This window comes from Dendropsophus ebraccatus, chromosome 13 (assembly GCF_027789765.1).
Source record: "Dendropsophus ebraccatus isolate aDenEbr1 chromosome 13, aDenEbr1.pat, whole genome shotgun sequence".
NCBI classification, from domain to species: Eukaryota; Metazoa; Chordata; class Amphibia; order Anura; family Hylidae; genus Dendropsophus; species Dendropsophus ebraccatus.
The window spans coordinates 63,026,019-63,086,966 of NC_091466.1; the positions used below are offsets into that span (position 1 = coordinate 63,026,019).

Here is a 60,948-nt window from a genome sequence, read left to right on the forward strand (position 1 = left end):
GGGGCTGTGTCAGATGTCATTTTTTGCGCTATGATGTGTTCTTTCTATCGGTACCTTGATTGCGAATATACGACTTTTTGATCGCTTTTTATTACATTTTTTCTGGATTTGATGCGACCAAAAATGCGCAATTTTGCACTTTGGGATTTTTTTGCGCTGACGCCGTTTACCGTGCGAGATCAGGAATGTGATTAATTAATAGTTCGGGCGATTACGTGTGCGGTGATAGCAAACATGTTTATTTATTTATTTATATTATAAAATGGGAAAAGGGGGGTGATTTGGACTTTTATTAGGGGAGGGGATTTTTTATTAATAAAAACACTTTTTTACATACACTAGAAGCCCCCCTGGGGGGCTTGTATATACATAGCACTGATCTCTCATAGAGATCAATGCTGTGTATATACACAGCAAAGATCCATGAGATCGGTCATAGATTGCTATGGCCTGCTGCAGGCCATAGCAATCTACTGCCGAGCCGGGATCAGCGCCATTCCGATGCTGAGGCCCGGCACGGCCAGAAGAACGGATGCGATCGCGGGGGGGGGAGATCCGACCCACTAGACACCAGGGATGTTGTGCATAAAGCACTTCAATGCAGCTGTCAGGTTTGACAGCTGCATTGAAGTGCTTAATTAGCCGGCGCGGCAACGGGCCCCGCGCCGGCTAACAGAGGCACTGCCCGGCTGCACGTGTCAGCCGGGATCAGCGCCGTTCAGAGCGGGGTCCCGGCAGGACCCCGCTCTGAACACCCCGAGCGGCACCATGACGTATCAGATACGTCATGGGTCGCTAAGGGGTTAACCCCTTCAAGACCAAGAGCATTGATGCACAGATGTCCAGGTCAAATTAATGCAATGTTCCTCCTCACCTTCTGAGAGCCATAGCGCTTTTATTTTTCCATCTACAGGGCTGGTTGGGGGTGTCATTTTTTTGCGCCATGATCTCTAGTTTTTATTATTATCACATTGGTGTAACAGAAAAATCTTGTTTTATTATTTTTTTTCTGATATAAAATAAAAAATATATATATATATAGGAAATCCTGGTTTACGCGGTTCACTGTGCGGAAACGATGTTATATTTTAACAGATTGGACAATTCCGCACGCTACCATAAATAAATATGTTTATTTTTTAAAAATATTTTTATAATGGACAAGGGGGTATTTTAATTTTTTATTAGGGGGGTTATAAGGGTTTTTTTTTTTTTACACTTACTTTCACCTTAAAACATGCAATCATTAGATTGCATGTACTGATCTATGCTATGCAATAGCATAGCATAGATCAGTGTTATCAGCAATCTATGCATAGAGCCTGCCTGAGAGCAGACTCTTCACATAGATGGCCGAACCGACAAGAAGGATGTAAGTGGATTACCCATGCGATCGGGACCCCCTGTCACTGAGTACCTTAAACGCTGCGATCACTATAGATCGCGGAGTTTAAGGGGTTAATGGCAAGCAGCTGCAATGAGAGCGGTCACGCACACATTTGAAAGATTTTCTTTGCTGGAGTACCCCTTTAACATCACCAACAGAATAACAGTAAAAGGTGACACCAGTATATCAGGCTATTCTCAATAGTTGATGGTTCCTGCACCTTTCCCCTCTTTTTCTGCACAACGACCTCTGCATAGGTCACACAGCATGCCTAGAAAACTGTCCTATAGAAGTCTACAGGGCTCCTTCCAGTCTATTGTATCCTATATTCATGGGGTTTGCTGTAAACCATTTGTTTAAGTGCTGTGCTGAGAGCTCAGGCAATATGTCAGCCCCCATAATAAGATTAATGGGGTTGGCCACTTTATAGTGTATACTGTTTATACTGACAGCAGCTCGATGTGTACCTCATAGAGCTAAAGTCAGACTCCCCTTCTCCAGGCTGGGCTGTCCTGCTCTGTGGAGAGTCTGTCCATAAGATGGCTGACATGGAGGAACATGTGACCATGCTCCGCCCCCTTGGTCCACCACTGAGCCTGTATATGCCTATGGAGGAGACTGGGGGCACATGGTCACATGCTCCTCCATGTCAGCCATCTTATGGACAGACTCCCCACAGAGCAGGACATTACAGCCTGGATAAGGGGAGTCTGATTTTAGCTCTATGAGGTACACAGGGAGCTGTTGTCAATATATACAGTGATTAAAGTTACTAATAATGTACACTGAACTATTTTACTATAAACTGGCCAACCCCTTTAAATAAAAGAATTTAAAATCAAAAACTAGAAAAAATAATGTAGAAAAAAATAACACATTTAGAATCTAGCTCAGTGGGGAAAAAAAGAATCTAGGGGACAATCCCTTTAAATGGATAGAAAACCATGGTTGCTTTCTATCAGCAACAAAGCCACAATCTGTCCGTGGCGTGATAATGTAACACTATAAATTCTCGTGTGTATCCTGTGCATGACATTCACAGACAAAGCTCCTGGTATGAAGCAGTCACGTGATGCTGACAGATATCCCGTCAGACTTAATTGCGTAATTCTGATTAAAACTGCGATCCACCCAGAGTGAAGGTGCTTTCCAGTCTTGTGTAAGTAAAACCTATTGCCTAATGAAAAGTATCAAGACCCCTGACCCTGGCTAGAATCTTACTCACATATAGAGACCAAAGACCCAAAGACCAAATCTGTTGTACATAATCAGGAAAAGTGTTAGGCCTTGTTCACATCTGCATCCATTCACTGCAGAAAAACTCAGCTGGATAGCTCATTGCACAGGAAGTACCAATGGATCCTCATAGATTCCACTGACTTAAAGGGGTACTTCTGCGAAAATCTTTTTCTTTCAAATCAACTGGTTTTAGAAAGTTATATAGATTTGTAATTAACTTCTATTTAAAAATCTCAAGTCTTCCCATACTTTTCAGCTGCTGTATGTCCTGCAGGAAAAGTTGTATTCTTTCCAGTGGGATACAGTGCTCTCTGCTGCCACATCTGTCCATGTCAGGAACTGTTCAAAGTAGTAGCAAATCCCCATAGAAAACCTCTCCTGCTCTGGACAGTTCCTGACATGGACAGAGGTGGCAGCAGAGAGCACTGTGTCGCACTCAGTGGCGGATTATAATATGGGCGGTTTGGAATGGACGCCCGGGGCCCGAGGCTCCGGGGGGGCCCACGCCATGCCGCCCACATTATAATCCGCCACTGTTAACTGTCCCCCAGATAACACAAAAAAAAAAAAAAAAAAACAACACAACTCACCTGCTGTCCCTTCCCCCGTCGAGCCTCTCTCCTTCTGCAGCCTCTGGCTGATGCGCGGCTGCCGGGGGTGTCCCGTCCTATCCCCGGCAGCGCGCGCATCAGAGAGCTCCCCGTGCGCCTGTGGCTGTGACTTCCGGCGCACGGGAGCTCTCTGATGCGCGCGTTGCCCGGGATAGGACGAGGCACCCCCGGCAGCCGCGCATCAGCAGGAGGCTGCAGAAGGAGAGAGGCTCGACGGGGGGACGGACAGCAGGTGAGTTGTGTTGTTTTTGTTTTTTTTTTGTGTTATCTGCTGGGGGGGAAGGGGGAGGGAGAGGGGGGACCATCTATAAGGGGGGGGAAGGGGGACCATCTATAAGGGGGGGAAGGGGGACCATCTATAGGGGGGGGAGGGGACCATCTATAAAGGGGGGAAATGGGAACCATCTATAAAGGGGGGAGGGGACCATCTATAAGGGGGGGAAGGGACCATCTATAAAGGGGGGAAAGGGGGACCATCTATAAGGGGGAGGGGACCATCTATAAGGGGGGGAAGGGGGACCAGCTATAAGGGGGGGAAAGGGGGACCATCTATAAGGGGGGGGAAGGGGGACCAGCTATAAGGGGGGGGAAGGGGGACCAGCTATAAGGGTGGGAAGAGGGAGGAACATCTATAAGGGGAAGGGGAGGGGGACCATCTATAAGGGGGGGGGGGAAGGGGGACCAGCTATAAGGGGGAAAGAGGGGGGCCATCTTTAAGGGGGAAGAGGGGGACCATCTATAAGGGGGAAAGAGGGGGACCATCTATAAGGGGGAAGAGGGGGACCATCTCCTATAGGATTAGCACCCTCCTCTCCTGACATTCTCTGTGCTGCTGTGACCTCCCCTATAAGATCAGCGCCCTCCTCTCCTGACATCCTCTGTGCAGCAAGGGACCAAACATTATATTTATTGGGGCCAGCAGGGAGGGGAGGCAGGCAGTGTTTATTGGGGACAGCATTGGCGAGGGCAGTAGTGGATTATAATGTGAGCGGATTGACGGGGGGGGGGGCCGGTTGGGTGGACAGCCCGGGGCCCAGGGTACATTTAATCCGCCACTGGTCGCACTAAAAAGAAAACAACATTTCCTGCAGGACATACAGCAGCTAATAAGTACTGGAAGGCTGGAGATTTTTAAATAGAAGTAAATTACAAACCTATAAAACTTTCTGAAGCCAGTTGATTTGAAAGAAAAAGATTTTCGGTGGAGTAGTACCCCTTTAAGTGGGGGTCCATTTTATTTAGCAGAACTTGAGAAAACAAAAATTTGGCCCAGTTAGGTCTTACTAGTTAAATGGATTCTGCAAAGGCGCTCCATACAGATGTGACCATTGCCTTAGATGGGGTCCACAAGTTGCATTTTTGGTCAGTATCACAGTCATAACCAGGAGAGGGTCCCGAATACAGAAACAGGTGCAAATTAGTTCCACTCCCAGTTTTGGCTAAAAATACTGACCAAAGCCGTGCAATAGGATTGTTCAATTGAGGATGTTATAGCAGGACTGCCGTCTGAAGGGCTCCACATACTGACCACATACTGCTGTTTTATTACGTGCTGATTTATTTTTACTTGTACCCTATATACAGCATAGGGAACAAGTATGAGATACTTTTATTTAAGAATCTCAAGTCTTCCTCAGCTGCTGTATGTTCCGCAGGAAGTGTTGTTTTCTTTCCAGTCTGACACAGTGCTCTCTGCTGCCACCTCTGTCCATGTCAGGAACTGTCCAGAGCAGGAGAGGTTTTCTATGGGGATTTGCTCCTTCTCTGGACAGTTCCTGACATGGACAGAGGTGGCAGCAGAGAGCACTGTGTCAGACTGGAAAGAATACACCACTTCCTGCAGGGCATACAGCAGCTGATAAGTACTGGAAGAGTGGAGTTTTTTGAATAGAAGTAAATGGCAAATCTGCATAACTTTTTGACATTTGAAAGAAATAACATTTGGCTTGAGTACTCCATTAAAGATAGACTTAGGGTACAACAAAAATATAGAACAAACCATATTCACTTTTCATGATCCCCTTCAGCTCTCGGTCTGATCCTTCTTTCTGTTCGGCATTGTCCCTGCAGCAAATAACAGCTCCGCCAGTCACTGTCCCACCTCATCGCCTGCTGCCAGGTCTTGTTATATTTGAGGTCACTCATACATAACCTTCCTCCTATAGAGGTAGAAAAAAATCAAGTAAAATGATATATTAGTAAGGAACTAAGCCATCAAGTGCATCAGCAAGTTATATATCTACACAATATAGAATATATCAGATGCATTCTCTACTGTGAAACTTACCTTGCTGCCTTATAAACCATCAATGAGCAGGATAGCTGCTGTATGTCCTGCAGGAAGTGGTGTATCCTTTCCAGTCTGACACAGTGCTCTCTGCTGCCACCTCTGTTTATGTCAGGTACTGTCCAGAGAAGCAGCACATAAAGCTGTATTGCTGGGTACAAACACTGCTAAACAGATACATATTGGGGGAGATTTATCAAACATGGTGTAAAGTGAAACTAGCCCAGTCGCCCCTAGCAACCAATCAGATTCCACCTTTCATTCCTCACAGACTCTTTGGAAAAAGAAAGGTGGAATCTGATTGGTTGCTAGGGGTGACTGGGCCTGTTTTACTTTACACCATGTTTGATAAATCTCCCCTAATATTAGTAAATGAGTTATAGACTTGATTTACAAACAAGATACATGTTAGGCTAGGTTCACACTGCGTTTTTGCAATCCTTTTTTTCATCCGTTTTTTGCAAAAACGGATGCATTATTGTGCATCCGTTTTGATCTGTTTTTCCATTGACTTCCCTTGTAAAAAAAAAAACGGATCAAAACGGACACAAAAGTAATGTCAGCTACGCTTTTTTTGTCCTTAAAAAAAACTGATCCATTTTGATCCGTTTCATTTTACAATGGAAGTCAATGGAAAAACGGATGCACACAAATGCATCCGTTTTTTGCAAAAATGCAGTGTGAACCCAGCCTAAACTGACCCTTAAAGGCGCAGTTCGGGCAGACTTCTCTTTTTCACAAGTGCTGGGGAGGGGGTAGTCGCTGACTGGCAGAGCGGACCTGGGTCCCCACTATGACCAGGAAGCAACCGGGGACCAAAATAGCGGTATACAGCCACCAGTTCCGGGGCCGGAGGGGCATGAGAGCATGTTATTTCTTTTATCCATTCCCTTCTGGAAACTTTTAGGGAAAAAAAAAAAAAAAAAAAGAGGTCTGCCCAGACTTTTCCTTTAAACCATAAAAAAGTTAGACAACAAAGTAAAAGTTCACCCCAATTTTTTTCTTACAACTGGTCCCAGAAAGTGACAGAGATTTGTAATTTACTTCTATTAAAAAATCTCAAGTCTTCTAGTACTTAATAGCTGCTGTATGCTCTGAAGGAAGTGGTATTCTTTTAAGCCTGGAGAGCAGGAAAGTTTTTTTTTTTTTATTAGGATTTGCTATTGCTCTGGACAGTTCCTGACATGGACAGAGGTGGCAGCAGAGAGCACTGTGTCAGATTGGAGATAATACACCACTTCCTGCAGGACATACAGAAGCTGATAAGTACTGGAAGACTGGAGATTTTTAAATATAAGTAAACAACAAATCTCTGACACTTGCTAGGACCGTTTGCTTTGAAAGAAAAAAAATTGGGTGAACAACCCCTTTAAAAACAAGATGAGTATATATTATAAACACTACATGACGCTACAAATCACAGGCGGGGCACTGATGTAATAAGTAATTCTAAGGTTTTATCAAGATTCTTATCGGAGACTCTTGTCTGGTCTCTGTCTGTATCATAGGGAAAGAAGTTACACAATATGGGACATCGCTGAGCTGGAATAGATGTAGTTTTATTGTGACATAAACGGTGCAGGTCAGGTGGAGAACAAGACACATCGCTATGTCATTAGTGCTATAATGATCAATTAAAAATAAATCTATGAATTCCATATAAAAGACCATGATCACTTTTCAGTGTGATTTTGGGTAGTTCTCTCAATAGAAGTTTCCCTGTATACAGCTACGTGCGGCCATGTACAAGACTGTGAAGAATCAGTCACTCCTTTAGGATTGCGCTCTCTTTGAGAACTAGTTTTCTTATAGACGATTCTGCTCAGGATGGAGTAAAAAACAAAAACACTTATACTCACCTCCCCTGATCCCCTGCTGCCCGTCATGTCACCGCAGCTCAGCTCATCTTAGTGTTGGTGTCACTACAAGAAAGTGGCCACTCAGCCAATAACTGGGTGAGGCAGGACAATTCTGCAGCCAGTGATTGATTTAGACGCTACTTCCTTAAAGGGGTCGTACACCTTTAAGAAAAGAGACTACCCTGCCCGCCACCCATCATCCCCAAACACAGGAACATTCTATACTGCAGAGTGTTCCTGTATTCTCTATGGAGCAGGGAGAGGCAAGCCACAGCCAGAGCAGGCTGCAGCTTATCTCTCCCTGAGTTCAGGAGACTCCTATAGACCTTAAATTGACAGCGTAACAAGCGGCGGGTATGGCTGTCTAATGACTGCTTGTACCAGCTGCTGTATGTCCTGCAGGAGGTGGTGTATTCTTTCCAGTCTGACAGATCGCTCTTTGCTGCCATCTCTGTCCATGTCAGGAACTGTCTAGAGCAGGAGCAAATCCCATAGAAAACCTCTCCTGCTCTCCATACTGGGAAGAATACACCACTTCCTGCAGAACATACAGCAGCTGATAAGTACTGGAAGACTGGAGATCTTTTAATAGAAGTAAATTACAAAAGAATTTTTTTTTTTGTGTAACTACCTCATTAGACATTGTAGATCTTTAACCCAAAAAATAGTAAAGGTACCGATGCAATGCTTGTAAAATAGGTTACTGAGAGCATATATGCATATCCGTCAGTTTCCCTTTAATGTCAGGAAGTGCTCAGCAATGTGATCAAGCACCAGCAGGGGAATCAGGGAAGGTGAGTATAGGCAAAGTTTTTTTTCTTTTGCCCTTTTTTTTTCCTCAAGTTTTATTTTTTGATGGCAAACATACAATTTATATCTATGGAGTGTAAGTTTTAGATTTTCTATTAATGTTCTGACCGCCTAATGTGTATAGAAACTGCCGGGCTTTAGTGGTAGGTGTCAGGGAAATCAACAATTCTCACAATCTCAACATCATGTAATAAACCGAGCACGCTCACTTCAGCCGAGCACGCACACATAGCAAACACACATTTCTACTAAAGTTTAAAAAAAAAAAAAAACACAGACGGTCATTGACTTTATTTACTTTTATTTTATTTAGAGTCTTAAATTTAAAGGAGAAATAATGTATAGAATACGCCGATCCTCCGTATGTTACATTCACCAATAAAATCACACTGATTGATTTATCAGGATTACTTTTTCCGATTTCTACTCTGTATAAATGTTCTCTGAAATACATCTATTATAACAATTATACAAAAAAAAAAAAAAAATAAAAAAGACACATTGGTATAATGCTAATGTACAGCGTAATACTGCCGCGATTTATAAATATTATATAGTCATGCAAAGGGGGGGGCAAGAAGCAGAGATAGCAAACCCATCATAGTAATCAGCAAAATGAACGGTGCAACACTATATAGGTATAATACATAGTAGGACTGCTCTTACAAGGCCGGGTTTCCTTCTTCCCTGTAAGGTTCCTTAAAGGGGTACTCCGGCAAAAAATCTTTTTCTTTCAAATCAACTGGTTTGAGAAAGCTACATAGATCTGTAAATTACTTTTCCCATACTTATCAGCTGCTGTATGTCCTGCAGGAAGTGGTGTATTCTTTCCAGTCTGACACTGTGCTCTCTGCTGCCACCTCTGTCCAGAGCAGGAGCTTTCTGAAACTAGTTGATTTGAAAGAAAAATATTTTCACCAGAATACCCCTTTGAGTTTTCTCCCCTTTATAAGGTTATATACGCACACCTACTGTATGTACAGCAATGATGTAAGGCAATAGTCCTTAAAGGGGTTATCCAGTGCTACAAAAACATGGCCACTTTTTTCCAGAGACAGCCCCACTCTTGTCTCCAGCTTGGGCAGGGTTTTGATGCTCATTTCCATTGAATTGAATGGAGCTTAATTGCAAACCGCACCTGAACTATAGACAAGAGTTGTGCTGTCTCTGAAAGAAAGTGGCCGTGTTTTTGTAGCACTTTAACAGCGGATTCCCACCGTAGAATGTGATGGTGTATCACTACGCTATGACATCACTTTATGATCATCACATATCCGACCACTTGATTGTTGCTGTGTGGTGACCCCCACTGATCATAAAGTGATGGCATATTCCAGTAATATCCCATCACTTTACTTAAGTATTCCTAAACCTGTGGATGGCGCTGTCAGGGCATGATGGGAGTTGTAGCTTTGTAACAGGTTTGGGAACCCTGCTTTATAACACAGGAGTATTCCTTCAATCTTATGTTACACATCACTACTGCATCTCAGTCTGGCAATTCATGACAGCAATGGAGTGATCTGACACATCTGGAGGCATCTGCAGGACTAGTTCAGACCTCTAGATGGTGCACCTTGAATTCTGTTACAAGGGGTTGTCAAAAAATCATATTAAACACCCTCCTTAAAGGGGTACTCGAGCAAAAATCTTTTTCTTTCAAATCAACTGGTGACAGAAAGTTATACAGATATGTAATTTACTTCTATTTAAAATCTGCAGTCTTCCAGTACTTATCAGCTGCTGTATGTCCTACAGGAAGTGGTGTATTCTTTCCAGTCTGACACAGTGCTCTCTGCTGCCACCTCTGTCCATGTCAGGAACTGTCCAGAGCAGTACAGGTTTACTATAGGGGTTCCTGACATGGACAGAGGTGGCAGCAGAGAGCACTGTGTCAGACTGGAAAGAATACACCACTTCCTGCAGGACATACAGCAGCTGATAAGCAATGAAAGACTTGATATATTTAAATAGAAGTAAATTACAAATCTATATAACTTTCTGAAACCAGTTGATTTGAAAGAAAAAGATTTTCGCTGGACAACCCCTTTCAAAAAACATAATCACTTTCTTCCAAAAATAGTGCCACCCTTGTCATCAGGTTGTGTGCAGTATTATAACTTAGCTCCATTCAATTCAAAGTGAACTGCAATACCGCACATAAAGTGAGGACGAGAGTGGCGCTATTAATGGATAAAAGCAGCCATGTTTTTCTTATTCTGGATAAACCCCTTTAATAGAAGCGTTATGGAAGATCCCCATCTACACAACACTATAAATGACTTTAGTGACAACCTACCATCCCGGTATAAATAACTGTATGGCATAAATAGCACTTTCACAAGAACCGACCATAAATTCAGATAGAACAAAACACTAACTGAAATATCAAGCAATGTCTAAAGTTTTGTTCTATTATATATATATGGGGAGATTCATTAAACATGGTGTAAAGTGAAACTGGCTCAGTTGCCCCTAGCAACCAATCAGATTCCACCTTTCATTCCTCACAGACTCTTTGGAAAATGAAAGGTGGAATCTGATTGGTCGCTAGGGGCAACTGAGCCAGTTTCACTTCACACCAAGTTTGATAAATCTCCCCTATACTGTCCACCTAATTTAGGACCACCCTGTGTGTGTGTGTATATATATATATATATATATATATATATATATATATATATATTATATATCTATATATATCAAGGAGGATCTTTGCCTCCTTTAAAACCTTTAATTCACAATTATGTGAATGGGTAAACAATAGAATCCTAAACGAATGGCCCCACAATTTGCTCAACCATCCCTGCCCTCTACATGACCCCCTATCGCCATACTAAAAGGGGTCCTACCTACCACACAATCCCTTTCTATTATACAGTACTTTGTGCTTCGCTTTGTTCCTGATCTCAGCTTCCTGTTGGTGAATGGAAACACCATCTGTATCAAGAAAGTGACCACCTGCCCCGACCATGACGAAATGACACATTTGTCTTCATGTTATGCATCGGTGTCAATACCACATGATCAGGGACAAGTGCCCAATGCAATGCAATGGTTTGCATTGAACGCCCAGTAGCGTAAATGGGAGAAAAATGTAAACAAAATATTAGAGAGTTAAATAAAAGCATTTAGAGTGCATCCGCACAGATCAGCGTGACCTATGCTCTCTTATCATTGTGCGATCGGTTAATCTAAATCCTCCCAAATGTTACTTTTCTGGGGTCTGGTCATGCAGATCTCTTCAGTAGTCATGTTTCATCCTAGTCATCACATATCCCTGCAGGATTCAGACACTTAAAGGGAACCTGTTACCCCTCCTGATTGCCCTGTTATTCTTACTAGAGATCTATGATTAATTAGCCAAGTGGGTGTTACCAGTTGGGGGTGCTACACAGTCCAGCACTCTCAGTTGTGACTGGATAGTGTCATATAGTGTAGGGACACACCCCAAATTAGTAACACCCATTGAGTTCATTTCTAGAGTGTCCCTACACTACCTGACACTATCCAATCAGAGCTGAGAGTGCTGGACTGTGCAGGGACACGCCCCCAACTGGTAACACCCACTTGGCTAATTAATCATAGATTTCTAATAAGAATAAGAGAGGAACGGCACATCACAGAGCTATAAGGATGGGTGATCCAGAATTATTCTTGCATGTACTTACTAAAATATACAGATCTGGGGTGACAGGTCCTCTTTAATACCTTATAAAAATGAATGGCATAGCCTCAGGATAGACCATCAGTCGTATTTCGACTCCCAGCCCCCCCCTCTGACCAGCACTGAAGTAAACCTTTAGGGTTTACCAGTACTAGTACCTGCAGCGGTGGTGCAAGGAACTGTTTCATACTAGTTGCAGTACCTTGCACCACTGTTGCTTTATGGCATAGCCTCAGGATAGACCATCAATATTAGAGATAGGAGTGGCGTTTCGACTCCCAGTGACCCCCCCCCCCAACCACCACTCAAGTAACCCTTCAGTGTTAACCAGCACTAGTATACTTTGAGTAACGGTAGGGCAAGGTACTGCTTCATACTAGTTGCAGTACCTCACACCACTGCTGCTGGAGTCTGGAGAAGAGATTGAAGAGTTTCCTATACAATCCACCACATATATTAGGCCCCATCTCCCATTCCGTCACATGGAGTGTGGAAGGCAGATCGTGCAAGAATAAGGCGTTTTAATATCGGCAATACCTTTCACCATTGTTGTCACTCGTATTTGGTACGCAGCAGGTCACGCCGCTGACTGATGATGAGTTTAAAGGTTTCCTATGAGGTTAAAAAAAATGTTAATGTGCTTGCGTACACGGCTTAGTGTTCTCGTGTGGTTCAATAGATGAGTAAGTGTTAAGAAAATATCCCGTGTGCTCCTGATCCCAGGCGCAGGCTCCAGATGACTCACAGATCACCTACTACGTGAGCCAAGGATGCGTGGTGTGTGATGATCGGTACAGACAGTCAGTTACGTTTATGGGACTGCTCCTTGTGTGCTACAACTTCTGAATCATCACCTGGAATTTACCTATAAAAAGAGAAACCAGTTCATCACAGGTCATATCATGTGTGCCAGTAGACTTTCTAAGAACGGATATATGGCGTATAGTAGAAGAAACGGCTCTGCGGGGGATAGTCTATGGAGAAGATACCATAGAGTGCACTATGGGGTAACCAAATCAGTGAGACTAATCACAACATACATGGTCTCTTAGCAAACTATTTTTGACTTTATTTTTTATATTGCGGATAACACATCAGTCAATTTTGCCTGGAAAAAAAAATCCCTTTAAGGGTACGTTCACACGTACAGGATCTGCAGCAGATTTGATGGCACAGATTTGAAGCTTCAAATTTGCAACTTCAAATCTGTGCCAGATCCTGTACGTGTGAACGCACCCTAAAAAAGTATCAAGAGTTTTACAAAAACGTTGGACATGTCCTCTAAGACATGACTAATTAACAGTAATTATTAAAACTGCAATTCTTACACATGCTGCCATCTAGTGGCCAAACAGGCTACACTGCAGATGGGTACACTGATGTAAAAGCAGCAGCTTCACTGCTTACACCCCTGCCTGACTAGTGGCATGAAATGGGCCTCATTGTAAGGGCCCTAATACACAGAGCGATAATCGGCCTGATTCGGAAGATTCTCTCTCCATGTAATAGAGACATGGATCAGCCAATGTAATAGCTAGGTGTAATAGCTACGTGTAATTGTAATGAGTGTCCGACGGCTAATGATTGCCCAAACAGTTAATACTTCACCTGTCCACGCTCCTTCTCCTGTGTTCTGTATGCATCCCGGCACCACGCGTTGTGGTATCAGAGCAGCCACTGAGCTGACAGGCCACTCAGCCAATCACTGGCCAGGACCCATTCAGACTGGGCACTCTGAAGCTTTAGCGCGCGGTGGTGAGAAACATGCAGAGTGCAGGAGAAGACCAGGACCGAGGACAAGTAATGTTTTAACTGTTTGGGCAAGGGCTGCACGGACATCGCTAACGATGTCCGTGCAGCCCTTGCTAAACGATTATTGGGCTGTGTAATAGGTCCAGTAAATAAGTGCCAATCTAGCAAATTAGTTTACAATACTGAAAAGGCTGTCTAATAGGACCCTAAGTCTATGAAGCGCTCAGCCATATGCTCTTCCGGCTCTATCTAGTGGGGTCTCAACACTTCGACCCTGAATGATATAAACTTTTTCTAAAATGAGACAGGTAGCCAAACACCTTATACTAAAGCCAGCCAAACCTGCTGCTGGCGGTGGGTACAGCCAACAGTATAAGATGTATGAGGATCTACTAACATCATATGGCATCAGAGGGAAGGGTCAGATGTGCTGGATTCTTACTGCCTGACCCTTTTGTTCTCAAAGGAATAAGTCAATGCCACAGATGTCTGGCTGCAGATTACCCATGCCTATAGAGAGCACATAAAGGTTCAGCACGACATTCATGTGTATGTGGAGGCCAGGAGAGATAATTGCGTATGGCAACTTAAAAGAAGGAATATGATTATCCGGGAGAGGCCTGATGCCATCTCTAATGATAGATTATGCTGACTCGACAGTAAAGCATCACTGCTGCAAAAACTAAAGGCAGTTCTGTTGAGGACTACCGCCAGTAAGTGCACAAAACAAATGAACATGTAATACTAGTAGTAATAAAACACACACCGTAAGTGGCCATATACTCACATGCAGGCATCACCGAGACTTCTGCTGTTACAATACTTCTGATTCCCAGATTAGATAATCCTCCTCGAATTAAACCACATGTGAATGCCAAATACTGCAATGAGAAAAGGATTAATAAGACTGACCGAATTATTAAAAGGGGTAGTCCACCAATTTTTTTTCTTTCTTTGAAATTCACTGGTCTCATCAAGTGCCATAGATTTGTAATTTACTGCTATTAAACAAAATCTCCAGTATTCCAGTACTTATCAGCTGCTGTATATCCTGCAGGAAGTGGAGTATTCTTTCCAGTCTGACACAGTGCTCTCTGCTGCCACCTATGTCCATGTCAGGAACTGTCCAGAGCAGAAGAAAATCCCCATAGAAAACCTCTCCAGCTTTCCAGAATGGAAAGAATACAACACTTCATGCAGGACATACAGCAGCTGATAAGTACTGGAAGACTTGAGATTTTTTAATAGAAGTAAATTACAAATATTTGTCACTTTCTGGCACCAGTTGATTTGAAATATCAATATACACACACACACATATATATATATCAATATACACATTTTATATATATATATGGTTATGTTCTTATCTGAACTAGTAGATATTGTTCTCATTTACATGTTAATTATATATTAACCATAAAAACGTTCCCTTATTACATTCATCCTATTACCATATTACTCATGACAAGCCGGCCTGCCCCTGCATCACTACAGCTCCAGACGTCCTGAAGAAAGATGAGTGAACTTGCCGAAAGTCCCGGGAACTTTCATCAGGTCTGCTCGTGTCTGGTTCTGAGAAATGCTAAGGCTTATGGTCCTTATACATGGCCAATCCCCACCTGTACATGAGCGCCGATCGAACAGATCAATGCAGATAGAAAGGGCTTTTACACAGCTTAATTAGCCACAGGCCTTGGCTGCAAGAAAAATCACCAGATTGTTCGTGATTAGAGTTAAGCGCAACGCGAGCATGCTTAAAGTGACACTGTCGCCCACTTTTTGCATTCTGTCTTCTCTACACAGGTGTAAAGGGTACATTTAGCGGTTTTCTTACCTTATTTTATATCATACGTCATGGTGCTTGTTAAAGCAAAAAGTGATTTTTATTTATTAACTGTAGATTGTGCTAAGTGGGCGGGGCTTCTGGGCAACAGTGCCACTTTGCCCCGACCACATTGCCACTGTTGGTCCCACCCCTCCATGACGTCATAGGCATATAGGCCCCGCCCCCTCACCGACCATTGGAACAGGATGGTCTAAAGGTCAAGGCACCCCCCCTCTAGGTGGGCTCATACCAATAGGCGTTGAAGGGGTGTGGCCTATGTGCTGATGACGTCACTTGAGGGGGGTGGCCAACGGTGGCGCTGTGGGCATGAAGCCCCACCCACTTAGCACAATCTGCAGTTGGTAAAAGATCACTTTTTACTTGAACAAGCACCATGACGTATGATATAAGATAAGGTATGAAACCTGCTAAATTCACCCATTACACCTGTGTAGGGGAGTCAGAATGCAAAAAAGGGGGCGACAGTGTCACTTTCCTGTCTCCCCCGCTACCCCTGCATACCAAAATAAAACGGATGGTCTGATTTGCAACCAACGGTGAGTGCCCTGCGTCTCCTTCTTCTATTAAGTGTCACTTTAAGTGCACCCGAACCGGAGCGAGCTGCATTTGATCACCGGGGCACCAGAAGTTGGATGCAGCCTTAAATCTATTTGAAAAACATGGACACCGCCTATAGCCTATGTCTGTATCCATGTTTTCCAGGACCCCCTAGGGCTGCATCTAGTATCCAGTTCAGATGTGGTTTGCAATTACGCTCCATTCACTTTAACGGGATTATCCAGCACTACAAAAACATGGCCACTTTTCTTCCAGAGACAGCACCGCTCTTGTCTCCAGTTTGGGTGCAGGTTTTGTAACTCAGTTGCATTGAAGTGAATGGAGGTTAATTGCAAACCGCACCTGAACAGGAGCAGTGCTGTCTCAGGAAGAAAGTGTCCATATTTCTGTAGACCTAGATAACCCCTTTAATGGAACTGAATTGCAAAACCTACACCCAAGTATTGCTGTCTCTGGAAGAAAGCTGCCATGTTTTTCTATAACCCCTTTAAAAAACAGTTTTTTTACAGCCTATAAATTGCATGTGCCCCCAACCCCAATGTGCCCTAGGCAGCTGCCTACTCATCATCCCATCCCTGCAATGCCTCCTCTGCCTGACTGACTGCTAATTCTTATTAACTAGTAAGTGCCCAGTACAGACACGCGTGTGACACCATGTAATCCCCTACTTGGGTAAGTTATTCATGTTATTCCAGCTATGTCCTCTATGTATACACACAGGAGGATGTGAAGGGCTGCAGAAATTAAAGGGAACCGCTCATCTCTTTCATTCTGCCCGAACCCAAGTGCTATAAAACAGGGACGGACTCCCTTAGAGGGGCTGCCTTTCTGTTTCCCCCAAACCCTTCTGTATACACTCCTCACCTTTCAGTGTATCTTTTCCCTCCCAGGTCGTTACCCAACTTGTAGTGAAGTGTATGGGGGAGATTTTTCAAACATGGTGTAAAGTGAGACTGGGTCAGTCGCCTAGCAACCAATCAGATTCCACCTTTAATTTTCCGATGAGTCTGTGAGGAATGAAAGGTGGAATCTGATTGGTTGCTAGGGGCAACTGAGCCAGTCTTACTTTACACCATGTTTGATAAATCTCCCCCTATGAGTCTATTTACAGTGCAAATCTATTCCACCATCTGGCGGTATTATTACCTTGGGGGCATGTTCCAAATACTGTTTCCCTGCAGACATTTGAGTGATAAGTCGGAATTTGTTGTCCTGGAGCACATATATTCCCTGTGTGAAAAGAAGAACAAAATAAATCAGTGCTTAAAGGGGTAGTTCACACAAAAAAAGATGCTTTCTAATCAACTGATCCCATAAAGTGCCAGCAATTTGTCATTTAGTTTTATTAAAAATCTCCAGTCTTCCAGTACTTATCAGCTGCTGTGTGTCCTACAGGAAGTGGTGTATTCTTTCCAGTCTGGAGAGGAGAGGTTTTCTCTTGGGATTTTCTACTGCTCTGGACAGTTCCTGAAATGGACAGAGGTGGCAGCAGAGAGCAGTGTGTCAGACTGGAGAGAATACACCACTTCCTGTAGGACATACAGCAGCTGATAAGTACTGGAATAGTTTTTTTTTTTTTTTTTTTTTTTTTGGGGGGGGGGATATGCTGCTTACTTTCTTCTGGACAGGAAATAACCTGTGTAACCTTTCTTCATGACACACTTTAAGGCAGGGATGGGGAACCTTCGGCCCTCCAGCTTTTGCAAAACTACAACTCCCATCATGCATGAACAACCACAGCCAAAGCTTTGGCTGTCCAGGCAACATGGGAATTGTAGTTTTGCAACAGCTGAAGGGCCAAATGTTCCCCATCCCTGCTTTAAAGGGGTTGTTGACCAATTTTTCTTTCTTTTAAATCAACTGGTGCCAAGGATTTATAATGTCATTCACTTAAGAAAAATCTCAAGTCTTCCAGTAATTATCAGCTGCTTTATGTCCTGCAGGAAGTGGTATTTTTTTCTAATCTGGAGAGCAGGAGAGTTTTTTTTATGGGGATTTGCTCCTGCCCTGGACAGTTCCTAAAATGGAAAGAATACACCACTTCATGCAGGACATACAGCAGCTGATAAGTACTGGAAGACTCAAGATTCTTTTTATAGAAGTAAATTACAAATCTGGCAAATCTACTTTCTGGCACCAGTTGATTTGGAAGAAAAGAATTTTGGCGTGAACAACCGCTTTAAAGGGAATGTTCACACGCTGCAGATCTGTCGCCGTTTTTTCTGCAGCAGATCTGCATATGATTTCACATACATTGATACATATAAAGTCTATTACCCTGACTCCTAGATCACTGTGTAATTATTGTCTTCTATGCACTAACCAGCACTGAGAAAACACCTATAGATATCCTATAGATCACTTGTCACCTACACAATGCCTGTGCACTCAGCCCTGATAGCTATGGAAAGATAAACTACAGAGTGGCAGTACACACCGCCAGCGCCTCACCTGGTGATTGGTCCGCAGGTTGTCGATTTGCTTCTTGAAGACTGTCGTCCAAAAATCTTTGCAGACAAACTTCATGATGTCTAATTCATCTTTGAACCTTGCAGTATCCTTGGTAAATCTAAGGAAGGGAATTAAAGATGTTACTGTCACTTCCTCCACGTCTAGAGATCAGTGGGGGGTCTAAGCACCAAGACCCCAACTGAGCATAACAGTGTGATGAAAATAAACAGCCATTTTGTATGTATATTTTATAGAATTGATACCACACAAAAAAAAAAATCATTCTTTCAAATCAACTGGTGCCAGAAAGTGCCAGATTTGTAATTTACTTCTATTAAAAAAAATAAAAAAAATCTTAAATCTTTCATTACTTATCAGCTTATGTATGTCCTGCATGAAGTGTATTCTTTCCAGTGTGAAACAGTGCTCTCTGCTGCCACCTGTGTCCATGTCAGGAACTGTCCAGGGCAGGAGCAAATCCCCATAAAAAAACAACCCTCTCTTCCTCTCCAGATTGGGGAAAAAATACCACTTCCTGCAGGACATACAGCAGCTGATAAGTACTGGAAGACTTGAGATTTTTTTTTTTATTGAAGTAATTTGCAAACCTCACAAATCTATTGGACTTTTTGACACCAGTTGATTTGAAAGAAAAAATGCTAAACAACCCCTTTAAAGGAGGAATGAGGAACCATCGGCCCTTCAGCTGTTACAAAACCACAATTCCCATCATGCCTGGACAGCCAAAGTTAAAGCTTTGGCTGTCCAGGCATGATGGGAGTTGTAGTTTTACAACAGCTGGAGGGCTTAAGATTTCCAATTCCTGCCTTAAAGTGTGTCATGAAGAAAGGTAACATAGAAGAAAGTAAGCAGCACATAGACATTACATATGCCACCCAGAGGAGCCTACCTCTCTATTAAGCCTTGTCCTACTCGGAAACCCATGTTTTCCAGCTTGGTGATGCACCTGCCATTCTCCTATAAAAGAAAGATGTGAGTAATTTCCATTCTAAGCACCAAGGACCATACAGTAGCCTATGGGGGTCACCATGAATTCCCACCACATCAACAGACCGGTGGTAACACTCAATGCACAGCAGAGGGGCCGGCTGCACTAACCAGGGGCAAAACTAAAGAGTGGTGTAGAATTGTATAGAAATTATAGGACCATAGGGGATGCTCAACTTTATAGTGTCTAGTCTATCACGCTCCATACTGTACTGCTACTACTACACAGCTCTCCTGCCCTATCCATCATGTTCTGTACTACTATTACTACTACTACTACTACTACTCCCCCTACACACCGCACATCTCCTGCCTTATCCATCATGTTCTGTACTGCTGCTGCTACTACTACACACCGCACATCTCCTGCCTTATCCATCATGTTCTCTACTACTACTACTACTAATACTCCCCCTACACACCGCACATCTCCTGCCTTATCCATCATGTACTATACTGTACTACTACTACTACACACCGCACATCTCCTGCCTTATCCATCATGTCATATACTGTACTACTACTACTACTACACACCGCACATCTCCTGCCTTATCCATCATGTACTATACTGTACTACTACTACTACACACCGCACATCTCCTGCCTTATCCATCATGTCATATACTGTACTACTACTACACACCGCACATCTCCTGCCTTATCCATCATGTACTATACTGTACTACTACTACACACCGCACATCTCCTGCCTTATCCATCATGTACTATACTGTACTACTACTACTACACACCGCACATCTCCTGCCTTATCCATCATGTCCCATACTGTACTACTACTACACACCGCACATCTCCTGCCTTATCCATCATGTACTATACTGTACTACTACTACACACCGCACATCTCCTGCCTTATCCATCATGTACTATACTGTACTACTACTACTACACACCGCACATCTCCTGCCTTATCCATAATGTCATATACTGTACTACTACTACTACACACCGCACATCTCCTGCCTTATCCATCATGTCCTATACTGTACTACTACACACCGCACATCTCCTGCCTTATCCATCATGTCCCATACTGTACTACTACTACACACCACACATCTCCTGCCTTATTCATCATGTACTATACTGTACTACTACTACTACACACCGCACATCTCCTGCCTTATCCATCATGTACTATACTGTACTACTACCCCTACACACCGCACATCTCCTGCCTTATCCATCATGTCATATACTGTACTACTACTACTACACACCGCACATCTCCTGCCTTATCCATCATGTCATATACTGTACTACTACTACTACACACCGCACATCTCCTGCCTTATCCATCATGTCCTATACTGTACTACTACTACTACACACCGCACATCTCCTGCATTATCCATCATGTCCCATACTGTACTACTACTACTACCCCTATACACCGCACATCTCCTGCCTTATCCATCATGTCCCATACTGTACTACTACTACTACACACCGCACATCTCCTGCCTTATCCATCATGTCCCATACTGTACTACTACTACTACCCCTATACACCGCACATCTCCTGCCTTATCCATCATGTCCCATACTGTACTACTACACACCGCACATCTCCTGCCTTATCCATCATGTACTATACTGTACTACCACTACTACCCCTACACACCGCACATCTCCTGCCTTATCCATCATGTACTACATTGTACTACTCCTACACACCGCACATCTCCTGCCTTATCCATCATGTCCTATACTCTACTACTACTACACACCGCACATCTCCTGCCTTATCCATCATGTCCCATACTGTACTACTACTCCTACACACCGCACATCTCCTGCCTTATCCATCATGTCCTATACTCTACTACTACTACACACCGCACATCTCCTGCCTTATCCATCATGTCCTATACTCTACTACTACTACACACCGCACATCTCCTGCCTTATCCATCATGTCCCATACTGTACTACTACTACACACACCACACATCTCCTGCCTTATCCATCATGTCCCATACTGTACTACTACTACACACCGCACATCTCCTGCCTTATCCATCATGTCCCATACTGTACTACTACTCCTACACACCGCACATCTCCTGCCTTATCCATCATGTCCTATACTGTATTACTACTACTACTCCTACACACCGCACATCTCCTGCCTTATCCATCATGTCCTATACTGTACTACTACTACACACCGCACATCTCCTGCCTTATCCATCATGTACTATACTGTACTACTACTACACACCGCACATCTCCTGCCTCATCCATCATGTCCTATACTGTACTACTACTACTACCCCTACACACCGCAGATCTCCTGCCTTATCCATCATGTACTATACTCTACTACTACTACACACCGCACATCTCCTGCCTTATCCATCATGTCCTATACTGTACTACTCCTACACACCGCACATCTCCTATACTGTACTACTCCTACACACCGCACATCTCCTGCCTTATCCATCATGTCCTATACTCTACTACTACTACACACCGCACATCTCCTGCCTTATCCATCATGTCCTATACTCTACTACTACTACACACCGCACATCTCCTGCCTTATCCATCATGTCCTATACTCTACTACTACTACTACACACCGCACATCTCCTGCCTTATCCATTATGTCCTATACTCTACTACTACTACTACACACCGCACATCTCCTGCCTTATCCATCATGTCCTATACTCTACTACTACTACACACCGCACATCTCCTGCCTTATCCATCATGTCCCATACTGTACTACTACTCCTACACACCGCACATCTCCTGCCTTATCCATCATGTCCTATACTGTATTACTACTACTACACACCACACATCTCCTGCCTTATCCATCATGTCCTATACTCTACTACTACTACACACCGCACATCTCCTGCCTTATCCATCATGTCCCATACTGTACTACTACTACTACACACCGCACATCTCCTGCCTTATCCATCATGTCCTATACTGTACTACTACTACACACCGCACATCTCCTGCCTTATCCATCATGTACTATACTCTACTACTACTACACACCGCACATCTCCTGCCTTATCCATCATGTCCTATACTGTACTACTACTACACACCGCACATCTCCTGCCTTATCCATCATGTCCTATACTCTACTACTACTACACACCGCACATCTCCTGCCTTATCCATCATGTCCCATACTGTACTACTACTCCTACACACCGCACATCTCCTGCCTTATCCATCATGTCCTATACTGTATTACTACTACTACTCCTACACACCGCACATCTCCTGCCTTATCCATCATGTCCCATACTGTACTACTACTACTACACACCGCACATCTCCTGCCTTATCCATCATGTCCTATACTGTACTACTCCTACACACCGCACATCTCCTGCCTTATCCATCATGTCCTATACTGTATTACTACTCCTACACACCGCACATCTCCTGCCTTGTCCATCATGTCCTATACTGTACTACTACTACACAGCCGCACATCTCCTGCCTTATCCATCATGTCCTATACTGTACTACTACTACACACCGCACATCTCCTGCCTTATCCATCATGTACTATACTCTACTACTACTACACACCGCACATCTCCTGCCTTATCCATCATGTCCTATACTGTACTACTACTCCTACACACCGCACATCTCCTGCCTTATCCATCATGTCCTATACTGTATTACTACTACACACCGCACATCTCCTGCCTTATCCATCATGTCCTATACTGTACTACTACTACACACCGCACATCTCCTGCCTTATCCATCATGTACTATACTGTACTACTACTACTACACACCGCACATCTCCTGCCTCATCCATCATGTCCCATACTGTACTACTACTACACACCGCACATCTCCTGCCTTATCCATCATGTCCTATACTGTATTACTACTACTACTACACACCGCACATCTCCTGCCTTATCCATCATGTACTATACTGTACTACTACTCCCCTATACACCGCACATCTCCTGCCTTATCCATCATGTACTATACTGTATTACTACTACACACTGCACATCTCCTGCCTTATCCATCATGTTCCGGCCCCATAGACTATAAAGTTGGGGTGGCCAGCAGAAAGCTATGTGTTACAGTGTCTGGGGCTACACCGAGACCCTGGTGATGCGGCCAAAGGTTTCCAAATGTAAGTGAACGGGGGTCGTATATGTAGCTGTGACCGCAACCCAACAGTCTCAAAAACTGTAACCAAGGTGTGCCGGGTGACTTATAGGATGCAGTGTGACCCCATCCACTTACATTAGCTGCAATGCAGAAGGATCATGGGTCACACAACCTATGCTGCAGCCAAAGCCGTCAGGTAGCACGGGCCTAAGGATGTGTCCACCCTCTAAGACCTTGGCTCTCCTGCTGTTCCAAAACTACAACTACCATCCCTTAAACCCTTTAAGGCAGGGACGGGGAACCTTTGGCCCTCCAGCTATTGCAAAACTACAATTCCCATCATGCCTGGACAGCCGAAGGCTGTCCAGGCATGATGGGAATTGTAGTTTTGCAACAGCTGAAGGGCCAAAGGTTCCCCGTCCCTGCTTAAAGGGGTAATTCACAAATGTCACATATTAAATGTCACATATTAATGTATCAGCTCCTCCCATAGTGATATCTATAACCTATATGGTTATTATCACATCTCCAGGGTCAGCCAGCTCTGATGACGTCACAGATCCTAAACCCTCTAAGTGTCAAAACTACAACTCCCAACATGCAACAGTTCTGGCAACCGCTGTAGATAGGGCCACCGGCTGGCAGCAGGGGGGGGACACTGCTACCGTGTTACCATGGTCACCGAGCTGTCACTCACCGCATCCCCCTGCTCCGAGGACTTGTACACACAGGACACGATCTCATTGTGCAGCAGCAGGAACAGAGCTTCGTCAGCCAGATCCTGCTTGTTCATGGCCGCTGCCAGCTACCCAGCAAGGCTGGCACTGAGGATACAACGCTGGAGATGCCCGACAGCCCCTCTATACACCGCTCCCCGGCTCTGCCCGCAGCCCTGGCACTGACTGGCATTAGCCTGACATCCTGTGCAGTACCTCTCATACGCCTCTAGAGGGCTGCGGCTGTCTGATGACGTTACGATCATGTGATTGGTCACATGACCGGAGGGCGGGAGCTGACTTGAGCTTCTTTCCTTCTATCTCTCTCGCTGTTCTTGTGAAACTACAAATCCCAGCATGTAGTGCGGCTTCCAGGGCACTCTGTGAGGTTTAGTTTGCTTACACATGCAGCGCACTGTTGTACATGTGTACTGTGTTATATACCATGGAGGGGGAACCTCCAGCCGTTGCAAAACTACAATTCCCATCATGCCTTGAGAGCCAAAGCTTTAGTTTAGACCGGCCAGGCATGATGGGAATTGTAGTTTTACCACAGCTGGAAAGCCAAAGGTTCCACATCTCTGCAATAAACTGTACAGATTTGTGGGATATATTAGCGCTATACATATAATATTAATTAAAAAATTTTATATATATATATATATATATATATATATTATATATATATATATATATATATATATATATATATATATATATATATATATAAATTATAGAGTGATAATACACACAGTGATGTTATAGCAGAAAAATAATCACCCTAAACACTGATTCTATACACAGAAATGTGCACTGCACAGTATACAATTATTGAAATAAAGTTATACAGATTTGTATATTCTATTTAAAAATCTCAACGCTTCCCATACTTATCAGCTACTGCATGTTCTGCAGTGGTGTATTCTTGTCAATCTGACACAGTGCTCTATGCTGCCACCTCTGTCCATGTCAGGAACCCTCCAGAGCAGGAGAGGTTTTCAATGGGGATTTGCTGCTGCTCTGGACAGTTCCTGACATGGACAGAGGTGGCAGCAAAGAGCAATGTGTTAGACTGGAAAGAATACATCACTTCCTGCAGGACATTCGGCAGCTGATAAGTATGGGAAGACTGGATATTTTTAAATAGAAGTAATTTACAAATCTGTATAGCTCTAACACCAGTTGATTTGAGAAAAAATTAATAAAAAAAAAATCTCTGGCGTACCCAGTGATCTTCGCCAGACTACGTAGATCTACATTTTCTATGCATATTTTACACGTTAAAGTAAATCCCTCTTTTTATATATACTATGAATACTACTGAACGTATAGATACATATGGGTGTATCTATATTGTTTAGTTTATGATCTGTATAATTGGGGGGAATATAGGGTGCCCCCCACACACCTAGCAGCATTTATATTTTTGTATACAGTGCTAGTGAGCATATCAACACACGGTGTATACTAAGGCCCCCTTCACACGTCCGGAAAATCTGTCCGGATTTCCTATCAGGAAATCCGGACGGATTTCCGGACTCATAGGCTAACATTAGACACGGACACCCTTCCGGATTTTTCCGGAAGGGTGTCCGTTCCAGAAAATAGGACCGGATTTTTTAGATCCGGCATGGACGCCCCCATAGAAGTCTATGGGAGTGCCGGAATCATGGGCATTTTCCTGATGTATATCAGGAAAGTGCCCGTGATTCCGGAATGGTAGAGAGCCAGGACCTCACCACTGGGCCGATCACCGGGGCCGATCACCCGCACCGCACACTGTGCCCACTACTACAGGGCTGGCCGGCGAGAGTGCGGTGCAGACCGCCCGCCTGCTCGCCCGCCCGCCCGCCCCTCTCCTTCCCCCCCCTCCCCCGGAAACTCACCACCGGCCCGCTGCATGCTCCGCACCTCTTACCGCTGCCGCCGCCCGGATCTCTGCACTGCACTCTGCTCGGACCTCAACCTCGCTGCCCCGACAGAGCAGAATCCAGGACAGGTGAGATTACCCCTTTAGGACTACTACTCTGGCCATCCACTAATCACAAAGACAGATGAGGGACATGAACCACACATAGAAACTTTCTCTCACTCTCTCTCATACACACATATGGGCTGCGTCTGTCTAGTGGCCTGTGGCCATCCAGGTTGCAGAAGTACAACTCCCATCATGGCTCTGCTGTCAGGCCATGACGGGAGTTGTAGTTCTGCAGCCTGTGGCCATCCAGGTACACTAGGGGCTGTGTGGGTACCTGTGATTTATGTTGGCATACTAGACCATCTCATCAGGAAATCCTGAAGGTTTTTCCTGATGGTTTCTTGATGGTTTCCTGATGGTAAAAACGGATTACTGTCAGGAGATCCTGATACTTTTCTGATGACATTTGAGGTCTCCTGGCATTGCTCAAACTTTATTGTTGTCACAGTTTTGTAACCCTGAGCTAAAGACGTATCTTGGCCAAAGTTCACTATAATATAAGATGAGGTGGAAGGGAATCTGGAGAGTCTCCAGCGCTACAAAAACATGGCCACTTTTCCCCCTACTGTCGCCTCCAGTTCAGGTTGCAATTAAGCTCCATTTACTTAAATGGAAATGAGTTTCAAAACCCCACCCAATCTGGAGACAACAGTAGGAAGAAAGTGGCCATGTTTTTGTAGCGCTGGATAACCCCTTTAAGAGCTGGAGCTCCTAGACCAGAGACCCTCCAGCTGTTGCAAAACTACAATTCCCATCATTCCTGGACAGCCAAAGCTTTAGCTTTGGCTGTCTAAGCATGATGGGAATTGTAGTTTTGCAACAGCTGGAGGTTCACATTAGAGCAGGGATAGGAACACTTCGGCCCTCCAGCTGTTGCAAAACTACAATTCCCATCCCAAAAGCTTTGGCTGTCCAGGCATGATGGGAATTGTAGTTCTTCCAGTCTGACACAGTGTTCTCTGCTGCCATCTCTGCCCATGTCAGGAACTGTCCAGAGCAGGAGAAATTTTCTATGGAGATTTGCTACTGGTCAGTGGAGTACCCCTTTAAAGTGACTGTACCACCAGGCCCAGACTGAAGCACTGGAGGAGGGCCCACCCACACCCAGTGGGAAGAAACTCCAGCCCCTCCATGACGTGACTCTGTTAAAATCAATGGATCCCTATCATAGAGGGGCTAGGGTTTCCTCCCACTAAGGGTGGGTCGGCCCGCCTCCAGTGCTTCAGCCTGGGCCTGGTGGTACAGTCACTTTAAGGATTGCATGGCCTGACTGCCGGGGGTCTCTTACCTTCCTCCATGCAGTCAGGTCTTCAATCTTCTGAAAGAGTCTGCCACAGGATTGCAGATAACACTGATCCCTGCTATGCTATGGCATAGCAGTGATCAGTGCATGTAATTCAATGTATGTATGTAAAAGTCCCCTAAGGGGACTATAAAAGTGTAGGAAAAAAAAATTATAATAATTTTTTTTTTTACAAAAGCCACTTCCCCAATAAAAGGGAAAGTCACCCCCCCTTTCCATTTTATAAATAAATTATATAATAATAATAATTAAATAAATAATATATAATAAATTAAAATAAAACAACATTGTTCCTGCACGGTGAACGGAGTAAACAAAAAGCGGTAAAAAAAAGCAGAGATTGTCTTTTTTTAAATTACATTTTATGTATTAAAAAAATAATAAAAATGATCAATACATCTGATCTAGAAAAAAATGTTACTAATTAAAACTAGAGATCATAGAGATGAGCGAATCGGGTTCGGGTTCGAGTCCATCCGATATTTGATTAGTGGCGGCTGCTGAACTTGGATAAAGCTCTAAGGTTGTCTGGAAAACATGGATACAGCCAATGACTATATCCATGATTTCCACATAGCCTTAGGGCTTTATCCAAGTTCAGCAGCCACCGCTAATCAAATGCCGAAAGTTCGGGGTCGGATGGACTCCAGCATGCTCCAGGTTGCTCTAAATTCATGACGCAAAAAATGATGCCCCATATGACCCCGTAGGTCATATGTTCCTGAAAATACAAGCCTTCACGTGGCCCTGTAGGTGGGAAAATAAGAGTGGTATTGGTCTTAGGAGACAAGGAGGAAAAAACAAACACGCAAAAGTGACAATTGGCTCGGGCCAGTCCTTAAGGGGTTAAGATCCAAAATATTGTACGTCTAATGATGCAGGGGTGAAATATACAGTTAAATCCTCACTATAAGGTTCCTTGTTGCCCATAGTAACCTATCAGAGCTCAGCTTTCATATATCAAGAAGCTCTGGTAAAATGAAAGCTGAGCAGTGATTGGTTGCTATGGGCAACAAATCTTTTTTACTATAAGTCTTTTGATAAATTGCCTCCATATGTTTATATGAAAATCTGCTAATTTTACACAAATGTAGGAGGAGCAGACTGTGATTATTGTGAACAAAAGGGTCACTAATTGGTCTAGACAGTTGGGGGTTTTATCTATTGTTTGTGGTAAATGGAGGTAACCAATCACGGCTTTGCGTTCCACGCCTCGGCACAGACTCCACGCCTCTTTGATCTGATTGGTCGGCGCTGATGGGCGCGGTTCTGTGACGTCACTTCCGCGGGTAGAGGTGGAAGCGCCACGCCAGGTCGTCTTGGCTCAGTAACCCGGAAGCGGTTCTCGAGCGAGTTGGGCGGACAAGATGGCGGTAGCTGTGCGCACTTTGCAAGAACAACTGGAAAAGGCGAAGGAGAGTCTGAAAAATGTGGATGAAAATATACGGAAACTGACTGGCCGGGACCCGAATGATGCCAGGTAAGGCGGTGCGCTGTGTGTGTGAGGTGTGGGGAGGAGGCCGGCTGTGACCAGACAGGAGGCGCATGGCCGAGCACCTGTGCACACCCTCATGTCTGGGCCTCCCCTCCTTCTTACACTGCTGCCTACTGCTTCATAATGCACCCGGCTCCATTGTCTCCTGTGACCTTGGTGCATTGCTCTGCAATAACCTATCCAGGTGCTGCAGGACTACAACCCTCATCATGATGGGAGTTGTAGTATGCATTAGTTAGGTGATCACTCTGACCTTAGGCTTAGTCAGTTTCCTGCCTGTTCTGGCTATTTTATATCAAGCTGCTCTCTGTTATCAGCCATGTGCAGTCTTGTGTATGACTGGGGGAAATTATCTCAATGGGGTGACTGTCACCTCTACAGTTCCCATCATGCTTTGCTCCGGCTGTTCAGATGTAATGAGAATTGTAGTTTTGCAGCAGCCGCAGGTCTCCAATCTCTGCCCTAGACTAATGGAGGTTAGAGAGAGGGCTACATCAGTCCTTAGCTGAGTTAAAGTGAGTGGAACCATGCTGCAGAACCACATACAAGGGACAAGTGTGGTGGTGTGTGTGTTTTTTGTTTTGTTTTTTAAAATTTTGTAGTTTTCCAGTAACGTATGACCATTTTAAGGCACCTTGAATTTCCCATAGAATTCAATGGGCTATTATGACTGGTTTAAAGGGGTTGCTCAACAATTTTATTTTATTTTTTTCAGATCGACTGGCACCCAAAAAGTACCAGAGATTTATATCTCAAGTCTTCCAGTACTTATCAGCTGCTGAAAGTGATGTATTCTTTCCAGTCTGGAGAGCAGGAGAGGGTTTTCAATGGACAGAAGTGGCAGCAGAGAGCAGTGTGTCAGACTAGAGAGTATATACTATACACCACTTCCTGCAGGACATACAGCAGCTGATAAGTACTGGAAGACTTAAGATTTTAGAATAGAAGTAGATTACAAATCTCTGGCAATCTTCTGGCGCCAGTTGATTTGAAAGAATTATTTTTTTTTTTTTGGTGAATAACCCCTTTAACCTTTGAATACATACTGTGTTTTGATGAGTGACAGTAGAAAGCATGGGAACCTTTGTATTGGCTTATTTTAGGCCAGATGTGTCAAACTCAGGCCCTCCAGCTGTTTTAGAACTACAATTCCCATCATGCCTGGACAGCCAATGCTTTAGCGTTGGCTGTCCAGGCATGATGGGAATTGTAGTTCTGAAACACCTGGAGGGTCTGAGCTTGACACGTCTGTTTTAGACCATGTTCATTCTAGTGGAAAAATGTCGAAAGAGAGGCAGCGTGATTGTTCTATTATAGTCCATGTGCCTTGTGAGTAAATAAGAGTTTTAGTGCCCTGAATACACTTTCTGATGTCACTGGTTTTGTTAGTACAAGTTTATCACTTGCACTAATGCGTAAAGTCATCATGCAGTCCTGGCCATATACATTGTATAGCTGTGGCATGAAGTCTCATCAAACCTGAGGACATGGCTCCCAAGGGACCTATTACACGGGACTATTATTGTGCGAAAAAACGCTATATCGTTCGAATTTAAACGATAATCGTTCTGTGTAATTGCAGGCAACGATCAAAAAAAATCCGTTTGTGACATTGATTTAGATCTGAACCTAAAATTATCGTCAATCGCTCGCTGTAATTCCACATTCGTTCGCTCAAGTTCCGCATTTTTTCCCTAATCGTTCAGTGTAATTGCACATTGTTCATAGTTTTGCTGTTATCAGAAGGAATAAACGATCAAGAAATAACGATCATAGTAACGACCGTATCTAACGACCATCGTTCTGTGTAATATGGTGAACGAGTTCAGGTTAACGATAAACAATCTCGTTTGCGATCGTTTATCTTTAGTCCAAAGATCGCTCCATGTAATAGGACACTAACTCAGAAGCTGTTTAGATCAATTAATGTCATGCTAATTTTTTTGTCTAGTCAGCTTCTCCCTCTCTAACATCCTGCCTGCATTTCCATGATGGATTTCTATTTAAACTTGTTTTTGTCTTTAGTGATATGTAACTGGTAGCAGATTTCAAGGTGTATAGGCTAAGTGGCTTTCTTGGGTTCACCCCAGCTCTGTTATTTATACACTAAGATTCCTTTGTAATCCTATTAGCTGTATGTAAATTATTTTTAGTTGTCACAATATCAAAACAATAGAAACAGAATGTTGCAGGTAATACCACATTTACATGTGTATAGGCTTTCCTACTAACATTGACTATAAATAAAAGGGCTGGGCTGCTATACCCTATTGATATTTCATTACTGAAAGTTGACACTTGTCTGGATGTATCACCACAAGTGTCAGACCCAAGGACCTCCAGCTGTAGCTGTCCAGGCATGATAGGAACTGTAGTTTTGAAATAGCTGGAGGACCACAAGTTTGACTCCCCTGGTTTACGTTATAGAAAAATGTAAAAGATTAAGTACCTTTTTATGGGTGAATTATGTCAGATTTTAAGGTCACAGCAATCACAGCTTGATCTGGCCCTATACTAGATAACAGGAGACAGCCTTAGCGTCCTATTACACGGAGTGATTTTTAACGACTAATAATAAACCATCGCAAACTAGATTGTTTATCATTAACCTGAAATCATTCACCATATTACACAGTACAATGGTCATTATTGCGATCGTTACTATGATCGTTTACTCCATCTGATCCCAGCAAAAGAATGAACAATGTGCAATATCACTGAACAATTAGTGGACAAATGCGGAACTTGAGCGAACGAATGTGGAATTACAGCAAACGATTAACAATAATTTTAGGTTAAGATCTAAATCAATAATCAACAACATATGAACGATTTTTCGTTTGTTGCCTGCAATTACGCAGAACGATTATCGTTTACATTTTAATAATTTAACGATTTTTTTGCATGGTAATTGTCCTGTGTAATAAGGCCCTTAGGTAGAGTTTATGGAGCGGACTGCTGCAGCCCCTGTAAGTGTTTAGAAATAAAAACTTGTTATATAATGTCTTGTATTAACACATTTTTTTTTTTTTTTTCTTTCATTCTAGGCCGGCACCAGCAAGGCGGATGACTATCACAGGTCCAAATGTGGTTGGAGGTAGAGGCCGTGGTGGCATTGTGCTACGGTAATTACCATTTAATTTTTAATTCTGTAGATTTTTTTTTTTTTTGTGTGTTTGTGCTCAGGATGCAGTTAAATAGAAAACCATCCTCCCTTTCCTCATCCCCCCTGTGCCGCCACATTCAGTATGCGTTACTTCCTCATGCATGTGACACCAGGAGCTGCCTGCTCACACTGATACAAGGAAGCTGTGGGAGAGCATTGAAGTAAAGAATTTTTGTTTTGTTTAGCTGCACAATTAGATAGATATGCTTTATCAGCTACCTTTCATATTAGTGGGTTGTCTGTTTTATAGTTGTAGTGCATGTTTTGGCAACAGTGTAAAAATTCTGTCTGCAGTTTGAGGGATTGGGATTTATCAGGTGCCTGACTCCGGTGTTTGTTTTTTCCTGTTACCATTAACTTGAGCAATAATTAAGAAATATTACTCTAATCACATGGGATCTGATGCAAATGTGACAAAGCCTTAATTGAATCATGTTTTATAAGGCAAGCAAATTCTGCATGTTACTTATAACATTCCTTTATTTATAGGCGTGGACTCTCAGATGGAGGAGGAGGACCCCCAGCCAAGCAGCGGGACTTTGAGGGTGCACTTAGCAGGTAATGTCTATTATTATTTCATGACTATTTGGCTTAATTTCTAATATCTTGTGTGTGTTTATATTAATTCTTTATTCACAAAGCATAGTTTTAGTAGTTTGCGTAAAGAAAACAAAACACTTGCACATTTCCCCTCTGGATTCAAAGACATTACTGTCATTGTAATCCTGGTGGCTGTTCATTTCTAATGCATGCACAATGTACAAAGTGTTTTTGGGCTTTAAGATTTCTTATGAAGGGAGAGCAAAACTTAAATAACTTCATTTTAATATTCCAGGCTGGGTGGGGAGCGTCGGCAGAGGAGAGAGTCACGCCAGGAAAGCGACGCTGAGGAAGAGGATGATAAAAAAGTAAGTATCTGCTGTTTACATGTTTGTAGCATCTACAAATCTGCCTTTCTTTGGTAATTAAACTTTATTTATTTTTTATAACAGCCAGCGTTGCAATCCTCTGTTGTTGCTACCTCCAAAGAACGTACACGCCGAGATCTTATACAAGATCAAAACATGGATGAAAAGGGAAAGCAAAGGTATGGCAAATACTTTTTATGTAACTTTAAGACTACTGGATTTTGCATATCATTTATCACCTATCCGCAGCATGTGTGATTGCTGGGGATCCACGCCCATTATGGCTAGAGGTGCACAAAATTTGAGCACCCCAACGTGTGCAGCTTTTGATTACTGGTGGCTGAAGAAGTTGGATGCAGCCCTAGGGAGTCCGGGTAAACATGGATACAGCCTATGGCCCTAGGACTCCCTTGGGCTACATCAGACTTCTCCAACCACCAGTAATTAAATGCAAAGTGTAAGTTTGGTCAAACCCAAGTGTGCGCAACGTTTGCTCAACTCTAGTCCCAAGTTCCCTATCTGAATGTAGTGACAGTCGAGCATGTGATGCTGTGGTTTGGTTTTCATAATTTTGTGTACATAGTGAATAACACAGTACGTTTTTCTCCCCCCCCCCTTACAGAAATCGGCGAATATTTGGCCTGTTGATGGGAACACTTCAAAAATTCAAACAAGAATCTAATGTTGCTACAGAGAGAGTAAGATTTTTTTTCTTCTTCTTTTCTTTACTACAAATGCTGCTGTTAGAGACAATTATTGGGCAAACTCTTGTAAAAATTTACAAATTAAGGCTTTTTAGCTTGTAAGAATTTATTATTGCCTGCCTCTCCAGTTTTGATAAATCTACACTATAGGGTATGGGAGCTAGACAGGTATGAGGTTTACGTCTGGAGCCAGCATCTCCTTATCTCTTTGGGTATTTAAAGAAGTTTTTTTAATCTATAACCGTCCTCATGGTGCAGTTATGTGTAATCTGATTTTATTGACAACCACACAGCATACAGTAAATACAAAACCAGCAAACATTGGTATAGGGCGACCTGCAAGTCGCATGGTGTCATTCATTTTACATATATATAAAAGAGTAAGAGAAAGATCAACCAAATGTTAACATTTCTAAACATAAGCACCACCAACGCGGTAGCGCCGCTGCAACCAAATAATACTTTCAATAAAAGTGATGCAAAATTTAGGAAGAAAAAAGAGGAGGCAGAAAAAGAGAGAGAAAGAAAAGATCAGGAAAGAGGCGAGGGGACAGACGGAGGACAGCCGCCAGAACCCTGCGTAACCACCAGTAGAGAACTATTATAGCCGGAGATTCCCACCATCAACGCACCAGAGCAGGGAAGGCCTCAGAGTCCATGAACAAACGCCATGGAAACCACACCTTGTCAAATTTATCAGACTGCTCATGAACCTCTGCTATCAACTCTTCCATTCTACCCAATTCCCGTAGCTCACTCAGCCATTCTGCTATCGAGGGTATGACGGGTGTTTTCCAATGTCGGGGGATGACCATTCTAGCTGCAGTTAGAAAATGTCTCAAAATTCCTTTTTTAACTGTAGCGAGAGAACCTGGGATCTGCGAGAGCAGGGTCAGTTGTGGGGAGTTGACGACAGTCTTTCCAGAATAAGCATTATAGATAACAATGATCTTGTCCCAAAAATCTCGGATACCCGGGCAGGCCCACCATATATGCAGCATGTCACCGGTCTCAGTAAGACAGCGCCAGCACCTGTCGGACACCTCAGGGAACATAAGGTGCAAGGAGACCGGGCAGTAATACCACCGTGAAAGGATTTTGTAATTCTTCTCCTTAGCTTTAGCAGCCATGGACATGCCATGAGTAAGCTCACAGGTTTCTCATGGTGCAGTTAGATAGAAAAGGAAAACTAAACTTACCCCATCGTTGCTGCCCCGTGGGTCTCAAACCTCACTTCGTTAAGCACAGTTAAATAGCGAAGACATATTTTTTCTGAATACCCCTTTAACTCTGTAATCTGCACTGTAAATATATTTTCTCTTTGGACCTAAAAAAATATTTTAGCCTGTACACCTAACATACCTAATTGCATATATTTTTTCTCTTTTGGCTTATAGCAAAAAAGACGTCAAGAAATTGAGCAAAAGCTTGAAGTGCAGGCAGAAGAAGAGAAAAAACAGGTGGAAAATGAGCGGAGAGAACTTTTTGAGGAAAGACGTGCCAAACAAACAGAACTGCGACTATTAGAACAAAAGGTTGAACTGGCACATCTGGTGAGTAGTTATATCTACATAAGTGTTAGTAGATGTCGGCGTGTAACATTTACAAGATAATTAATATTTTTTTTTTTATTTCAGCAAGAAGAATGGAATGAACACAATGTAAAAATCATAAAGTATATAAGGACAAAAACAAAACCCCATCTGTTTTACATACCGGGTAGAATGTGTCCACCCACTCAGAAGTTATTCGAGGAGTCGCAGAAAAAGCTGAATAGTAAGTTCACTTATGCTTATTGTGGATCATAGTTGTTTGGCCTCCAAGAGCCATTTCTGTATAAATGACCTTATGTTAGACTACAAACATTGTAAAGTGTATTCCCAGATTTTCGCTCTTACCGTGCATTCTCTTGCTTTAGGTATATTTGATAGTAGACGAGCTGAGTTTGCAGAGCAGTTGAATAAAATGGAAGCTAGGCCTAGACGCCATTCCATGAAAGAGAAAGATCAAGAAAAGAAGCACGACGACGAAAATGAAGAACAGAAGGAGGACCCAGAAGATGGTAAGGTGGCTCGGCATGAGATAGATGAGGAGACAGGTAACCTGCCTAATGACATAGAGATGGAGGACACCTTTGAGGAAGAGAAGGATGTTAGCGTTACTTTAAGAGATGTAGAAATAGTGCAGGATAATAGTCTTATGGAAGATGGTGATGATTCCAAGGCTGAGGAAAAGATTGAGGAAGAAGGTAGGGTTGAGGTAGAAGAGCCACAGATTAGTAAGTGGGAAGAAAGGGAGCCAGAGGTTGAGGAAGAAGTGAGAGAAGATGAGAAGAGAGACAACGTTGAGGAAGAGGAGCATCAGCAGACAATGGATACTAGTCAGGCAAGTGTAGATCAGTTAGAGGATGATATTAACCATAGTAAGGAAGTAGAAAGTGATGAGAGAACGGATGACCAGCCAGAAACTAAAGTTCGTGAGGAAACAGACATACGAAGAACAAATGAGCCTGAATCTGAAGTAGAGTTGCCAGAAAAACCAGAAAAGGAGCGAGAGACAGAACTTATGTTCCATCCACCGGCTCACTATGAGCCCCAGACAAGGCTTGACTCACACTACCATGTAGAAGACGAGCCTGTACCTGAGAGAGAGGAGGCTAGAGTAACACCTGTAAATAACACAGAGCCCCAAGTAGAGCAGACCCAGATTACCTCCTCAGAACATAAGGAAAAGAGGAGCAGAAGTAGGGGCAGAACCAGGAACAAAGCGGGCAAGAGCAGAAGCCGGAGTAGCAGCAGCAGTAGTTCTAGCAGTAGTTCCAGTTCAAGCAGTAGTGGCAGTAGCTCCAGCAGCAGCAGTAGTCAGAGTAGTTCCAGCAGTAGTAGCAGCAGCAGTGGGAGCAGCAGCAGGGATAGCAGTAGCAGCAGTAGTAGTAGTAGCAGTGAAAGTCGGAGCCGAAGCAGAGGTAGAGGGCATGTCAGGGAGGAGAAACGCAGGCGAAGTGTTGAGCGGAAGCGAAGAGAAAGAGAAGCGTCTGGAGCAGAGAGGAGTCACAAGTCTTCTAAAGTCAGTAACAGAGACTCCAAAGGATCCAAGGAGAAAGTATCATCGAGGTCTGACCGGAAGAGGACTGTTTCTGAAGGTAGCCGTTCAGCCAAAAGGCCGTCAAGAAGTGAGCGAGACCGTAAATCAGACAGGAAAGATAAAAGGCGTTGACCAGATTGTGGTCAGGACTGTAGTAGAAAATGGTGCTGCCTTAACAATAGCATGGTCCTGATTGTTTTGGAAAGCACAGTGAATTTATTTTTATTTTTCCTTTTTTTGGATAATTTTTGTATTTTCGGTGGTTTATCAGAGGTGTAAGCTCAAAGATCTTCAAATAAAACCATAAAGGATTTTTTTTTTCAGTATCCTTGCCTCTTTTATTTGCTAGCGTTAACGTTAACCATACTTTCCGCTTAATTTTTTTTTTTTTTTTAGTTCACAGTACATTAGTACAACATACTGAATCCCAGTAGATGATTAACAGATAGTGTTGACTAAATTGACCCCTTTAATTTTCCCCTCAGTGGATGTACAGTCATACAGTATTTTCTATAGACTAACACTTTAGTTGTTTTTATATCCCCCTAGCCTGAAATACACATAACATCAGTATTTAAGAAGCTAGCATAGAAAGTGATATACATGTGAATGAGTTTTTCCCTTTCTCTTAATGGAGACCTCACAATGGCTCCACGTTCTGTGGACATTATGTTCCCACGTTTTGGTCTGAGCAACATCTCAGGGTGACATAGTACTAATAGACAAATGGTATATGTACAGGTTTTGTTTTACTTCGTAGAATATGTTTGAAGTAGGGTCCATTTTAAGTCTAACATAGCCAAACTCTTGTCTGCTTTGTATGTGTTTTAACATTTTTGTAAGACCAGTTGCGATTGTTCGGCTTTTATGTGCAAATAAATAACTTTCGACAAGCGTTGGGCTATTTCCGTTTGTCAGCCGTAAGCTTGGTGTAGGTCTCTTGGAACCGTCAAAAAAAAAAAAAAAAAAAAAAAAAAAACACCTAGGGACATGTCAAAGGTTTTGTTTATTCTAGATGTGGATGTTTAGCCCTATAAGGCTGCCTGGATAACATAGATACAGCCATAGACTGTATCAGTATTTTCCAGGAATCCCTAGGGCAGAGGGTTCAGAAGAACCAGAACGTGCTCGAGATTCGCTCATCTCTAATTATAAACCTTTTACACGACACAATGATTATACAGCCAGGATCACAAGTATTCGTGCAGCTGTTCACTTGTCTCATTGTCAGCTACACAGCCTGTATACCTAGTGGTAGGGCTATGCTCCCTCTGGATCAGGGCTGTCAAACTTGCAGCCCTCCAGCTGTTGATAACTACAATTCCCATCATGCCTGGACAGCGGCAATTGTAGTTTTGCAGCAGCTGTAGGACTGCATTTTTGATACCCCTGCGCTGAAGCCACTATAAGACTGTGGCCTTTTAGGGTGTATTTACACAAATATATATGACACAGGGAACAGGTCATAAAGGAAATATTTCTCTTTTTCAAATACATTCCTGGCTTTGGCTTAAAAAAAAAATCTGTCAGATAAATCTGTGTAAACGCACCCTCACTCAGGACGGTAAACAGCTGAACAGGCCCTGTGTAAGGGTTTGTTCAGTCAGGTTTTTAATTGCAATTATTGAAGCCAAAGCCAGGAACCAATTACAAATGGAGGAAATATTCTAAAGTAAAGACTGAGATTTCTCCTCTTTTCAAATCCAATCCTGGCTTTTTAATTAATTGCAATTAAACCCTGAATGTGTGAAAATACCATGAAAGACTTGGTGATCAGCGGACAGGCGAGCAATCACTCTTATCAGCTGATGGCTAGGATTGTGGGGACCTAAAAAAAAAAATATCAATTTTGGTTGGGTGCCCAATCCCAGCCATTAACCAATAAGGTTAATGTTCATTAGTCATCTGATCAATGGGGCAGTTACATAGGGTGGGTTGGCCTGTTATGATAAAAAAAAAAATAATATATACACACACACGAACACATCCAATATATTACCTATGAACTGGGCTGTAGACTTGCATCTAGTTACCAGCGCCATCACAGTTTATCCCAGTAAACTGCACTTTCAGCCCCTGCCTGTGAAAGGGTTTGCAGCTGACCCTAAAAGCTTTTGAACAGAGCTGTTAGTGTCCTGCAGAGACGGAAGAGTCCACAACACTGCTGCCTTATTCTAAGGATCATTGGGTGTCCCAAAGGTCTAGTTCACACTATGTGTGGATACTGGGAAGGGGGGGGGGGGGGGGGGGGTACTTAGTTTCTCTCGAATGCGTCATTATTAGAGGGAATCTGTCACCGGCATTAAACTGCCTTATCTGCGGACAGCATAAGCCTAGTGACAGGGCCAGGAGTAAAGTGCTGTCTGTTGGTGCGAGGCATCTGTCAAAATAAGCGCACACTCAGTAGTCTGATATTCATGAGCTGCTCCTCCGGCCTGCTTACTGAAGTATTAGGCCGCATTCACACGTGCAGAACACGGACGTAGAACTGATTGAATAGGCGCCACACTGTAAGGACTGCTTCATGACAGCGAGGTGCAGTGTCATACAGTCATAGTCTCACCCTTTTTGATAGATGCCTTTCACCAGCAGAGGGAAAGTACAACTGTGTTTTACCAGGATTGGATAGGACAGCAAAATTCTGGGGACAAAGTCTCTATAAAGGACTATTTTATGTCTACAGAATGCCATAAATGTATCACTGGTGTGGATTACATCTATCAGTAGAATGAGCTCTCCCTGGTCTGGATGAGACTGGGGAGCCCTCACAAGTAGTTCTGGGAGTCAAATAGACTTACCACAAAACGTGATTGCGTTGTTACTAAGCAGCCTGGGGCCTTTACAGGACCTCTGTGGCTGCCATCTGTTATATGCTCTTACTAGCCAATCGCAGAGCTAATGGATCAATGCAATATAATGTGTTAGGCCATGTTCACACAACGCAAGTTAAAGGGAAAAGTCTGGCGAAAATTTTTATTAAGGCATTGTTTTGGCCCCGAAAAGTTGTACAAATCACCAATATACACTTATTACGGGAAATGCTTATAAAGTGCATTTTTCCCCTGCACTTACTACTGCATCAAGGCTTCACTTCCTGGATAACATGGTGATGTCACTTCCTGGATAACATGGTGATGTCACGACCCGACTCCCAGAGCTGTGCGGGCTGTGGCTGCTGGAGAGGATGATGGCAGAGGGACACTGAGGGACACAGGGCACTGTAGGGACACTGAGCATCCCCCTGCCATCATCCTCTCCAGCAGCCACAGCCCGCACAGCTCTGGGAGTCGGGTCGTGACATCACCGTGTTATCCAGGAAGTGACATCACCATGTTATCCAGGAAGTGAAGCCTTGATACAGTAGTAAGTGCAGTAAAAAAAAAGCACTTTATAAGCATTTCCTGTAATAAGTGTATATTGGTGATTTATATTACATTTGGGGAGCAATACAATACTTTAATAAAATTTTCGCCGGATTTCTCCTTTAATCTATATGGGCAGTCCAATAACTTACACAAGTTCACTTTGACTAAAAGTGTGTTTAAAAAAAAATAAACTTATGGTAAGGCTGGGTTCACACTACGTTTTTGCAATCCGTTTTTTTGCAAGGAACGGATGAAAAACATGCATTTGTGTGCATCCGTTTTTCCATTGACTTTCATTGTAAAAAAAATACAAAAAACGGATCCGTTTTCTTTAACGGACACACAAGTAGGGTCAGGTTAAAAAATAAATAAATAAATGGATCCGTTTTTTTTTATAATGGAAGTCAATGGAAAAATGGATCAAAACGGATTGCAAAAACGCCTGAATATTCAAAAAAAATAAAATAAATCACGCCCTTTTCAATAAATAAAAAAAAAAAAAAAATGCCAAACCATATTATCTATTGTCGGGTGTAGTATTATTAAAACTATTAAACCATAATAATCCACAACCGGCAGGGGGGTGCGGGAACATAATAAAGAATACAGTGGTACCTCGGTTCTCAAACTTAATTGGTTCCGGAAGGCAGTTTGGGAACCAAGCAGTGTCTTCCCATAGGAGATAATGTAAATGTGATTAATTGGTTCCAGCAGCCACCAATAATTACCTACAATCCTCATTTAGTACACTGATAAGTGCTCAGTATAATCACTACAGTACAGTACAGAACAGCACTATACTGTACAGGACATTAAACATAAGAAATGTTCATCAGAACCAGCAATTATAGTACAGTAGTCACCAACTCCTCACCCATCCTTTACTGTATAGCATCCCCCCCATCCAAGCACTGTAATGTATGGGAGATGGTGGTGCACTGCCTGTACTACTACTGCACTGTATATGCACTCCAGCAGTCTTATACAGCACTGTACTGTATGGGAAGCCTCACCACTGCTTAACTCGCCAGGTACAACCCACCATCCACGCTCGCAAAAACGTTCGAAAACCGAGCAACGTTCGAATTCCAAACACTACTTCTGGGTAAATTTTCGTTCGAATACCAAGCAGTTCGAGTTCCAAAGCGTTCGAAAACCGAGGTATTACTGTATATACTTTGCCTCCACAGTGCTGTGCTTCAGGCTCGCTCCAGTTTCTCACAGGTTCCAGTTTACATTTGGCTGCGTTCACATGTACAGGATCCGCAGCAGATTTGATGCTGTAGATATTGTGACTCAGGGTACGTTCACATGTATGGGAATTGGTCTCTAATCGGTAGGGTGCCCCCCCTAGGGTGAGCCCCCCCCCCCCCCCCCCCCCCCCCCCCAGCTGTTTGGCGTCTGCCCTACACAGTTAATGAGGCCGGGAGCAGTTTGGCTCCATACCCCCGTCATTGACTTGCTGAGCGGGAATCCCTCAGCTGGATTGTGACACAGGAGCAGGGGGAGACGTGTGGGCATCTGGACAGGTGAGTATACCTTCTTTGTGTTCTCCCCACCCCCAGACCAAAATTATTTTTTTTGCTGCCCCCCGCTGGACTTCTCCTATAACTACTCATCTTACCCGCCCATGCTCCCTGGCATCCCACTCTGGCCTGCTGCAACGCATTGATTGGCTGAGCAGGACACCAGGGAGCCGGAGCTAAGGCAGGTATTGTATTATCTTGTTTAAAGGGCCGGCAGATGATTAGTCAAGTAGGAGGGGGCTACATTCTGCAGAGCCATAGGGCATCATTGTACCGAATAACACAGCGTGAAATCCCATGTGAATGCCCTACGTGTGAACGAGGCCTAAAGAGGTATTTATACAGTAAGGGTTAAGTCTAGATGGAAAAAAAAATTGACTCTCTCTTTAAGGGCGGGTTCACACTACAGAATTCTCGCGGACAATGTCCGCGAAATTCCGTCAGCTGTCCGCCCGCACATCTGGGCGCCTTTCTGCCGGCCCCACAGACACCATTCTATGGGCCGGCGTATTCCGCTATACGCTGAAAGAAGTGTCATGTCCCTTCTTTTAGCGGATCGCGGAATACGCCGGCCCATAGAATGGGGTCTATAGAGCCGGCGGAAAAGCGCGTGCCCGTGCGGGCGGACAGCTGACGGAATTCCGCGGACATTGTCCGCCAAAAATTCCGTAGTGTGAACCCGCCCTTAGGGTATGTTGACACACTCTGAAATTTCTTTTCCTTTACGCTGGACGGCAAATAAATGATGCGGTAACGCAATAAAGATGCATGTGTGAACAGAGCCTAAATGGATAATATTCCTTTCACTCTATAACTATACTTAGAGGTGTATGAGGCGGCTTGTGGTCGGTACCGGGTCACCACGGTAACTGTCACAACAACAAGCTCGTGCCCCGCTCTTAATTGACTTTTTCCGGTTCGCATTGTTCCCCTCTCGGGCACTTCCGCTGTGGAGTTCTGGCAAAGCAGTGCGCATGCGTGGTCAGGTCAGCCGTCTCCTAGCAACCAGCAGAGCGACTGTAGCAACCGAAACATGGTAAGTACCGGCGGAGCTTTGTTCTCCCGGTAACTTGTCGGTGTATAACCGGGATAGTGGAAGCGGACGGCCGCTGTGATAGCTGACTAACTCGGGCGTCGCCGGGGATGGGATGTGGGCGACATGGCTGTAAACAGAGCGGCATCTTACCATATAAAGCCTGGTGCCTGGGCTCCTGATGGCTGAGAGGATGCAGGGGAATGCTGGGAGTTGTAGTTCTACAGCAGCTCTTTGTTTTATACCCATGTACATTGTGCAGCCTTGGGAACACTGACAATGTAGTGATGCAGTATATGCCAACCTGTGCAGAACTACAACTCCCAGCATGCCCCCCACCTGATATAACATAGGGGAATCCTTAGCTCTCCTACATCTCCCATCACTAGTGTAGTGCTGTGTGTGTGTGTATATATATTATGGACACCTCCTATGGGAAAGAGCCTGGGGTTGGATTCCATAGGTACTTGGCAATAGGATCAACCATAGCTGGAGGGACTGATAGATAGATAGATTTTTTATATATATATATATATATATATATATATATATATATATATACACACATACAGTAAATATATATATAGTGTGTATATATATATATATATATATATATATATATATATATATATATATATATATACATACACATACAGTGTATATATATATATATATATATATATATATTTACTGTATGTGTGTATATATTGTGGACATGTTACTGGTAAAGTGCTCGAGGGGATGTACATCTCACCCAGGTTGATACATAGCGTGAGATGGTAAGTCCAGGAGGCGTCTGTGCTCAGCAGTGTTATGCTGCTGAGCTATTATTTATTATTGCCGGGCCTGGACTTACATGGAATGGCAGATAGGTTTTGGTAGTGGGATTTGCCATTCCCTCCCCCCGATCCAGGTCAGGTTTTGGGGTCAGGTGTCTCTGGCCCTAATCAGCCTGACAGAGAAAAGCCCTGCAGATGATCCTTGGTTGGCTCTCAGACGGGAGTGAACAGCCTGCATGGTGTGTTTGCTGGGAGCTGGGGATACAGCCGCTGCTGGGGCTTATGCACACCCTGCAATACTACCTGCCGAGTGAAGTGTCAGGAAGGAGACCTGTGTGTTAGTAAGCGCCCAGACGGGCAGGACTTTTTGTTTTGTTTTATTCTTAAAGCACAGTGTTGCTGTATTTATGTTGCTGGACCGTTTATGCTACAAATAAACACCAAAGCTGTTTTTATAAGTCCAAGTTTGCTGCCTGAACTGTGTCCAAACACACCATCCCCCGTGAAGAGGAGGGATAGCAAGGGGACATATAAGCCCCAATCTATCTTCTGTAGTCTTTTAGTTGCAGAACGTGCCTAAAAAGGTTCCTGGGAGTTGTTTCATGAATGGCCCATCCCATCAGTATCCGATGAGTGGTGGTAAGACTCCTGACACCCTCCCAGATAAGCTCTTTGCCAGAACTATAGTGCAGGTGCCCTCATTCACAGTGATCTGGGGTGCAGACAGCTCTTTAGATCAGGGATGGGGAACCTTCAGCCCTTCAGCTGTTGCAAAATTACAATTCCCATCATGCCTAGAGAGCCAAAGCTTTAGCTTTGGCTCTCTAGGCATGATGGGAAATGTAGTTTTGCAACAGCTTGGGAGGGGGCAAAGGTTCCCCCATCGCTGCTTTAGATAATGTAGTGGACCTGCATGGTTGTGGTAGCCTTGAAGTGAATGGGATCAAAACTGCAGTAACCCAGAATGACCACTCCAAAATATACGGCGCTGTCTGCTTCTGACAGAGGGTGTTGGGCTCCTCCACAGATATTGATGGCCCATCCTAAGGTCACTTTTAAATGAACTCTCAGGTTTAGCAACTTACCAGGATTACTTTATAGATGACCTAAGCTTAAAGGGGGGTCCAAATTGTTAGCTGCTTGAAATAAAAAAATCTCATATATCTACCTTCCCTTCTCCTGCCTCCAATGTTCTTCCAGAGCCGGTCCTGTTGCATGACCGATGTGGTTGTGGTGTTTGGCTGAGCAGGCAGTGCTGTCTCAGCTGCAACAGGATTGGCTCAGGTAGAACGGCAGCAGCAGCAGGATAGAGGAGGGTAAGAAGGTGGGTTATTATGTTTAAGCAGGTGGAGCAGATGGTTTAACAACTCAAAATACCCCTTTAAGGACAGGCCGTCAATATCCAGTTGGTGGAAGTATACCCTTGCTAATATACCCCCCCCCCATGGAAGGGACATCTGTACTCCGTATGAGTGCACACCTCACCAGACTGAACGTCTATGTCCGAACTCAAAGGGGTTCTCCTGAAAAACATGGCCACTTTCTTCCAGAAACAGCACCACTCTTGTCCTCAGGTTGGATGTGGTACTGCAGCTCAGTTCCATTGAAGTGATTGGAGCTAAATTGTAATACTACACACAACCACGCAAAAAGGTGGGGCTTTTTTTGCATCAACGTTGCTGTGCTAATCCCGGATAGCCCTTTTAATACAAATACAGTAGAGGAGACAGCACTGAAGTAAAAAAAAAAAAAGGCGTCTAATACAAACATTGCAAGTTGTGTGGGCCCCGCTACTGCCCCCTGGTGCTTAACATGTGCATGTTTTTTAATTGTTCTTGTCTTTTGTCTTAGGCTAAAGCAACAACTATTAAGGATGCGCTATCCAAATGGGTAAGTGTCTTCTCCTTTGTGTCAGCTTTGATATGTAATAAAAAGTACAGGTAATTCTCATCATAAAGGGTACAAGTTGAGAAGTTAAAGGGGTTATGCAAGATTAGGAAGATGCTAATACTCCACATCTGTCCACAGATGGTATTGCATCTTAACCCAATCCCCTTCAGTCGAGTTGAGCTGCAGTTCAGGCCATAACCAGGGGTGGTGCTGTTTTTGAAAGAAGCTATGTTTTTCTAATCCAGCATAACCCCTTTAAGAAATTAAATCCACTGAGTGGGGGCAGAATTAAGAAGCTTGTCATGAAAACCTGGCACATAGTCGGGGTGCACGCTCATTCTGCATTATATTTTCGGTGGTTTATTCATATAAAAATCAGATAGTCATTGCAATGAAGAGGATCTAAATAAGGAGATTTTATGCACTGGACACGAAGGAGAATATTCAGCTCTGACAGATGGCGTGCGGAATTATGTAGGTGTCTTTGTGCCAGAGATATAATTGGTTTACTTAGATTTAAAGACACAGCCCCAGGTTTATCAGTCTGGTGTAATATATCCAGAGCAGCCAATCACAGCTGAGTTTTCATTTTAATAGAATTTGTAAATATACGAAAGCTGAGCTGTGATTGGTTACTGTGGTCACCTTACACCAGATTGACAAACCCTGGCCAAAGTGTACATTTCTGTGACTTCTGGTGTATTAGGTACACAATGGTTCAAGGCGTTATCTAAACGATAGGATATAACTAGTGAATATCTGACTGTAGGGACCCCCATTGAACACAAGGGCAAGGGTCCTTTGTCCCCTGTGTAAATTGAACTGACCCTGAGTGCCTGGAAAAGCTGGATTCAGTCCTGGGAAATTGCTCCCAGTTGCTCTGGACTGGATCCAGCTTTTCCAGGCACCCGGGGTGGAGTGGCAGGGAGATCAAAGGCAGCTGGCGTATATGCCGACGGCCGAGCAAAGTGCTTCACTTCATTTATAATGTAAATTCACTCATCTCTAACTAGTGGTCCTTTAGGTCACTGCTCCCCCAACTCGAGTCCTCGAGGTCCATCAACAGGTCATGTTGTGAGGATTCCCTTAGTATGTATTGTCTTTGTATGGGATATCCTAAATTCCTGACCTGGTGAGTTTACACAGATTTTTCTGATAGATTTTTGAAGCCAAAGCCAGGGATGGATGTGAAAAGAGGAGAAATCACAGTCTTTCCTTTATGACCTGTTCTCTGTTTATAGTCCATTCCTGGCTTTGGCTTCAAAAAGGGTCTCTGCTTTTGGTGGAGTACAACATATTTCATATTTCTAAGGCCTTTATCATTAGTATACTGTTCTCTGTTCTGTATTTAGGAAGAAAAGACGGGACAGAAAGCGGCAGAAGCCAAAGAAGTGAAGCTGTACGCCCAGATCCCACCTATCGAGAAGATGGATGCGTCCCTTTCCACTCTAGTCAATTGCGAGTAAGAATTATTGTTTTAATGTGATTGTCCAGACAGTTGTCTATTGTGTGGGTAATATTCTATTAGATTTATTCATCTTGCTGGTGGTTATCTAGGATTATAAACACAGTGTTTCTTTAAAAAACAGTGTGCGGTATTGCAACTCAGCTCTATTAACTTCAGTGGAATTGAACTGCACAACTCGCACTCTAAGGCTGGGTTCACACTACGTATATTTCAGTCAGTATTGGGGTCCTCATATTGCAACCAAAACCAGGAGTGGATTAAAAACACAGGCTCTGTTCACACAATGATGAAATTGAGTGGATGGCCGCCATATAACAGTAAATAACGGCCATTATTTCAATATAACAACCGTTGTTTTAAAATAACAGCAAATATTTGCCATTAAATGACAGCCATCCACTCAATTTCACCATAGTGTGGACAGAGCCTTTCTGTGTTTTTAATCCACTGCTGGTTTTGGTTGCAATATGAGGACCACAATACTGACTGAAATATACGTAGTGTGAACCCAGCCTAACTGAGGACAAGAGTAGGGCTTTTTTTTTTTTTTTTTGGAAGAAAGCAGCCATGCTTTTTTTTTTTTTCTAATCCTGGATAACCCTTTTAAGGGGGTTTTCCAGACAAAATTTACTGACAAGATTTCCAGGGCTATCAGCAATTGATCAGTGGGGTGCTGGTACCCGCGCAGATCATCTTTGTGGCACTACACTATACAGTTATTGTGTAGAGGTGGGCATGTGTGCCTGCAGCTCAGCTCCCATTAAAGTGAATAGGAGCTGAGGTGAAGTTACACATTTACACATCACCACCGCTACACAATGAACTGTAGTGCAGCTCTGGATAGCTCATCAGTAAATTTTGCTTGGAATACCCTTTTAATGGCCCGTGTCACAGTGTGACTAAGTCTAGGTTTACATCAGCATAGCGGACTCTATATGGGACCTCTGCTGATTCCATTCATGACATGACAAACACCAATAGAGCTCAACAGACCCCATATGTTTTGATTAGAGCTTAGTGAATCAGATTCGTTTTGCTTCGTACGAAGCAAAAGTGATCTGCGCTCATCTCCCTCAGGCTGCAAAGGGAGGATACTGCCCAGGGACCACCTGGAAAACATGGATACAGCTATGGTTGTATCCATGTTTTCCAGCTGACCCCAAGGCTGGATTCTCCCTCTGCACAAACAAAGCAAAAAACAAATCTGATTCGCTCATCTCAAATTTAATTAAAGGGGTTATCCAAGAATAGAAAAAAAATATATATAGTAGTGGCTTTATTCCAGCTCTTGTCGTCAGTCTGAGTTTGGTTTTGCAGCTGAGCTCTGTTGAAGTCAATGGAGCTAAATTGCTACACACACACAACCTGAAGACATGGGGTAACACTGTTTTTACATCTAAAGATCTACACAATGATAGCACTTGTCTGAGACCTTTTACCCACCCAGAAAAGAAGAATTCAAAGCTGTGGCCCTTCTATAGTCTTTTCCTTTATAGAGGCGCCCACTGTGCAGAAGAACTGCAGCACAACTCCCCTAGTCATATGGTTGTGAGCACCACTGTGCAGCAAAAATAGTGACAAGGCGCTGTAGTGCTGAATTAGCATGGTGGTCCCTTCTTTTCCAGAAAGGTCAGGCCCTTACTGATGATAAGGTGATAGCATATGTTAGCAATATGCCTTCACTTCATGAGATATGAATACCCCTTTAACTAAGCACTACCTTCTCTTCAGTCTGAAGGTTGGATGGACTTGGCGTTCACACCTCAAGTCATGAGGGAGTAATGACATACCCTGCCTATATACCATCACTTCCCTATTGTGGGAGAACCAGCTATATCTCCTAGCATTGGTCCTGATGTGCAGCTCACACACTTCTTGTCTATCAGCTAATTACTGCTTCTTTCCTCAGGAAATTATCACTTTCCACCAATTGCATTGAGAAAATAGCCAATCTGAACGGCCTGAGTAAGTCCAGATTTTTTTCTCTTTCTCTGCCTGATAACTATGCATAGGATGTATCGGGGTAAAAAATGGATAGAATTCATTAAAAAATCTAATCTACCCAATACATATCCATAAGCTACATCAGGAATGTATATAGGCTTCTAATGATTTAGGAAGAGGGACAGGATTTTGGAGGCTCATAAAAAGAAAAATTTAGAGAGTAATCTTGGCCAAAAGAGAAAGGTGCAGATGTTCTACCAAAGTAAACTTACCAGTCCTTGTGCCTCTGTAGCACCGTTCCTGCGCCCCCCTACAGCCGCCGGATGTCTTTTTTGGCTGGAATTCAGGTACCAGGCTCTTACAGCTGCAACGTTACAGATCAGCTGAGTGATTGGCTACTCAGCTAGTCAGCGACTGGGTCATTGTCCCACCCCAGTCACTGCTTGGCTGAGCGGGCAATCAATCACCTGGCTACGTGACATTGCAACTGGAGGAGCTTCTGGTGACTGGCGGCCGTCAACAGCACCCGGGAGCGACACTACTGGGCACAGGGGCGGGTAAGAATACTTTATTATTTTCCCGTTTTCTAGACAGGGAAGATTTTTCATATATGCATTGAGCTGGAAGGAAAATACCAAAAAAATCATACTTACCTGGTCCTCTTCCCTGCCGTTGCCTTTTTCCTGAGTGTCTGGTCCCTGCTACAGTTCTCATCTACGTTCCTGTGATGTTTCTTTCTGGCAGAAACTGCCTACTCAGCACAGTGAATACCTGAGCAACCAGTTCCTTCCAGAAAAAAACATCACAGGAACCAGGAAGAAGAGGGCCATAGCAGGGACCAGACTCTTGGGAATGTGGTGGGAGAATGGGCCGAGTAATGGGCACGCATCAAAAAATCCTCCCTGCCTAGAAAACCCCTTTAGGGCGTGTTCACACATCCTGGAATCCGGCTTGCTTCTCTGGCTCCTGGTTCCCTGACGTCCAGCTCAGTGATTGGGTGAGCGGAACGTCAGGGAGCCGGGAGTCCCAGAAGCAGGCCGGAGCGCGGACCGGTAAATTATTCGCCTGACCGCAGCAGTGGGGATGGCGTTTACATACTCATAGCGGGATAAAAATTCTGCTGTATGTAAACCTATTGAAACTGACAGTACGGGAATCGCAGCGTGAAATCCACTGCGATTCGGCTATGTGTGAACCCACCCTTAAGAGGTTATTGCCTGGTAAATAAAGGCGCACACAGGCTGGTTACTGGCAAATCTGTCCTTGTCAAAAAAGGCTGGTCAATGTGAACCATGTCGAGAAGCAAACAACTTTTACAAGTCCTCAGTGTTTTAGAGATTCATAAAACTGGAAAAGCTACAGAAGCATTTCCAAAGACCCGAGTGTCCGGTAATCCATGGTTACACAGATTGTGTACAAATCCTGGAGTGCAGATGCCCTCCCTATGAGCGAGCATCCTGTTCACTACAGAAATACTGTGCACACTGCTAAATCCTCTGTTCATGTCTCCAGTATTAGAAAAAACATTGAACAAGAATGGTATTCATAGAAGGACACCACAAAGGAAGCTGCTGCCGTCCAAAGATAACATTATTGCTTGTCTCAAGTTTTCCTGAGACCACCTGGATGTTTCTTAATGCTTGGAGAAAAATGTTTTATGGACCTTTTTTTTTTTTTTTTAGCACAAATGCACAATGTTATGTTTGGAGGAAAAAGACTATTGCACATCAGTAGCAAAACCTTATCCCAGCTGTGCAGCATGGTGGAGGGAGACTTTGCAATCCATGTCCCTAAAGGGGAACTCCAACGAAAAATTTACTGTTTTCAGAAAGTTATATAGATTCGTAATTTACCTCTATTTAAAAATCTCAAGTCTTCCAATACTTATCAGCTGCTATATGTCCTGCAGGAAGTGGTGTATTTTATCCAGTCTGATACAGTGTTCTCTGCTGCCACCTCTGTCCATAACAGGAACTGTCCAGAGAAGGAGCAAATCCCCTTAGAAAACATTTTCTGCCTTGAACAGTTTCTGACATGGACATAGGTGGCAGCAGAGAGCACTGTATCACCACTTTCTGTAGGACAAACAGCAGCTGATAAGTATTAGAAGACTGGAGAAGTCTATTTAATTTTCTGACACCAGTTGATTTGAAAGTAAAAGGTTTTCGCCATAGTTGCTCTTTAAAGGGGGTTATTCGGGGTTAGCCAAACTGAGGACAAGAGAGGTGCTCATTCTGGAGAAAAGCAGCCATGTTTTGCCAAGCCTGGATAACCCCTTTTAATAGAAGAGATGTTAAAGGAGAAGTCCGGCCATTTTTAAAATCTGGCTGCCGACAGGGGTCAGGGGGGGAATTTGATCAGGAGTAGGCACTTCCCTCTCCCCGTGCCCGTGGTGAGCGATAGGACCGGCCGCAGGACCCCCGCCAGAAGGTATCTCCCTCCAAGTTGTGATGATGTCACAACTTTGGAGAAAATGCCTGTACCGGCTGATGGACTGGCCTCTCAGCCAATCAGTGACTGGAGAGGCCAGTCCTTTAGCCAGATTCTGACGTGTCAGTTCTGGAGATCCCAGAGACTGGCAGGGGTCCCGAGGCCGGTCCCGCCACTCACCGCAGGCATGGGGAGGGGTAACTCGTACTTGTTATCAAATTCCTCCCTGCCGGCTGCTGGATTTTAAAAATGGCTGGACTTCTCCTTTAAGTCTAGATATCTTGGATCATATAAACCCCAAACAGAATATATTTTCCCTAAGATGAGGAAAATACAGAGCATAAATCCCCAGTAGTCTATGTAGGCCAGGATAGTCCTACCAGTGTAATGCACCATCTCAGGCACAATAACCCAGTACTAGCCCATCACTGAATAAACACATCAATACAATACTACCCTACTATAGAGCCATAAGGGGGTTAATGTAAAATTATAGCCAGTACAAAGCAATAAAGGCAGAAATGTCTCCCACTATTATTGATCCCATCCTTACTCTGTAGATAATGGCTTCTATTCATACTCCGCTCCTTCTTAGAGGAATATTGGCAGGAGCCTTAGCTGTAATGCCCTTCAGACATCCTATATTTAACTACACTTACTGATCTGTTATTTAAAGGAGTTCTGTAGAAACTAATATAAAAATGTTCGCACGTAGGGAATGGTTGGATTACGGCTGCGTCTACATCTGCTTTGTATTTAGGTCAAATATGACAGGAAATATGGCGCTGCACAACGATGACTAATAGGCAACATTAGAAGCCAGTGGGGTCCGTTATGCAACAGATCCAGCTACGGGTCATGGTTTTCATTGGCTTAAAGGAACACATTCCAAAAGTACAGTTACACACAACTCCAGATGGGATCAAATAAAATCCATCTGTAATTCAAAGGAATGGTAGCCAGCGTTTTATTAAAAATTACCATTTTGTCTGTACATGAAGACTTTGGAGTCACCCCAAGACTTATCCACTACTGTACCACCATATGCTGTAATAATAATCTCTCCCTGAGTATAGGTAAGTATGTCTCATCCAAGAACTTGCACTAAAATGCTGTGTGCAACTCGCACAGAACTTAAAATCGTAATTGACTTTATCAGGATCATTGCTGTTGTTTTACTTAAAGGGGAATCCCACTCAAACATAACTTTTGATATGTTGCTGCCCACGGTGAGACTAACAGTTCCTTCCATACTTGTTATTATCTATTCAGTCTCCTTTTCCCAGTTCTCAGCTGCTGCTTTCTGCTGAAGACACAAAAATATGTTTGTGAGCTTTTCTCTCTGTCCCCCCCCCTTTTTTAGACAAATAATGTAAAGTCCTTGGCTGACTTAATCTGCAACATTGTAGCGTCTTTGTAATGCTAGGAGGCTTAGGGCCCTATTACACGGGACGATTATCGTGCAAAAAATCGTCATAGCGTTCTAATTTAAACGATAATCGTTCTGTGTAATTGCAGGCAACGATCGAAAAATTGTTCATATGTCGTCGATAGTTGATTTAGATCTGAGCCTAAAATTATCGCTAATCGTTCGCCTGTAATTCCACATTCGTTCGCTAAAGTTCCTGCATTTTTTCACTACTCGTTCAGTGTAATTGCACATTGTCCATTGTTCTCCTGGGATCAGAAGGGATAAACGATCATAGTAACGATTGTAAATAACGACTATTGTTCTGTGTAATATGGTGAACGATTTCAGCTTAACGATAAACAATCTCGTTTGCGATCGTTTATCGTTAGTCGTTAAAAATCGCTCTGTGTAACAGGACCCTTAGGGTGCTTTCACACACACCAGTATCCGCAGCGGATTTTACAGTGCGGATTTAATGCTGTGTTCATTCATTTAGTCAAATCCGCTGCGGATCCGGTAGGTTTGAAGACACCCTTAATCACAGTGAGTTTATCAGCAACTTGACCTCAGAATAACCCTCCTAGCAGAGAAGCTACAAAGTTGCAGATACAGCCTGCTAGGGACTTGTTTACATCATCTGTCTCAGAAGGGAGGGGGAGACATAGATAAAAGCTCACACACAGATTTTTTCGTTAGCAGCAGCTCAGAACTGGGGAAAGGAGACTGAATAGATAATAAGTATGGAAGGAATTGTTAGTCTCCCCATGGGCAATAACATTGAGAAGTTATGTTTAAGTGGAATACCCCTTTAAAGGGGGGTCTCTGGGCAAAATTTACACACATAATGGAGACTTTTGAAAAGTAAAGGCTGATAAACGTCTGAGAAAGCTACCGTAACTACGAGCACAGGTGTCATGTCTATGTTATGCAATGTCTTTCAGAAAACCTCAGAATATTGTCTTTAGGAAGAAACAACATAAAGAATTTGAATGGATTGGTAAGTCCTCACAATTATTCCTAGAGCCTAGAGTACTAGACCAGGGGTAGGGGACCTTGGCTCTCCAGCTGTTCCAAAACTACAACTCCCATCATGCCAGGACAGCCGAAGCTTTAGCTTTGGCTGTCCAGGCATGATGGGAGTTGTAGTTTTGGAACAGCTGGAGGGCCAAGGTTCCCTACCCCTCCCCTAGATAATAATGCAGCTTCCTCAGACTTCATCCTGGTATAATATTACAGTGGGTAGGAATATGAGATAACCAGCTGGTTGGTGCAGTTCTGACCACTGGGATTGGGGATCCACTAGTAGATAAGAGGAATGGCTATCCCCTTTAACATGTTACATAGCAGCATTTTAATTTGCTTCTATTGGACTTATGTAATGTGAGGTTATGTCATAGTCTGCCGAATTAAAAGGGTATTCCGGAATTCTGCTTTCTTTCAGAATCAGCATCAATCTTGTCCTCCTTAGTGATATTACAGCTTAGTTCTATTGACGTGAAGGAATGTGATACATTAATAGTTCACTCGATTACGCACGCAGCGATACACATGTTTATTTATTTATTTTTATTTATAAAATGGGGAAAGGGGGGTGATTCAGACTTTAGGGGAGGGGGGTTTTGTATTTATAGAAACACTTTTTTTTTTACATTTACACAGTAATTAGAAGCCCCCCAGGGGGACTTCTAATACAACTACACTGATCTCTCATAGAGATCAGTGTAGCTTTATAACACAGCACCGATCCATGAGATTGGTGCTCTATTGCTTCGGCCTGCTGCAGACCATTGCAATAGAGTACCGAGCCGGGATCAGCGTCATTCCAACGCTGAGGCCTAGCGCGGTAAGATGAAGGTATCGCATCGCGGGGGGGATCCCGTCACTAGACATGGGCTGCAGAGAAGACAGTTAGATGCAGCAGTCATGTTTGATCGTCCGCTACCGCTAATAGCTGCAGGTCCCGTGCTGCAGATAGCAGTCGGGATCGCAGCAGTTCAGAGCGGGGTCGAGCTGGTGTGGGGGGAAGCATGTCTGGATGGCTCTCACTGAACACGGGAGGGGTGGTCCTGAAGCTCCTATTGCCTTCAGTGGCAGCTTTGGTGCTAAACCATGCTAAAAAGAAGTGCTGTGTCACTACTTTTCAGCTCGTTTCCTCCATTCCCATTGAAGTCTGTGGGAGTAGTTTTTTGGGTGTTGTTTTGGACACAGAAAATCAGTGTGTTTTATGCCAGTGTGCCATAGTTAGAAATAATTCTTACCTATTAGGTGATATATGTGAGGGACTGCTGGGCCACCAGAATGGTAAACCCCAGACGCCAAGCTGCAGTCTTTGAAGTAGTGGTCGAGTACATGCCAGCCACTTTATTGAAAGTCTATGGCAAAGATAAAATTTAACTAAGCAACTTGGAATACCAAGGCCCTATCCTGTAGATCAGAAATTGAGTACCTTCGGCCGTACAGCTGTTGCAAAACTACAATTCCCATCATGCCTGGACTTAAGCTGTCCAGGCATGATGGGAATTGTAGTTTTGTAACAGCTGGAGGGCCAAAGGTTCCCCATCCCTGCTGTAGATAGTTACTGCTTTTCGGAATACCCCTTTAAGTGAGTGCAGCTTTATACTGCTACTGCCTACAATCCTCCCAGTCTTAGCTGCTGACCTCTTAATCACTAAGAATCTGTTGTGAGTCTTCCCAGGTCTCAATTTAAATATAGAAACTCCAGCCTTATGTCTCAGAGTCTTATGTGCATATGGTAGAATAGCAGTGTATCAGTTGTCAATCCTCCGAGAGTCTCCCCTGTGCTGTGGTATAGTCACATACATACATCCATCCATACATACATACTGCCCCTTTCACCATCCACCATTAGATTTGGAAATGATTTTTCCAGAAATTTCTACAGTATAGCCTTACGGCTCCCATGGGGCTTGTCACCTAAGAAACATCTGGATGTATTAAGTTTATACCATGTCAGGGTATTATGTGGTTACATGACCTCCCTTTACATATTAACATATTTCTTTATTTTAGGAGGCCGTCGGAGAAACCCTAGAGGAGCTGTGGATCTCGTACAATTTAATCGAGAAGTTGAAAGGGATTCACGTAATGAAGAAGCTGAAAGTTCTCTACATTTCCAACAATGCTGTGAAAGACTGGGGTACGCATCCTTCTAGTACAGTGTGTGGCATCCAGCACATATGTTCTCAAGAATACAGACTCCAACAGCCCACAATATTATAGTTAAACCTTATGATGCAAGTCCAGCTATGGTGTCCAGGGTGGAGATCCAGTTGGGAGAGATGAACGTAACTCAAGCATGCTAGAGTCCGATCCTTCGGCATTTGATTGCCAGTGACTGAAGAAGTTGGATGCAGCCCTAGGGGGTCCAGGATAACTTGGATACAGCCTACAGTATTAGACGGCCTGATAGTTCATTGCAAGCGAGATCCAAACTGTCTGGTCAGCGCTCACTGGCTCCTTGTTCCCTGCTCGCTGCCGGCACTAGTACACACACCACCATCAAGCAGGGGAGCAGCGGGAGGGACTGCCCGTAGATCTTTACATAGTCTGGGAAACATACAGGAGATGGTAATGGTCTGCTGCCGCCGGTCCTATTACACAGTGCTGCAGCCAGCAGACCGTCGCTACCGTTTTCAGAGTTTTAGGTCATGCTTTAAATCAACAATCAGCCGACATGCACGATATTGGCTGATCAGTGATTTAAAACACAACCTATCACACATAAAGATTACGAGTATGGCTTATAATTGCTTTATGTAATAGTACCCTCTGGCTGTATCCATGTTTTCCTGGACTCCCTAGGGCTGCATCCAACTTCTTCAGTCGCCGCAATGCTGCTGACTCCATCATGCTCATCTCTATATATGTGTATTTGTTACTTTCCCCTGTGGGGGGCGGATGGACCTTGTTGGCTCGTGCCCCTTCATTCCACCTACTAGAACGTTTTTTTAGTATGATTCACTTATTGAAGGTTTTTGTGAGTGTAGCTTTTGTATCTTGGATAGCTGAATAAACTATTGAAGATTTGTATACTACATGGGATGCTGTCATCCACTCACATATATTGTCTGACATTATTCCTTGTAGCTGAGTTTGGGAAGCTGGCTGATCTGCCTTGTTTGGAGGATCTGGTGTTTGTTGGGAATCCCCTGGAGGAAAAGCACACACTGGAGGGTAACTGGGTAGAAGAAGCAACAAAGCGTCTTCCTAAGCTGAAGAAACTGGACGGTGAGTATAACCTGAAACTATTTTTTCCCACTACTAGAAGAAAGGTAACTGTGTCTCTTAGTTGAGAAGGTAATAAAGAATTGTGTAGCCTCTGTTGTATGCATGTAGCCTATCTATGTATACAGAGCCCTTGCAGTTCAGTATAAGGGTACGTGCACACTGTGGAATGCCGACGGATATTCCGTCATGCATTCCGCAGCTGGCGGAGCTGAGTTCGCCTGTGCATACAATTGAGTCTATGACACAGGCGGAGACGCGCCCCCGCATCAGTCTGTCGGCGGGTGCCAGCTGCGGAATGCATGACGGGTTATCCGTCGCTATTAAGCAGTGTGCACATATCCTAATGCTGGCTGTCTAACTACATGTCTGTGGAGTCTTTACATTTACCACTAGGTGGCAGCACGAGCCTATTCCCAGCAATCTAACTCCATACCTGTGTGCTTGCTTTTTAGGAAATCCAGTCATAAAGCAGGAAGACGAAGAGGGGGACGAAGCCTCTTAATCTTTTTAAGTATCTTGTTAAATTATTTGAATATCTAGAAAAAAAATATTTTTTTTTTATAAATGTTATTTGTATATATATATATGACATGTCTTTCTTTCTTTTTTTTTTAATATCAAGTCCAAAAGCATTATCTGAACCATCCGCAGTATCGGGGGGGAAGAACACTCTCCAAATATTTTCATCTATTTTATTTGCACAAAAAAAAAGAGAGAATGAAATCCCCTCTGAACTGAAGCACAATTCTTTTTTTTTTCTTTTTAAAGCTAAGAACTCCATTCCTGTTATACATGTAGACACAACTGTACACTAATACACTATAAGGCTATGTTCACACAACATACTTTATTATGACAAAAACTGCTGTTTTTAATTAAAGGGGTTATTCAGCGCTACAAAAACATGGCCACTTTTCCCCCCACTCTTGTCTCCAGTTCAGGTGAGGTTTGCAATAAAGCTCCATTCACTTCAATGGAACTGAGTTTGACACCTCACCAATCTGGAGACAAGAAAGGGGGGAAATTGGCCATGTTTTTGTAGGGCTGGAAAACCCCTTTAAAACAACAGCTGTCTTTTTCATAGTAAAATGGGTTGCATTGAAGTCAATGCAAACAACATCCGTTGTTTGATACGGCCATCGAAATAATGAACGTCAATTATTTCCGTCCGTTGTGCATTTATTTCAATGCAATTTTCACTGCAAACAATGGCCGTTGTTTGCAGGTTGTGCGATCATAGCCTAAGGCTAAATTGTGTGAACAAAGTAACCCCCACAAGCCTCTCTGATTGGCTCTGTGCATACTCCGTTTTGTAATCCGTATATTCAGCTTCAATAGAAGGTTTACAAAAATCTAGCACAAAACAAGCCTGACATTATAACTAGGGATGGTCCGAACAGAGTTCGGTTCGGGTTCGTACGATGACTCCCGCTGTCTGCCCTCAGCGGGAGGACCGCCTGGAAAACTGGGATACAGCCATAGCCATAGGCCGTATACCACAGACTGAACTCTTGACCTCTTATGGAACTATGGAGCTCTGAAACAACTAAAGTTCTTTGCTGCTGAACTGACACAGGTGTCAGTACAGGAGCACAGAGCTTTTACTGTTTCAGAGCATTCAATAAGAGGTTAATAGTTCAGTTTGGGGTATACAGTCTGCTTGTAGACTGTATAATACAGACATGTGCCCGCTGTCTAATGGTGCGTTTACACAGAGAGATTTATCTGACAGATTTTTGAAGCCAAAACCAGGAACAGACTATAAACAGAGATCAGATCATAAAGGAAACATTCTAATTTCTCTTTTTTTTTTTTTAAATCCATTCCTGGCTTTGGCTTCCAAAATCTGTCAGATAAATCTCTCTGTGTAAATGCACCATTAGTCTTTCTGGACGGCCATCATTTTAGTGCCGACTGATGGCAGTCTATTAATAATGACTGCTGCAAATAATCATGAATATTAATTTCGGTCAGTCATCATTAATAGACGGCTGCCTTTTCCCAATAAATGCCGATCCCAACCCGGCTATGTTCTCTGTAGTGGGAACATATCCTTAGGGTCTCTTCACACATATCCTATTACAGCACATTTGATCTAAATAACTGAACACAGCATCAAATCTGTTGCGGATCCTTTACGTATGAAAGGAAACTTGGCTGTAACTCACATACCATAAGAGTAAGGCCACATTTACACGTCTGTAATTTCAGAAAGACTACCGACCCATTCCTTTGTATGGCCCTGTTCACACACCTGTAGGTGTTATGGGGTTGTCAACATGCTGCAAAAAAATCCTCACAGGTCCTAGTACTAACCACAATTGCAGCACAGGTAACTATTCACCTATGAAAATGTGGACTGCTACAGACATGGACCCCAAGCTAAAAACATCCCTACAGACGTGTGAATGAGGCCTAATACAGTGGACTAGATTTAGTATTGCATATGCACCAGAATTTGTTTGTGCCCATAATCTTACATGACACCACATTTATTTTGAGTTTTATATACTCTATATATTTTCTGACACAAGGTTTGGCATTGGTAAAAGGGCCAAAATTTTAGCGCACAATACTGGATTGTAGTAAGCCAATGAGATAGCCAATGAGCCAAAAGATAGACTAGACAGACCAGACCCCAAGTGATCAGGTCTCTGCCATGTGAAAAGGTTTGTTTAAATGGCCGGCTTACATTAAAACACCAGCACAGTATGAAGGAGGCCTCAGGCTGCATTGTAGACAAGCAAGAATTGAAAACTGATCCTTGGAATGAGAAAAGGAAAAAAACTTCCCAAAACCAAGGAAAGTCTGAAATGCAAACCTTTACTTTAAGATTTTTATTAATTTTTTTTCTTTTCAATCCCTAAAACTATTTTATAAGCACACAATATACATTCCGTATCAAGCGATGGCTTAAAGGGGTTGTCCGGTGTTCTGCAATTTTTAAATATATTGCTGCTGGTGCATATAAAACAATACAACTAGAGATGAGCAAACCGGGTTCGAGTCCATCCGAACCCGAACGTTCGGCATTTGATTAGCTGGGGCTGCTGAACTTGGATAAAGCTCTAAGGTTGTCTGGAAAACATGGATACAGCCAATAACTATATCCATGATTTCCACATAGCCTTAGGGCTTTATCCAACTTCAGCAGCCACCGCTAATCAAATGCTGAAAGTTCGGGTTTGGATGGACTCGAGCATGCTCCAGGTTCGCTCATCTCTAATCAAAATTTAACATGCAAAAAAAAAAAATGTTTGTTTTTTTTAAGTGAAAGCACAGTCAACAAACTATAAAGAATTTAGCTAAAGTTTTTAAATTGCATTGTGTACCTGGGATTTCTTTTTCTAATATCCGGCCTCCGCAGCCAGCAAGCAGTATGTGTAAACGTGCCTTTCTAGCCCTATATTACTCGCGAACCGCTGTGGTGTTTGCCAGGATCCACACCGTATTTATAAGCCTATACTATTTTTGAGCCGGTATTTTGGAGTTGTTACTGGGGTGGAAAAAGTGTCAAGACATTGATCAAAATTTATTGTATCTGTACATTCAGATTTTTTTTTTTATACTGTTGTATGACGTTCAATGCTATCTTTTCATACAATTATTGTAAAAAATATTAATGTGTGGAAAAATTAAAGTTACATAGTTACCAATAACGTGTTGTAAAATGTTTGCAAGTCCTTGGAATCCATCCATCCATCCATGCAGCCATCATAAAGAAATAAGATTATACTAAAATCCATGGCAGATAGCAGGGGTTAGGTGCTAAATGTTCATTAAAGAACAGCGCTACAAAAACATGGCCACTTTTCTTCCAGAGACAGCACCGCTCTTGTCTCCAGTTTAGGTGCTGGTTTTGTAAGGGTCCAT

General features: G+C 43.3%; 3 protein-coding genes across 4 annotated transcripts; 2 read left to right on the forward strand and 1 right to left on the reverse strand.

Annotated features, from left to right (window-relative positions):
* Nucleotides 1-10,758: 10,758 nt before the first annotated feature.
* LOC138770363 (trafficking protein particle complex subunit 6B) lies at nt 10,759-24,604 on the reverse strand. Its single transcript, XM_069949430.1, has 6 exons — nt 24,325-24,604; nt 19,381-19,448; nt 18,471-18,588; nt 17,166-17,249; nt 14,400-14,493; nt 10,759-12,725 (listed from the first exon to the last, which is right to left on the reverse strand). Exons 1-6 carry the CDS (start codon nt 24,418-24,420, stop codon nt 12,694-12,696), a joined length of 492 nt encoding a protein of 163 aa, XP_069805531.1. The 5' UTR covers nt 24,421-24,604; the 3' UTR covers nt 10,759-12,693.
* Nucleotides 24,605-28,924: 4,320 nt separating this feature from the next.
* Nucleotides 28,925-37,307, forward strand: LOC138771030 (pinin-like). Its single transcript, XM_069950446.1, has 9 exons — nt 28,925-29,104; nt 32,167-32,244; nt 32,775-32,843; nt 33,121-33,193; nt 33,278-33,372; nt 33,816-33,891; nt 35,295-35,450; nt 35,535-35,673; nt 35,816-37,307. Exons 1-9 carry the CDS (start codon nt 28,992-28,994, stop codon nt 37,111-37,113), a joined length of 2,097 nt encoding a protein of 698 aa, XP_069806547.1. The 5' UTR covers nt 28,925-28,991; the 3' UTR covers nt 37,114-37,307.
* A 5,527-nt stretch (nt 37,308-42,834) lies between these two features.
* DNAL1 (dynein axonemal light chain 1) lies at nt 42,835-57,924 on the forward strand. 2 transcript variants are annotated; one of them, XM_069950113.1, is made up of 9 exons: nt 42,835-42,908; nt 45,536-45,574; nt 46,927-47,036; nt 48,952-49,007; nt 53,769-53,824; nt 55,858-55,984; nt 56,935-57,075; nt 57,528-57,586; nt 57,698-57,924. In XM_069950113.1, exons 1-8 carry the CDS (start codon nt 42,906-42,908, stop codon nt 57,575-57,577), a joined length of 582 nt encoding a protein of 193 aa, XP_069806214.1. In that variant the 5' UTR covers nt 42,835-42,905; the 3' UTR covers nt 57,578-57,586; nt 57,698-57,924. The 2 variants fall into 2 exon arrangements, with proteins under 2 accessions (XP_069806214.1, XP_069806213.1); XM_069950112.1 differs by lacking the exon at nt 57,698-57,924 and having other exon boundaries at nt 57,528-57,636.
* Nucleotides 57,925-60,948: the final 3,024 nt, after the last annotated feature.

Coding starts and splice junctions, on each gene's coding strand:
- DNAL1 (XM_069950113.1), top strand. Junction 45,575..46,926: donor AGGATGCGCTATCCAAATGG/GTAAGTGTCTTC, acceptor TTCTGTATTTAG/GAAGAAAAGACGGGACAGAA. Junction 57,076..57,527: donor TAAGCTGAAGAAACTGGACG/GTGAGTATAACC, acceptor CTTGCTTTTTAG/GAAATCCAGTCATAAAGCAG.
- LOC138771030 (XM_069950446.1), top strand. CDS start 28,992: ATGGCGGTAGCTGTGCGCACTTTGCAAGAACAACTGGAAAAGGCGAAG. Junction 32,844..33,120: donor TTTGAGGGTGCACTTAGCAG/GTAATGTCTATT, acceptor TTAATATTCCAG/GCTGGGTGGGGAGCGTCGGC. Junction 33,194..33,277: donor AGGAAGAGGATGATAAAAAA/GTAAGTATCTGC, acceptor TTTTTATAACAG/CCAGCGTTGCAATCCTCTGT.
- LOC138770363 (XM_069949430.1), bottom strand. CDS start 24,420: ATGAACAAGCAGGATCTGGCTGACGAAGCTCTGTTCCTGCTGCTGCAC. Junction 19,449..24,324: donor CCTCGGAGCAGGGGGATGCG/GTGAGTGACAGC, acceptor TTTCTTTTATAG/GAGAATGGCAGGTGCATCAC. Junction 18,589..19,380: donor GGACAAGGCTTAATAGAGAG/GTAGGCTCCTCT, acceptor TCCCTTCCTTAG/ATTTACCAAGGATACTGCAA.